The sequence below is a fragment of the Eucalyptus grandis genome, chromosome 2, assembly GCF_016545825.1.
Source record: "Eucalyptus grandis isolate ANBG69807.140 chromosome 2, ASM1654582v1, whole genome shotgun sequence".
Lineage (NCBI taxonomy): Eukaryota > Viridiplantae > Streptophyta > Magnoliopsida > Myrtales > Myrtaceae > Eucalyptus > Eucalyptus grandis.
Genome location: NC_052613.1, coordinates 17,121,987 through 17,194,075, shown reverse-complemented (window position 1 = coordinate 17,194,075; position 72,089 = coordinate 17,121,987). Strand labels below are relative to the sequence as shown.

The following is a 72,089-nucleotide window of genomic DNA, read 5'->3' as shown; positions in this document are numbered from 1 at the left end:
TAATACCTGGACAAGGATTTACACGCTCTCGTGCATCAGGTATGATTGAACATTCCTTTCCGAATTCATACTGTGATGCCGATCGAGAATACTGCATTATTTTCATCTTTGTATTCTAAGATGATCTACTGCATCATTTTATCTTCTACTGCATAATTGATGACAAAATAACTTGTAATAACTTGTATCTAAAGAAAAACGCGTAGCATCTCTCCATCTCCTCCACCCCACCCCACCCCCGCCCAAAAAAAAAAAAAAAGTGCAATTTTGCTGTTATTTTGTGAGACGATACTAGATTTTTTGCGACCAGTCACGATTCATTACATATATATATATAGTTAAGATTTATGCCTATTTTGTTTTTTGGATGGACGATTGAAGTAAGTTTGGCAAGAAAAATTGCCCAAAAAGTTAGGAAAATAAGCAAGAAGTCTCTTTTTCCATGGGCTCATAAATACGACAAAAGATACGATATTGACAAAAGTAAATGGACTTGCTGCTAAATCTACGACCTTAAAAATCGAATCACCAATTTCCCAATGCTCTGTTTGTTTCCACATCCTACACATGAAGGCTTTCCTTTAATCGATTTCAGTATGATGATACGAAAATTGTAGAGATCAATTGATGGGCTTCGGCAACTGAAGACAATATCATATCAGCAATAAGTTTTGGGTAATCCGGGACCATTTCGTGACCATCAATCTCATTCATGGTGTTGGTACTTCCCCTTTATTGCATAGCGTAATTGTCACTCTAATTTCTGCACAAGAAAAGGGAGTGACACTGCCGTCTCTTGAAAGACGAAGCTTCAAACCGATCTCGGCACATACCAACTATACCCAAAAAACGTACATATCTATGACAAAAGCTAATATCAATAAAATTTAGCCCAATAATTCGCACGTCAAAGCTGCTCTTTTCATGCGTCACGGGAAAAGGAGCCTGAAAGGTTAAAGAAAAGGAGGTAATAAACCATAGTTGGGTGAGTGATAATTATCTCTTCATGTGGTCAGGCATCAACTATGCGCATTTTATAAGCATTGCCTTTGCTAAAACAATTGACCAGACTTATACAGCCAAAGCAAAAAATACTTGTATAAGTAGATCAAGATATTTACTCAACAAAGCGATTTGGCATAAAACAAAACTAGACAGGCGATGGAATGTTAGATCAACAACAGCTTTATTTTCCTTGGTTTATATATGGATTGCTCATAAAATTTGTTTGGACATAACAACATGTGCTTATGTTGTTACATGAGTCCATCCTAAGTAACTCGTCATTATGTCCAATATCTATCTAGATAAAACAAATAAATTCACGGGAGTATCGATGACATGTCGTAACCTCTATGACAATATGTTGTAACTCGAATTCTTTAGTTGTAACATGCTTATTTTTTCAATCGGCAAATACATATTTTAGTACATTTATCCATACTTCATTAAAAAGGTAAGAGTAACGAAATTAGTAAATTCCAACATGGCTGGCCTTGGTTACAAAACATTATGGGACAGCTTTCGACAACCCTTTACAATGCCATGAAAAACTTACAATGAGAACAGATTTGGTTACAAGATGTTGTGCAGAATCTTACGATATTTTATAGCACCACTTCACAGTGCTTTGAATAAGTTACAAAAGAACAATGGGATTTTGTATATTAAGGAGAATGTCCATCATATTGTCATCAATCAATTTATTTGACCTTTTGAATTTAATTTGTATTTTAAATTGATCCAATATGATTAATTTGAAAGACGCTTTTGGTTCTTTTCTATTGTAACACAATGGATGAAAGTTGTGATAGATCCTGTTGGGTCATGCTTTAGTTCAATTCTATCCTATACTTATGTTACAATCAATCTACTCATTTGCATTTTTTTGCCAATCGATGACTACTTGGTTTGAGATGATTACCTTTGAAATGAGAAAAATGGATGAAACAAGCTAAAGCATCATAACAACGGCTATGGACAGAGTAAAAAGTTCTAAATCTTTTAGTTATTTTGTGGCTCAGTCTTATTGGGTTAGGTTTATGACCAATTTCAAGTGCAATCAGTCGAAAATTAGTAAGTTATGAACGGAATCGCCTTCATTACAACGAATCCCCTCTAAGCTTACAACCTATTACAAGTGCAATATTTTGAAAACGACAAGGTAGCAATGGAAATGCCCATTGGCCACATATATTTACTTCTAACTTGTGACCTATTACATGTGTCGTATATTGAAAATCAATGAGTTACAATAGAGAAGGCCTTCGTCACGAAATGTTTGCTTTAAGTTGACGACTTTTTACGATGCACCGATCCATGGTGTTTGGTTTTTAGGACTTGTGGAAGCATCATTTCAAATTTTAACAATCATAACAAGTCGTGAATAATGTATTTCGTACTATTAGAATAAATGTGCCATAACAATAGATTATTTATATCTCAACAGGCTGTCAATCCTAGTAGCTTGTTTTGAAATTGAGACCAATTTGTCGGCAGGTACAAGAAAATAAAGAATATTAAATATAAGATTATTATTTCACTATGAGGAAGAAGTGAAATTATTTGTAATAAAAAAATGTGAAATTTGAAGAGGAATTACTGGGAACACAAAATATATAAATCATTAAAACATGACCACATGAAATAAAGAATCAAACAAACATATGGTAGGTACCAAAAATTCTCCAAATAGCGAAATATTGCGCTTATTCCCTATTTTAATAAAGCTTCACGTGTTCTAATTGAGAGGGATAGTTTTAGATTAAGATGTTTAACGGATCTTTAACTTCGCATCTCTTTATTAATGTGTAATAGGCTTTTTAAAACTAGCATGTAAGACTCCTTATTCAATGAGACATTAGTAAATTCCTTATAGGAATGGTATTTTACCAACCATCCATGTAAACTTCCAAATAAGTTGGACTAATTTAATGGGATGTTAGTAAGTCCCCTAGATATTGGTAGTTTTACTAACCACACACTTGTAAAATGTGTAAAAACTCGCTAACTTACTAACTTACTAAGATGTTTGGTAAATTTGTTATAGCATCGGTATTTTACGAACCACACTTGTAAAATTTAATTGAGGTTGATAATTTTACTACTTTATTAAAATTTTGATAAATTCAGTATGGTATTGGTAGTTTACTAATCGATCTTGTAAAATTTTAAAGAAATTGTTAAATAATGGTATGTGGCCATATTCCTTGTAGGGTTGGTATTTTGTGTAAATTTTTAAGAATGAGGTAATTTACTAAATTATTAGGTGTTAGTGAATTCCTTACGGTGCAAGTATTTTACTGGCAACGATGGCAAAATTTACAAGAAGTTGGTGGCTTACTCATTTCTTGGAATATTAGTTACTTTCTTGTGGGGGTTGATACTTTAGTAAATACGCTTCGAACGGTTCAAAAAAAGTTGAACAATTACTAACTTATTGCAATATTAGTTAATTTATTACGGTGCTTCATTTACTTTTGATAAGATAAAATTTAAGAAGAGTTAATAATTTATGAATTCATTTGAAAGTTGGTAAATTCTAATAGTATTGACGATTTCTCTTAGGTCACCTGACCTTTGAGTTACCATATATATATTTTAAATCAACATTATTGGAATTTCACCAGCACTTTCATAAATTTATTAACTGCAGGAAATTTTGTAGTTTTTTCCCTTAACTGAATCCGGCATTCGTCTGAAAAGTCCCATCAGCGTGTCTTCTCATCCATATTTCAAGAGAAACGCCAATCCTACTTAAATTTTCAGTTTGCTAGACACAGCAAGATATATCAGTTAGCATCAGTATCATTGTTAATTATTTGTTCTATTGTCGAATAAGATTGTTGTAAAGGCCTGAGGAGATGAAAAGAAAAAAGGACCCCAGTAATTTTCAGTTCTGTAGAAGCATAATGTTAGGTATTGCCAAATTGCTGTTTTTAGTTTCCACTGCACTTTTCATGTGAATGAGAACATTTCCTTGACTCACAGAGAAAAGAAATGCCGAGTTGCGCAAGACAAACTTGCGCAACCCCGACGATTGCGGTCTGTCTATACTTCCTGAAGTTCTCTTGCCAAGACATTGGAAGAGAGGAAACAAGCTGGCGCATCTCATGTGAAGTAGAAGTCAAACTGCCTTTCATTCGAAAGAAAGTCAGACATGCCAAATTGAATGAGTTCAGCATATGACGACACTGAAAATTTGGACGAATTGCATTGGAATGTCTTCATTTTATACATACGTTTATAAAGCACTTGCATAAGTTTCAAGATATGAAGATGAGCAAAAATAACAATAAAAACTGACAATTCAAACATAGGAAGATGTCCATGATGCTAAAGGGTAACGTTGAACTCAAATGCCAAACCATTGAGACAACTCACGAATGTAGGATGAAACCAATGCGAGGAAGACCAGGTCTGAGCTTGGACACCTAATTTTCTCTCCCTTAGGGAAGCTTCACTTACATGGGGATCTTCTCTCAACAACCTAAATGTGGAGAAAAAGAGGTTCACAGTCTATCAGCTTGTGGGTCCTCCCTGATTTGATTGATGCATTTGGCCTTTCTTAACAAGCAACTTGAATTTTAAACCTTCAATGCAAGCTTATGAGCAGCAAGAGCTTCAGCCTCAAGGGTGGGCTCTCATATAATTGCATCTTCTGCTGTAATGAGGTCACAATGTATGGTTTTGTGTTTGAGACCTGACGCCCATCTTTGAAGTAACCTGTACATCATTTTAATCCATTAATTGACTAAGGAAGGTGAACTTTCTATGTTCTATCAATATTCAGAAATAATGGAGCACTCCAGAAAGCTTTTTGAGGCACCAAAAGGACTGAGATGTCCACATCTTAACTTCAACGGGTTCTGTACATATTGGATTAATAAGGACTAATAAGAAGATTTACATTTGTTTAGTAAGCAAAACTAGGGGAATGCGTTATGAGTGTCAACAATTAAAATTTCTTTCATAGTAACAATCATAGAATCAACTGAGAGCAAAATGAACAATTACTTTCTTAACAATCATAGAATCAACTGAGACCAAAATGAACAATTACCTTTTATGTACTATCTTTTTTATCTTTTTCTTTTTTTAATATATATGGTAGAGTTCTTTGAATCATCCATGAAAGTTAAGGGTCTCCGATTGATATTCAGACAGCACAAAAGGAACTGCTATGGTCATTGCTATAGAACCTTTTCCTTGCCTCTTAGTGTTACGGCCCACACGGAATGAGCAACCACAATTGGCAACCACCTGCATAATTGATTTCAAGTAATTCAAGTATCCCAAGATTCAATTGAATGGGCAATCCTCAAATTTGAGTAGCAGTCGGTATGCTTCTTCTGAGCATTTACCCAAGAAAATATGTCAATGTTGATTGTTTCATGCTGGCCGTCAACCTTCTCCCATTTCCTTCTCCATAAGAGGTGCCAATGTGCTCTTCGTGGCGAAGTGAGAGATTCAAAATTGCCTTCTTTATCACTTCAAAGCCTCCCTCTTCTCCCATGCTTTTTGTATTGCAGAATAGATGGGGAACACACTCTGAGAGTCCTTCAATGTACAAAAATACTCAATCAAGTCCCTATTATTTCTATGGTGTGAACCTGCAATTAGTGGGGCATCCTGCACCATTCCGGTCACCCTCAAAGGGAAGATAATAATATACTTATCAACATTGGGAGAATATGTGAAGTCAGCTACCTCTAACGGCTTTATAGCTAAAGTGAGGACAACACCAAGTTGCTCAATAAATCTCTGTTATATAAGCAACATAAACAATGAAGTACTTAAATACTGTAGAACATGTCTGTATGCACTTAATTCTGTTTGTTGTTGATGGCATTCTGTTATTTCTAGAGGAAGTAATTGAAATTTCACCTCGAGAAGGTATCTTGAACACCATATATGATCTGCTTCAATTGCCATGCTTGGTCCCACTTGGTATTCTTACTACACGATAGAAGCTAGTGTTGATGGCAACTGTTCTGTGCTTTTGTCCTTTTCGAAAAAACTGGCAAGATGGAGGTCAGCTGTTATCTGGCCCGGCATCACCTCTCCATTGGTGCCACTAATGTTGATGCCAGCATATAAGCAAGTCTTGTAGTGAGCATCGATATGTCTTGGCCAAATGACTTAGCAGCCTCAACACCATGATAATAAGGCCCCTATATGGACATAAATCTTCATATCATTACAAATTTTCTCATCAACTTGGCCTAGGGAAATTCATTGTGAAATAATTTCTCACCTGGGGTCCTGGATGTCCTCCAACAGGCCAACCCAATGGCCATTGAACATTTGTCTGCAGTAGGGTGTTTTCTTTGCTCAATCCCACAACCTAATGTGAACATGTAGCCAAATTCATGAACCTGTCCATTTCAAAACTTTCTAGTTCATAATAGAAAACTCATGTTTATGGATCTCCTACCATTAAACTTCATTGAAAACCTTTGGATTGCTGAAAATTTCAGCACGTTTGTTTGTTCGGATAGGCTCATGCAGCCAGTGTGTATGAATCGCATATGGCATGCAGACGAACAATAATTCTTTGTAAACTAATTGAAATGTCCTTTCTCGTTTGATTAACTTGCTCAGATGATCTTATGGATGAACGATTCTGGACAACATAATACTTGTTTCCAGGATGATCACCAAGATACTTTTGCCATCTCTAAAAGGATCCTTGACAATTGCTTGAGGATTGTTAAAAAATCACAAACTTGATAGAATGATGCGAAGGTAAATACAGTAAGACAGTTTGGGGTTTATGTCATCTTACTAAAAGATCAGTTCACTATCCTCCCTTTAAGATCAGTTCACTATCCTCCCTTGGAGCTTAACCAGTACTTGATCCATCAAAGTTCATTATGGAAGTTCATACGGGTGCTTAAAAGGTCTAGGGATTATCTGATAATTCAGGAATCAATAGATCAATAGCATGTAGCACGTAAAAATAAAAATGCTATATATTGTATGTTGCCATTCATACCCTTGATTTGCCGTGTAGATCTATGCTAGAACCTCCAATCCTGTTTAATAGTTAGACTAACATAAAAACGCGAAACAAGATTTGCTAATGTAGAAACTTAAACAAAAAAAATGGTGTCACTTGCAGAATGTGCATAAAACATATGATGTACTTATTCTGATGCAAATCAAGAAAAAGCGAACATATATACTCAGTATATAATAGTTCTAGTATTGTTCATCTTTTTGTGCATTGTACTTAAAGGTTTTAGTGCACAAAAACATACCAAATGTATTCTGCAATTATCGTATTAGTGTGGGGCATGACATCCAAGTTGAGAAGACTCTCGAACCTATAGTGGTATTGTTCTCGGACTTCAAAGCATACACCCTGAACTTAGAAAAGCTCTCGGTGCTTCCACTCTTCTTCTGTTTTGGCAAGAGAAAAATCCATGTGTTTGTTGTCATGGGATCGGCAGTCAGTGACTTCTTTGTGATGCTTATCTGGCATTGTCTTTGGTGCCAAAATCAGCGACATTTTCACCTAGTCTAAAAAGTAAAGCAGCATGAGTAATAGACATATCTACTAAAATAAAAATCCTGGGAACTTGATCTTATGGAAGATAGTTCAAACAACAAGCTCTATTTTCTGGTATTCACAAGAGTTTTGTCTTCAAATGATAAAAGGATAAACTGGGTACTTCAAAGAAGGGTTTTCTTTAGGAAGTGCCAGCACCGAAAAGTAGAAAATCACTTTTTGATGACTAGTTTCAAGTAGGAAAACTTTACATTTTTGAAGCATAAATGACAAAAGGACGCTACCACATTCTCCTTGAAAACAAACTAAAACAGTGGCATAACCATACTTTTCCTGTTGGAACTATTTCAAGGTTATTCTCAAGCCTCATTCCCAGACGAGAACTTGTGAACAAGTAAAAAACTGTGGACAGTTACATAGCCAAAGGAAGGTCAGACTGCAAAGTGCAACAATTTAAGAAATTAATGAAATTTTACCTTACCAAGGACTAGTCAGCAAACACGTTATTCTGATATATCATTAGATCTAATGGATGATCGACTTGTCAATCTTGAAAGTGCACTTAAATCTTTCTTCTTGCAATCAAAAGGCAATAACGTTGAAGTCCTTTCTTCTTTCGAAAACTTGGCATCATTACAAATCACTTTTGCCAACTGCTTTGGCGAAAATATCCATTAGATATTGCCATGGCAGAGCAATCCTACCAAGCACAGCCATAACCAGTATGACCAATTGAAGTCACAGAACAAGAAAAATCTAAGACAAGAGTGAAGATGAGAAATTGAGTCTACATGAAGTCCACAACATAGACTTAAAATTGGCAATGATCGATTTAGTTATCAAAAGAAATGGCAACAAAGACTACTGCTTCGTTCATTAATCCTGCCTCACACAAATGCATTTCTTTTGCAGACATTGTTGTCACAAGGAGATGAAGAAACGTCAATTGTCAACCAAACAAAATATGCAGGACAACCTTGCAGCGATCAAAATGGAGAAGTCATAGAGTAGACTCCCAGTCCAACTGTCATAAGACCTCTTTGAATGTTAGATATTTTCTCAATTGCTTATGACGGTGCTCAAAATCGGCAAAATATTTACCTGAGAACCTCTGGAGAATGGCTGAACAGCAAACCAAGAATGTGCAATTCCCTTCTCTCTCTCTCTCTCTCTCTCTCCGCACCATTGCATTTCCCGTCAAACTGTTCAGTGAGAGACTATAGAAACTCTACTATAATACAAAACCATTTGCAGCCTTTAGTTTACACAATGTTGCTGTCAAATGCTAACAATAAGATCACTTCACTTTCCTACCTTTGGAGCTTGACCGGTACTTGATCCATAGGAATTTCACTTTGGAAGTCCAGACGGGTGCGCCACAAGTCTAGGGATCACTTGATTCAGGAATTAATAGATCAGTAGCATGTAGGATGTGAAGGAAAAATACAACATATTTCGTTGCTGTAATTCATACCCTTGATTTGCTGCGCCAATCTATGCCAGAATCTTCGATTCTTTGGGAACATGTTGAGATAAAGTTCTCAAGAGAAACACTTCATCACTCTATCTATGAGAGTTTCCTAGAATCATCAGACTCTGCAGGCATTTCACTCCATGTGAAATCAAATAAGCAGATTGAATGCTGTATCTACAGCATGCCTCACAATGGGAAAAAAGCGAAGTTCCGACACATTGTAAATACCTGCATTCAAGGATATGTCCAAACCTTTCAGCGATCTCTCCATGTCCCCCAATCAAATCATGTAGCATTGATAGATACCTTTTTCAACTTTATGTGCAGGATATGAGATATCTTGTACTAGTCCTTGGCTGCATCTTTTTGGCACCTCTCCTGCAATTTTAGGCAACCTGCAATTCTTAGGTGAGTACAGAATAGTTCTAGTCTTGTTCATCTTTTTGTGCATTGCACTTAAAGGTTTTAGTGCATGAAAACATACCAAATGTATTATGCAATTATCATATTGGCATAGGACATTACGTCCAAGTTGAGAAGACTCTAGAGCATGTAGTAGTATTGTTCTTGGACTTCAAAGCATACATCCCGAACTTAGAAAAGCTCTAGGTGTTTCCATTATTCTCATGTTTTAGCAAGACAGAAATCCATATCGTTCTTGCCATGGGACTAGCGGTCAGTGAGTTCTTTGTGATCCTCAACTGCCATTATGTCATCGGTGCCAAAATCTATGCCAATTCTGTCGAGCCTGAAAAATAAAGTAGCGTGAGCAACAGATATATCTACTGAAACAAAAAACCTAGGAGCTTAATCTCATGGAAGATAATTCAAACGACGAGCTCTAATTGAACAACATGGCCTTCTGGCATGCATGAGAGTTTAGTTTTGAAAAGATAAAAGAATGGACAGGGTACTTCAAAAGAAAGGGTCTCTTTAGCAAGTGCCAGCACCTTTGCCCTAAGCTTAATCACATGAAACCGCTTTTTGAAGACTAGTTTCAAGTGGGGAAAACTTGCATTTTTGAAGCATAAATAGCGAGGTTTAAACACAATTGTCATGAACAAATTTACACAAACAACTTAAAAAGTACAGACCCCCACTCATCAAATACAGAGCATGATGATCCAAAACCAAAATACCATTGCAAATTTGAAATAGCAGCCACCAACCACACATCATTGTAGTTATTCAAGCTGCAAGAGTCCAGTTTGAAAAGCCAAACCAGCAAACCCCGCTAATCTTCACCAGATCGAGCAATAAATCAAAAGATAGAGAAACAAATTCATATGACGCCAAATAGATGTACTCAACTTCGCTCAGAAATTCTCTAGAAGCACCAACAATTTAAAGTTAAAAACCACATGCTCAGTGGGCATTGTCCTCTCTCTCCATATAACCAAATAACGTCGCAAACCCCCCTCTCTCTCTCTCTCTCTCTCCAGCGATCTGTCCATGTCCCCCAAAATCAAATCAAGTATTCGAAACACAATTAGAACAATTATTCATGTAAAAATCTGGGAAACAAGGTCCTACATACCTTCAGTGAAGAGAATTAGGGCCAGATCCCTTACATAATGATTTTGTTCGGGATATGAGCAATCTTCTCCCAATCCTCGCCTGCTTGTCTTTTGCAACTGTCCCCCAATTCTCCACAATACATGATGTATAGGGCAGTAAGGGATGTGAGCCTTCGCATTGCTTCAGGGAATGATGTCAACGAGGAGCACGTGTGGATTCTAAGAGTTTGAAGTGATTGAAGGGCCTCAATCTGCTCTGGTATATCCTTCAAATTGTCACAACCAATAATATTAAGACCCTTGAGATTGCTGGCCTGTAGAACCCACTGTGGGAGAGATGTCAGTTTGGGAAGCTTATAGATGAATACGGAGTGGAGAGTCTGAAGGCCTCCATGGAAATCCAAGATGTTGCCGCTTTCGTCTTTGGATATATCCAGCTCCTCACATTCCTCAATGTGGAGAGACTCGAGACTGCGGAGCTGTAGAATCCAGTGTGGGAGAGATTCTAGTTTGGGAAGACGAATGATTTGTAGAGACCGGAGAGTCTGAAGGCCTCCATGGAAATCCAAGATGTTGCCGCTTTCATCTTTGGATATATTCAGCTCCTCACAGTCGATGAAAACTAGGTCAGTAAGGGATGCAAGCCTTCGCATTTCTGTAGGTAATGATGTCAACGAGCGGCACCGAATGATTTCAAGTCGTTGAAGTGATCGAAAGGCCTCAATTTGCTCTGGTAATGCCTTCAAATCACAGTCGCGAATTTCGAGAAGCTCGAGATTACTAGCCTGGACAAGCCACTGTGGGAGATATGCTAGTTTGGGAAGGTCATTCATTTTTACATGGCGGAGACTGTGAAGGCCTCCATGGAAATCCAAGATGTTGCTTCTTTCGTCTTTGGATATATCCAGCTCATCGCAGTTGTCGAAAACTAGGTCGGTAAGGGATGCAAGCCTTTGCATTCCTTTAGGTAATGATATCAACGAGCGGCACGAGACAATTTTAAGCCGTTGAAGTGATTGAAAGGCCTCGATTTGCTCTGGTAATGCCTTCAAATTACAGCCGTCAATTTTGAGAAGCTCGAGATTGCTGGCCTGGACAAGCCACTGTGGGAGATATGCTAGTTTGGGAAGGCCCTTAATATTTACATAGCGGAGACATTGAAGTCCCTGGAAATCCAAGATGTTGCCGCTTTCGTCTTTGCATAAATCCAGCTCATCACATAGCCAGACAAAGAGATCCACGAGGTTGGGTAGGTGTCGCACACGTTGGCCAGATATATTATCCCCAAGATGAGAAGTCAATGGCATGGCTTTCAACTTCTTACAATAAAAAATATGTAATTTCAATAGACTAGGAAACGATGCTGTTGAAGTGGATGAATGGCCAGACTCGATGTATTCCAGTTCATCCAGCCTCGAAATCCGTAAAATCTTGAGGTGAGGTAATTGGCCTAGTGGAGAGAGACGTTTACATCTTCCACAGTCTTTAAACTCTACCTCAACTAAATTTGGCAAGGAAGACACGAGGCTATCCATCATCCACCTTGGAAAGCTCTCACCTTCATATCCAGTGATTGTCAACTCCTGCAGATTTGAGGGTGGCTGCAGTGCATCCAATAGAGCTTCATTTCTAGTTCCAGTCCAAATTACTGCGTCATCAGTATTGAAACCACCCCATTTAAGTTCCAAAGATTCCAGAGACTGCTTCCCTGTCAAGTTTGCAGCTTTGTATTCTTCTACTGCATCTGTTACGTGTCCCAAATTTTCAATGCAAAGGCTTCCCCGAATGTTATTAAGGCCATATAGCTCCCCAAGTTTGCCATAATTCTTAGCACAAGCTTTGTCTTTGGGCAAAATGAAGCAGTTCAGCCTATGTAGAGAACTCAATTGCCCTAGTCCACAGGGAACATAACTAAGTTTCTCACAGTATTTTATGCCTAGATTTCGAAGGCTAACTAATTTCCTTATACCCCTTGGTAATTCTTCGAGGTTACGACAATTATCAAGATTAAGCATTAGCAAATTCTGCAATTCCAAAATGGAGTTAGGAAGCCTTCGGAGCATCCAATTGTTAGAGAGATCAAGATACGTGAGATACTTCAACTCACAGATGGACCGCCGATTCTTCAAATATGTGTGATGTAGAACCAAGACGTGCAACCTTTTGAAACGCATGATTTGGCGTAAATCTACTTCCCTACTTCCCCCCAAAAAAATTAATGTTCTCAAGTGACTTGCTTCCAAGCATGGGAATGGAAGGGGAAGGTCACCCATGGATATATGACGAGTTCTTTCATCTATGAATTTTGTGTCATTCCCTACCACACGACACTCATTCCACCGCAACCAAGCAAGCTAGATCATGCATCAAATCATGCATCTTGCAAGTCTCTATTTTCGTGATCGGATCTTTTTTAAAATCTTGAAAAAAGTTACTCCGAAGTAGATTCATGAAATATTCATGGGCAATGTCTTCTAAAGGCTCACTTGTATTTGATGGCTTGATGAATCCTTCGCCACCCAAAGATCGACCAAAGTCTCTTATTTATCTTATCATCTTTGGGAAACAATGAACAAAAAGCGAAACATCGTTTTAAATGTGAAGGAAGATTGTCATAACTTAGCCTAAGAACCGATATTATTTCTTCTTCACTTCGACATACTTACGGGAGCTTATAATCTTTGAAATGTAACCATTCAGCTTTTGTTTTCTTAGAAAATAGTAAGCTTCCAACATTCGAACAACCAATGGAACACCGAGCACCTTCTAGCTATCTCTTCGCCAATAGGTCGCAAGTCAGGATCTTGTGTCTCCTCTCCTTTTGGAAAAGCCATTTGCATTAACAAATCGACGGACTTTATTTTAGATAATCCCCCAAGAAGATAAGGCAAAGTAGTGTAGGTGATATCCGCAACCGAATGAAGACGTGTAGTTATAAGGATCTTGCTTCCTCTAGCACCTCCCACCAATAATGATTTCAATTTGAGCCATGTTTCTAGTTTTGCATCCCAATAATCATCTAAAACTAAAAGATATCTCCTTCCATCAATTACTCTCCTCAGTTCATTTTGTAATTGTTCCATCACATAATTCAATTCCTCCTTCATCACACCAGCTAAGATATTTTTCACTATTTTTTTCATGTCAAAGTCATTAGAGACACATACCCACATTTTCAATTCAAAATGTTCACTGACCATCTTATCATTATATACATGTTGAGCAAGAGTTGTTTTTCCAAGCCCACCAATACCAACTATTGGAAGGATGGAAACATTCCCTTTCACGTCTAAATCCAATAAAAATTTCTTAACAGTCTCCTTATCATCATCTCTCCCTATAATATCCCCCTCACATGCAAAGGAATGTGTCTCTTCTCTCTTCCTCCACTCTCTCTCGGGGAGCATATTCAAGCCGAATTTCCTATTAGCCTCAATGACTTCTATTCTTTTCTTCACTGCTCTTACTTTGTGACTCATCTTCAATATAAAAGCAACCTGGTTTGAACCAGAGAAAAATTTCCTTACCTCCTTGAATATTTTATTGTGGCCTCTCAGTTCTTGTCGCGTAGCTTCTACATTGTATTCCTCAAGCACGTCTAGTGCGTCATAAAAAGCGCCTTTCAGTCTATCAACCCAATCTTTGATTTCGCGACTCCGGTAGTATTGCTCCTCTGCATCATCCAGTACAGCTTGAAGCGTGGAGACTGTGTCCCTAAGTGCCTCGAGTTCTTGCTTGTTGCCCCATAACTTTCCAATATTTTCTATTGCTTGAGGAGCTAGACTAGCAACGATCTCCCCCACAATGCTAACAATGACAGCTTCTGCCATTTTTGTTCTCGGTGTTCCTTTTTCCTTGTCTCTCTATGGATCAGAAGATACCAGTACGGTCGTTCCAGGGCTATAGGCTTCTCAAAACCTGCATAAGAAGTTTAGGTTGACGCTTACGTAAGACTGGCAAATCAAAATGTCGGCAAATCTAATTTTCGACTTCTTTGACCAACTCGTGTTATTGAAGATAGGATCCACGCAAGAAAAGAAAATCAATAATGCATATGGGACCCACCGAGGTCTGCGATTAGTTTGTCCAAATCATGCCTAATTGTAAGCTGTTATTAAGAATTAAATCTAGGTGTAGCTATTGGTGCAAAATTCCAGACGAAATTGACTTTCCCCAAGAATCAATATTTTCAAAAGAAGCTCGGCTTTTTCATCTATTTTTTTGAAGGATTATCTCGCAACAGTTTCATAAACCACCCCACAACTCGGTTTTCAATGGATAGAGACTCTCCCAAATTTTCAAAAATTGCATTAATCACGTTACAGCGATTCGGAGAGGGTTAAAGAATTTCTATATTTCGGTCAACTGATGATTTACTAGATTTTGTTATAATTATCATTCAGTGAAAGGTTTTGCTTCATCAACATTTTTGTTTGAAATTACTATTTTTAGTTCGAGGCTTCGTTCTTTAATTTCTTTTCAAAGGATGGCCAATCGTTCTCTAAATTCTTGGGATGGAATTGATGTATGACAAAGTTTATATCAAAACTTACGTGAGGTGCGAACTGTTATAAATTAGGGTATATTGACATACACACGCGATATACATTAGGATAGAGATTCTTTCCATGTAAATAGAAAGTTCTCTATGCGTGGGTAGCATAATCAATTTGTTATCGCCTTGATATAAAAACTGTACCTTTCAATTCGAAACTCCTCTTCATGTTGTTATGTGACATTATTAATATTATTTTAAAACATTGCAGTTCGGTTAAGAAAGTTCACTCTCCTTGTATATCTCTAATTTAATTGCTTTCTCTGAATAAATACTTCTATATATTTTCATTCGTTCCTTATTTTTTCCTATTCTCTAAATAAATTTCGTCAAAGATCTCTTCCTATACTAGGCAATACCAAAACTTGTCCATTTATGCAACGTGAAATCATATATTTAGGCATTTTATGGATGTCATTTCTTTTTCATAAATTTTAGTACTCCCATCATTTTCTGATGGTGCCCATTTTTATAGTTTCATCACATGCTTTCCTTAGAAAACCATGCACTATAACATGCTTTCCTTAGAAATCGATGTATGTTCACATGCATGCCCCAACTGAGTAATAACGTCGAGTATTAAAATCAGTTGGATCTGGCTCTTGAGAAGATAGAAAAGTATTATAGCTGTCTAGGCAACTTCAGCATTTAACTTCACGTAACAAAAACTTTATGTTCATGAATCTCTGCTTTTTTCTAATGATGCCCATCTTTATGGTTTCGTTGTTTAGTGGTGACATCAGAGTATTAAAGTTAACAAGATTTGGATCTTGAAAAGACAGAATGTTACTATAGGTGCCTGAGCAACTTCAGTATCTCATTTAACATGGTAAAAGAATTTATGTTCATGAATCTCTGCATTCGCCCAAATTAAGAGAGAGAACATCATGAAATATCGTGTGAATGAAATAGTTTGAAACATTTTGTGTGCGACAAAGAAATTATATGTTGGTATTGAAGTATCAATGTGCGGTGGGCTCATAAAAGCAAGCTGATGAGGATTTTTTTAACTTTTAATTTTAATTTGTGCAATGGTGAAACAGCTCTTGAAGTTGGCTAATCTTCTTTTTGAATTCTATTTAGAATTGGAAGCCGGGGACATGTTATGTGTTTTTATGTGCCCATTTTGGAGAAGGCTAATAGCCTAAATATGTAAATCTTGAGGGCCATGTTTACACCATAAAAGTCATATATCTAAATCCAAATAAAAGACACTGATAGTTTTCCCAAGCATTCTTTGTTTTGGCCGAAGATGAGTGATTATGAGGGATTTAAAAGGATTTTTTTTTTATTTCGAAATGTTACGGTCAATTTGAGCCATGCCATAATAAGTGATAGAGTAAGCTGAATCAATTGTAATAAAGATCATCGCTTGTACAATGCTCAGGCTATATTCATCTTCAGAAAAGCAGGGAGCTTCTCTCTAATTAGTTGCTATAAGAAAGCACAAACCTGGCTAATAATGGGCTGACTGACAGTCGATCAACAAAAGCAAGCCCACAACCCCTGAGATAAGACAGCGTTGGCGAGACTGAGACAAAGAACAGATCAGACGGCGTCCGCAAGACAGGAGAGAGAGAGAGATTGAGAGCACCACTGCAGAAAGTCGGGAGACTAGAGAGACTGAGAGAGAGAGGGGGAGAGAGAGGCCAAATTCGAGTGCGAGATTTAGAAAAGAAGTGAAGTTCAAAACCCCTGAAAATAGGCTCCTCTGCACACAAATTCTGAAGCCACAAAATCCCTCTATACATGCAAACAAGAGGAGAGAGACCTATGAGCACGCTTCAATCTGTGCATGCGTCGCTTGAAGACAACTACGTGTGGAAGAGTATGAACTGACCCGCAGTGAAGAGGAAGCAGGGCACGTCGCCGCTGCTGATCGTCGGCGTCAAAGGAGGAGGAGGAGGACGAGATCAGAAACCCAGGGCTTCGTGAGGACGGAGATCCAGCACCGCCGGATGAGGAGATGCTCCGCCACTGCTGATCGTCGGCGTCAATGGAGGAGGAGATGATATCAGAAAATCCTAGGTTTCGTGAGAAAGAGGACAGACTGGCAGCTTTTGGAGTAAATAAGTAAGGTAAGAAGATTGCGCGTACAACGGGAAGATGTTTTCCTCTTTTTCAAAAAGAAAAATTATTTTCACAATCTTATAATGAGATTTTTTATTAATTGAAAAATATTTTCTTTGATTATTTATCTTTCATCTGAATACCGAAAATTTTTTTTTAAAAATATTTTTCTAAAAGTTGTTTTTTATGAAACGAACAACCTAAAGAAAAAAAGTATTCAATATTGATTTTGAATGAAAGCCATTCTGCCCGAGAATTATCTAGGCTGGCTTCTAGGTGGAAACTGACCACTTCAAGATATACAATCAAGACCTCTTTTTTGTTTTATTTATTTATTTATTTTTAGGTTGCGCACCACGTCTATCTTCTTCCTCCGCTGCATTTTTCAGAAAGAGAGGCCTGGGGCTTTTGGAACACTCGATATTAAATGCCAAATATTAAACTTTTAATTATCACTCCTTAATGGCCGACCATTTATTGTACAAAAAAACACTCTTAAAGATAGTATAAGTGTACAATAATAATAGTTAGTTAAAAATATTTAAATGAGAAATACCAATGACAAAACCTACACGTGCGCGCGTGCGCACACACATACATATATATATACGAAATATTACATCCAATTTAATAAACAAAGTAAGTCGATGTTGATGTATAGTTTAAAAAACATCATCTTAGATTCAGTGCAGTGATTAAGTGTTTTCTACTTTATTTTAAAGCAATATGCCTAATTAATGTTAAGAAAAGTGGGAAGGAATCGAGTTTTTAAATGATATATCTCAACCATTAGGCTCCATTCTATCTTACTTTCTTATATATATATAGTCTAGTGGGAAGGAATTGAGTTTTGAAATGATATAGCTCAACCATTAGGCCCATTCTATCTTACTTTATTCTATATATATAGATAATTTCCCAAATGACGCACGATACAATAGCACAGAAGAAGGTAATCATAATCATTAGAGTTTGCTGAGTTTTATTAGAACGTTTATTTATGCTTTTGAAAATGCAAAAAACTAAATTATATATATATATATATATTTTTTTTTTTTTTTTTACCTGAAACCCCGAAAGACAGTAGGCGGGAAGAACACCGAGCCTAACGCAGCCCAGCCACCACACTTACGCCCAGTGGCGGGCAGTCACCACGTTGCCTTTAGCCACTGCTTGCGGGGCTTTGAACCGGGACCTCCGCGATGGAGTCAACGGCCCCTCTACCATCCACGCTACGATGGGTGGTAACTAAATTTTATATTGCTATTCAAAGACTAAAGGATTTTTAAAAATTATGTACAAATTAAGCATTAAAAAGTGTTGTGAAAATTTCAAATGTTTAAGCCAAATACGTGTAAAATTTCATTCAATATAATATTAGATTAAATATATATATTATAATATATGTCAACACAGCCCTTAGATATTTTGTTGAGGTTTGTGAGAACGCAAAGCTCGAAATTCATTACGGCTAGTATCATTGTCCTATTTGATGTGTATTTTTTTTTCTTTTTTACTTTTTTTCCTTGTCTTTTCCAAGTGCAACCATAAAAAGGATAAAGATAAGAATAAATATCACAAAAAACATATATTTATAACAAATTTATACTAAATACAAAATTTCAAATAATGAATTTATTCACAAAAAAAGTATAAATTTATATGATAAAACTCCACACTAATATGTCTGTCAACCGTCGCGTATTTAATTTGATAATAAAGATTAATGAAACATAAATTTGTATACATTAAATTAATTTATAATAAATTTATTATATATATATATCAATTTAGATTTTTTTGAGAACATGTTTGGCAAAGCAAAGCAAAATAAAAAAACAATGAGAAAGAGCATCTTTCACATGGGGCTGCGATCACACTTTGGGGTCGAGAGATCCTGCTGGTACTGGCAAAGCTGGATTGGAAACGTGTTCAAAGACAGATAGGACTAGCATGATGAGTTGGGTCCCATGGCTATCACTAAGGCCTAAACTAGGGTCCACATCAATGAAGCCGTACTGCGATCTACAGCGTAACGTTGACAAAAGACTTGGCCCAAAAGAATGACTTAACTCTACCATGGTTCATTAGAAACCATCACTTTGCTCTTTTGATTTTTTTCTTTTTTTTACTTGTGCCACGTTTGTCTTCTTCCCCCCACCTCCACGTTTGTTTAGAAAGGGAGACCATGCTCTTTTGTAACTACAGAAATTAAGGAGGTATTTGATAAAACTTTTATTTTTCTATCTTCCTATTCTTTTACTTTCTAAAACAGAAAAAAAAAATTGAAATTTATTTATGTACATCAATTAGATTTTTACTTTCGGAATAAATTAGTAGCTAAGATAAATTTAGAATAGAAACAAATAGTAAAAATATTTACCTTCCTATTCCCAATAACAAAAAGATGTATAATGTCATTTTAGAGAAATAAGCTCACCATAATCTAATATTCGTCTTTACACTATTGATACATGATCTTGGTGAGACCCACATCGAGGCTAGGTCTCCTAACCCAGTTAGAGTTGCCATTTTCAATTTAGGAATAAATTTAGAAATTAAATTTTGAGTAGTTCTACTAGATTTTAGAATTAATTATAGTTTAGAATTAGTTTGGCATAAAAAAAATGTAAAAATCTTTTTGATGAAAATTGAATTTACAGTTGAACAAGCTCTTGGGACTTTATCATATTAATTTTTTATTGCCGTTGTCTTTTAGAAACACTGCTAAGTTGCAATAGCTTGACAACTTGGCTGAGAGAAGACAGTCTTCTCCCTTAAGATGCTATTGGAGACATCTTCTAAAATCATCCATAATTTTGTTCTTAGAAAATTAAATGGCTTTAAATGAGTCTTTCGCATTACAATTTGTATTGTGTTCATAGCAGTCGAACAAGCTTGTGCTACATGAATTTTTGATGTCATTTGCTTGAAGATTTGTCTATTATGAGTTATTTTGTCATTGCCCACACAACCAAGCCATATTTGTTCTTTTTCTTGCGGTTAAAAAGTTCAAAAGGTCTGTGCACTTGTTTATTGTTATTCCTAGAGGTTTACTGTCAACCTCATCGCGTTGGGAGTTATAAATTACTTGGACTCTTTTCTATCAATTCTAACTATCCATGTTTGACTAATTATTATGTTGGATTCTCTAAGCCATTTTAGAATATCTTGATTAGTTAAATCTTTATAAAAATCCAATTTTATGCAAACATGAATTATTAAATTTCCATTGAAATTTTTTAAATTAAATAAAAAAATTAGAAATATTTTTTTGAATTGTATCAAGTGTATTTTTATTTTTTATTTTGAAAATAAAAATTTTATGTAGCTATTTAACGCGTTGTTCTATTAAAAATGAAAAAGAATAATTTTTGGATAGGACTCGTTTCGAATTGCAATAACGCGAAGCTAGAGAATTCATTAGAGGTGGCATCATTGTCCTACGATTTGATGTGTTCTCAGTTTCGCCTGTCCTCTATTTTTCTTATTTTCTCTCTTTCCTTTTTTTTTTCCAAAGGCAACCATAAAGTGGGTAGAAGACTACACGCTCGGAGACGTGGAGCAAAACAAAAACCAAAGTAAAAAGCATCTTTTCAGGTGGGGCCATGACCGCACTTAAGGGCTATGAAGCACGGACACGTTGCCCGTGCTTATGTGTTGTGTCCGATACGGTCAGACACGCGGTCAACGCGTGTCAGATTTCCGACATGCGGTCAACTTTTGTTGACATGCATGTCGACGCATGTCCAGAAGACTCCAAGTGGAGGCGAGGGAGCAGGGGCCGCGAGCGATGACGAGAGACGGCCAGAGAGAGGAAGAGAAGAGGAAGGGATCGGAGCCCAAGGGGGCGCCGAGCGGTGGCGGCGGCGGCGATGGCATCTCCTCCTCCTTAGCGTCGCGTCCGCTCCATCGTCGGAAGCTGAGAAACGATACGAGGTGCGAAAGAGGGGAGCGAGGTCTGCTGTCTGCGTGTTTGTCTTGGTCCGGTGTTTTTGTGCGAGCAGTAGAAGGAGAAGGAAAAAGAGGGTTGCTAGGGTCTGTGATAATGGAATAAAAAATAATAAAAAGAGGGGGACCATGGCATGTCTTTTGAGTTTTGGGGAGGGAAGTGAGGCTGACAGCCTGTCTGTCAGTGGTTTTGGGAGGAAAAATGTAAAATAAGTTTGGGGTAGAGGGAAATGGGCAAAGGAAAGAAAGAGTGGATTTGGAAATTTTCTTTTATAGAAAAATTAAATAAATGAAATTGATAAATAGTTTCGAAAAGTAAAAGTATTGAATTTTGAATAATGATAAATTTTTGATCATTCTAAAAATCATGAATTTATTTAAATAAATTGATTATAATTTTTATTAATTATTAGTTTTATCAATAACTTTCATTAAAATTAAAAACATACTTTGCATTAATTATGAATATATCTTTCGAATTTCAAATGAATTAATTTATTAATATTATTAATGTAAAATTAATTAATTATTTATGAATTTGAATTAAATTAATTAAAAATAAAAATATTAGTTTAATATTTAACGTGTCATGACGATGTCAAAATTCTTTTTTTTTTAAAAATGACGTGTCGTATCATGTCGAACATTCATGTTGTGTCGCGTGTCAGTACTACATAGCTTAAGGATGGGTAAGTGTCGGTACGTGGGGAAGTTAGATTGGACGAGTACAATAGAGTTGTGTCTACATCTCTGAATTCGTACCACCATCAAGTTGACAGAAGACATGGCCATAAAGGAACTTAAGGGCGTGCATGGTAACACTCCAAAAAGTGTTTCCGGTACATTTCTGTACGGATTTTGTTCCCAGAAACAAAAAACAGAAACGCGTTTGGTTGCGTTTTTGTTCTTTTTGTTTTTTATTAGAACAAAATAAGAACAGAAAAAAAGAAAGGGTGCGAATGGTAATGTTTACATTCTTTTTGTTCGCAGAAAAAACAAAAAAAGTGTTTATTCCTAAGCAATTTTTAACAAAAGAACGCGTTTGGTAACGTTTGGTGCGGGAATAAAAAATGTACGAAACACGTTTGGTAAATTTTATTCTTTTTTGTTTCTTTTAATTTTTAAACATTTTTATTTTATTTTTCATTTTTTCCTTTCTTTTCTATTTTTCTTTTTTTGGTAGGTCCCCGGCCTCCGTGACTCAGTGGGCCAGGTGGACCTCGCCCGGCCACGGCGAGGCTCGCGCCCTCGAGGCTCGGCGTCGTCGGCGCGGGCGGCCGAGCTTGCCCGGCCAAGGCGAGGCTCGGCCTCGCCGGATCTGGGCGAGCTCGAGCTCGCCAACCAAGGCGAGGCTTGGCCTCGGCCTTGGGATCCGGCGAGGCCGAGCCTCGATGGCCGATCGCCGCCATGGCCGAGGCCGGCGACAGGCGAAAGAGAAAAGAAGAAAAAAAAAGAAAGAAGAAGAGAAGAAGAAGAGAGAGAAGAAGCTCATGGAAATGTTTCTTCATTTTGTTTAAGACAAAACAATAAATTTTTGTTTTTTTCTGTTCTTATTTCGTTCCAGAAACAAAATAACAAAAAAGAACAGAAACGCAACCAAACGCGTTTCTGTTCCTTTTTTTTTAACACTTTCCGTACAGAAGTGTGCCGGAAACACTTTTTTGGAGTGTTTCCATGCACGTCCAAACATAAAAAAGTTGTTTCTTTTGAAAAGAAACACTTCTTGGAAGGCACAAAAGAACAAAAACGAAAAGAACAAAAAAACAAAATCGGAACAAAGGAAGAACACCGGTTGAAGCTCTTCTCCTTCGTGCGTGCTCGTGGCTCTCGTCGGCTGAAGCTTCGTTCTCCCTTTTCCGGCGTCTCTCCCATCTCTCCGGCGGCTCCCACTCGGCTGACTCTCCGGCGACTCCTCACTCCGGCGCCTCCAGGTACGTTTCCGGTGCTCCTCCTTCTCCGGTAAGCGTTGCTCCCCCTTCGGCGCTCCTCCTCCGGTCAGCGTTGCTCCCCCTTCGGCGCTCCTTCTTCGGTCAGCGTTGCTCCCCTTCGGCGCGACAGATCTGGGACAGCTCGCTCGAGAGCGAGCTCGAGCTGCAGCTCGATCTGCAGTTGCTCGAGCTCCCCCTTTCGCTCGAGCAGCAGCTCTAGTGATGCGGCGGCGCAGCTCGGAGACAGACCGAGGCGGCGGCGCGGGATCGAGGGAGGAAGTGGGAGCGGCGGGAGTGATGCGGCGGAAGGCGGAAACTTGGGCGCCGAAAAGCCGGCGCGGTCCGGTGTGGAAGAGGAGGAGGTGCTCCTAAGCGGCGACGGCGGCGATGCCGGCATCGCGTTGAGGAGCAAAGAGGAATCGGAGAGTAAATTGAGAGCGAGGGGTGGGCGACAGGTGATGAGGCGATCGAGCATGGTGGTGAAGCAAGTGATCAGCATCGAATCTGCTCTTGGCTTGGGGTTCGTCTCTCAGCTCTGGGTGGATACCCTCTCGGTAAGTGATGGAATTCTTCATCTTGGTTCGTGTAGCAAAACCTCGCGTGCCTGCAGAAGATTGTCCATTGAAAAATTTAGGTGGGTTGTGCTGTAGCAGGTGACTTTGAACTGTAACGAAGGCTTAAAAGTGTTGTCCTTATAACAACTCCTGGAGTTTACTAGTATTCGTCTTGGTTCTTCTAGTTTTCTGTTGTCTATTGTGGGAAGCAAAATCTCTGTGCCTGCAGAAGATTATCCAATGAAAAATCTAGACGGGTTGTGCTACAGTCGGTGACTATGAATGTTAATGAAGGCTTAAAAGTGTTGTCTTTATATACCAACTCCTGGGGTTTACTAGTATTCATCTTGGTTCTTGTAGTTTTTCTATTATCTGTTGTAGGAAGCAAAATCTCTCGTGCCTGCAGAAGATTATCCATTGGAAAATCTAGGTGGTTTGTGCTTTAGCATGTGACTGTGAATTGTAAGGAGGCTTAAAAGTGTGGTCTTTATAAACCAACTACTGGAGTTTACTGGTATTCAATTTGAGTCAATCAGAGCGAACCACTTCAACAAAAAAGCTAACAAGACAGATAATAGTAAATGTCATGTTTTTTTTTTGGTAAAGATAGTAAATGTCATGTTGGTCTGTGCATTTTTTTTTTTTTTTTTGCATTTGGTATCTTATTTGTAGTTATCTAAATTTATTCGATAGTTGGAGGAAGATAGAGATGTACATAAGTGAACGCATTTGCTTTCGCACTTGATTGTACTACTTAATCAGCCTTCAAGTCAAGTTTGCCTTGTGAATCACTTAATAATGCAGTATCCATTGGAAAACCAGTGATTAAGGTCCATTTGCAGTCTTGATTATTCTCATATGCTATAAGGACACATTGCATTGCTTATGGGAATTGGAGATTGTCATCTTTAATATGAGATTTTTGTTTGGACTAGTGGAACGTTGTGATTGTAGAAGTGAGGCCGAATTTGCTTTCTGGTGATTCAGAGAGATTTCTTCTTGAAGATGTCTGCTAGGTGCTTTTTTGTTTTTCACTTTTTCTTTACTGAGTAACCTTGCATTTCCCTTTTGTCTGCAAATCATTATGGTGGATGCATTTACTCTGTGAAATAGTGAGATGTTCGTTGTTGTTTGTTGTGATGTATATCATTCACAAATTTAAGGTTCCACCACTTTGCTTAGCAGTTATCCAGAGTCGTTGCTTGGTAGTTATTTGGAGTAAATTTGACTATGAACATACTTGATATATTGGTCAGTGAGTCTGAGCGTTCGATATATTATGGCCCTCAAGTTCTCACTTGAGTAGTTTTTTGATGGTTAATATCGCCCAAAGTTTTGTGGCAGGTAGGTGATGTTGTGCTTGTTGAGAATGAGAGGGTAATGGAGAATGAGTTGAAAATGGTGGGGCTAGAGACATTGGTATGTTTCTGTACACTAGAGTTTCTTTTTCTCTTGATTTTCAAATTATTTATCTGCATAAGTAGTGTTCAACTTGTTGTGGAACTTGTCTAAGGAAGGTCTGAATGAGGTTTGACGACGTGTTGGGTTAAATTCTCCTTGTAAAATTGACATGTTCCGGAGAAACGTGCACAAAACATAGTCGATCAACTCATCATATGCACATATAAAAAGGATGGTGGAGTTTTGGTTGGCTATTGACAAGCGTGCAATATTAAGGGAACATGAATTCTGTACCTGAAAACTGTTATTTTTCTGCATCAGTTGCTTGCTTGTTTCAGGAGCTTATGCATAAGTTTGCTATTAAGAGCTTTCTATTTCTGTTAGGTAGGGTATGAAGTTGTGACTCCTGGCAGAAGAAGTATTGGTAAGGTATAATGATAATTTGCACTATTTATATCTTTTTTATAGCTATGTTTGCAGGAGCTACAGCATGTCATCATAAGTGTTATCTTTCTTAAGTAACTTCCTTTTGGTATTTGCTAGGTCAGAGGTTACACATTTAATGTTAATTCAGGGGCTCTCGAGTCCCTCGAGCTTGATTCATTCGGTATCTCAATCATTCCATCAAGTTTGGTATGTGAAGCATTCCTTTTGATCTTGCAAACTGAGTGTTCTACGTGTGCTTGGGCCCCTGCGCGTGCATGCGTGCGTGTGGGGTCTTGATGTGTATTTTTATGGAATATGTGTCAACTTCAACATTCATGTTTGTATATGCTTGCTGTTGTTTCAGGTGAGTACTTATGCTTTGTTTGTTGAGGATGTGCTAGAAGTTGCATCAGATAAAGTGTTCGTGCATGAAGCTACAGCAGCACGCTTACAGAGGCTAACAAAGGTACGTCAGAGTGACAAAAACCAATCTTCATGGTCTCTAGAGCATCCCTGACATCAACCTTTCAACTTGCTTTTTGGTCCATTTCCCCTTTGTTTCAATCTTATGCACATTCCCCCTACTTAGCAACTTTCATCTCATGTGCCAGGGTTGGTGGGGTGCCCAGAACGTTGGGAAATCCTTCAATGAAGTGGAAGAATATTATGATCTTGAAGAAGATAGATTAGCTAATGATCACCGCACGAGAAGAGAATTCCGGCGCAGGAGATCCCGTCCTAAATCAAGGGAAAATCAGAACGACTTGGACCTTCCAATGGACTTTTTATGATCCCTGGGCATACGCACTATCCTGGCATTTAGCGTACAACCATTACTCTGTGGAGGACCTTCCAGTCGGAGTCCATAAAAGGGCTCTTTGGTGATGCTCGTTACCCGTCGATCAGCTCAAAAGTGCACACAAGAGTCTTTTCTGTCAAGTACTATAGTGATTTCGACGGAGCATTCAACAGATCTCGAGGAACGACAGCTGCAATTGGATGCAGGTTTGGATGAGCAAAAGGAGGCCAAAAGAGTAGGCGATTAAAGATTGACTTGGTAGCTTTTTCCAATCTTTGCTCTAATGCGTTAAGGATTCTTAATGATTTGAGGCATGTATAAAGCCTTGTATTGCGCCAATACCATGAGGTTTGATGGGCCCTGCACTATGGCATTCCGTGGAGCACTGTGAATAATTCCATATTGTTGCTAATTGCTGTCGCAACAGCCACATTGCGCATCTCGCGAAGCTACTCAAGGCGGCGTATGTTTCAAGAACAATTTCATGATTAAAGAAAATAATTTTTTTCGAAATAATTTTTCAAGAAAATGTCCATTTTCAAGTTAGAAAATTTATTTTTTTAACTTTGAGTATACATGTATCTTTGACCATAATCATTTTTAGCCAACTAAACAAATGAAATTTCAGAAAACTAGTTGGCAGCGAATATTTTTACTTGAGTAAAAGCAAAAAAGAACAATTATTTGATTGGCTGTGTTGCCTAGAAAAATAAAAAAAGGTAACTAGTTCATGTTGAGATGTATGAAATTTTCGTTTAAGGGCGCACATATGAGCATGTTGAAAATATTTTTCATTTCACACCCCATTTTTAAAAAATTAAATTTATAAGCATTTAATGAGAATGAGAAATCAATATCAAGTTTTTTTTTTTTTTTGTAAAAGAAATCAATATCAAGTTTATATGCTTTAAAACTAAAAATAAAAAAAAAAAAAGTACTTGAAAAATTTGATACAAACTTTAATTACAACATTTTCTACGAAATATGCCATATGATCATGCTAAAAATGTTTGTCTTTACTAACCATGAACAAAATAAAATTAATGAGCATTTCATAAGAATGAGAATTCAATATCAATTTTAAACTTTATTAAAAAAAATTTAAAAAAATAAAATAAAAAATAGAAATTTTTTTGTCGTCTACCAAACGTGTTTCATTCGTTTTTACATTCTGGAACAGAAATTGACTAGATTACCAAACATGTTTACATTCTTTTTTATTCCAAGAATAGTTTTTTTTTTTTACACTTACCAAACACGTTCTTTTGTTTAGAACCATTCTCGGAACAAAACACTTTTTTTTTACGTTCTCAGGAACAAAAAAAAAAGAAAGCAGTGTTTCCATGTGCACCCTACCTCACCATGGTTAACTATTAACTATCACTGTATTCTATTGTTTTGTTTTGTTTTTTTCTTTTTTGTGTGCCACCTATGTCTTCCCCCTCTTCTTCGTGAGATCACACTTTTGAAACTCTATAAATTAAATATCAAATGTCGATTTATTAATTGTCCTCATTAATCGCCAACCACTTCATCTGTTGCATAAAACTTAAAGATGAAATAAGTGCGTGACAATATTAGAAAATAAAAAGTACTTAAATGATAATTAATATTATGAAAATTTTAAATTAATACGCTTACAATAAATTAGGATACTCGTGATAAATTCTAAATTAGGATACCCATGATAAATTTACTTTAATTTTTCTTATTTTAAAAATTTTAAACTAGTATATTTGTGATAAATTTGATTAATACTATAAAATCCACACATTAGTTCACTTGTAACAAACAAAGTGTAAATCCATAAATTGATACATTCGTCAATTGTTATATGTCATCTAACTTAGTAATTTGACTTAAAAATTTAATAGAAACTAATAGAGAATAAATTTATCAAAGGTAGTTTGAATTTTTTTGCTATCAAAAAAGTAATTTGAAGTAAATTTATTTTATATGTACGAATTTAAGAATTTTCATGTTGTTAACTCTTAAAATGATAGATACTAATAGCAAAACATTCCACTTCATCGGTGCTCCATGTGCATGTAAACAAGAAAGATGACAAAACCACTAAAAAATCTAAATTATATTCATTATGATACATTTATTTAGAACTTGTATGTGATATAAAAAATTATAAATTATACCTATTATGATGCATTGCTCTAAATTTTCTTCTGTGATATCAAAATCCTAACTTTATATCAATGTGATACCCACTATGATTGCGTTAGATGATTTTCTAACCAAAATAACATCATTTCTTATTTCACTCAAGCTAGGTTGACAACATCGTTTGCCTTCCATTATCTATGTGGGTAGATTTAGAACCTAGATGAGGATCAATGAGTCACCAAGTATAAGCTTAAGATTTTTGATGTCACAAAAAAAATGATGATAAATGTGTCTTGACAAGCATAATATAGAGTTTGTAATGGCTTTTTCCCTAGATTGAGTTTTATTCTATTTTATTTTAACGTAATATCTCTCATTAGTTAAGAGAGGCGAGAAAGAATATAGTTTTGTGATAATGCGACTCAATCATTAAACTGCACTCTACTAGACTTTCCTATCATTGAGAGATATGGATGATGTATGTGTGTATGTTTGTATGTATTTAGAGTTTTGGCTTCACAAATAACACAGGATAGCCGAATTTTCTTAACACTCATTTGTTTGTGTTTTTTAAAATGCAAAAAAATTGTTAACTTTTCTGTTAAAATTTTAAATATTAAAAAATACATATAAATAACGTTTGTGAAAATTTTACATGTTTCAGGCCTAAAAATTATAAAAATGATTTCACATTAAAATTAATTAAATTAAACAGATAAGGTTTTATTGATGTATGTGAAAGCGGAGAGCTTAAAATCCACCGCATGGGGATCATATCATTGTCCTTCGATTTGATGTGTCGTCTTTCCCCCCCCTTTCCTTTTTGTCTTTCCTTTCCTTTTTCCAAAATCCGACCAAAAAAAGTGTGAGATGATGCGTTGGTGAAGCGAAACCACAGCTTTTCAATCTAGTCGGTAGATAAATTGGAGTCACTGTCCACTTACAAGGCCACACTCCACCTGGCACATTCACTCAAGCTAGCCAACCATCTTGTTGGCTGGCTTCCAGCAGCAGCACAGGAAATGTAGAATCTCTCGTACTCGGTGGATAATATCAGCTCATGCTTAATTATAAAATGTTACAATTGAGTTTTAACAGCGACTACAATAAAACTAATCACTCGATTAGTAGAGATGAAGAACCGTATAAAACTAATCACTCGATTAATTAAAGGGGAAGGACCGTCATCAAAATTATAATTTTTGAAAAAGTTCCAAGAGAGTTTTTGAAAAGGTTTCTCTTTTGAGGCATTGCAAAGCCCATCGAAATTCAATGTCCCCGCATTCTATAGCTCTGTTAGCATAACAAAGAAAGGCCATGTCTTGAAACTATCTCGTTTTTTAGAAAGAGAAGTCAAACAAAATGGGTACACCTAGATTTAAAATTATGCATCACCGAAATAACTAGTGTAGCTTGTATGACAGCATTGGCTGTCTATCAATACTAATCAGCTTGTTCAGAATATTAATCCAAACTTAGGAACATTAAGATTAAACCAAATAAGTCTGCCATAGCAACTTGGACCTCCTATTTCTATTCCCAAGCATCAGGAAATGGCATTAGACGAATCATTCTTCTTATATAGAGTCGCATTCAAGGCCCACATTAGACGCGGTTGTCTTTCAAATTTTCTTGGTCAATAAAGCAAAAACTTTTTAATCTTAAGATGCTAATGTCTTCCAAATCTTCTTGGTCAATGAAGCGAGATTTTTATATGAAGCAAATCTTCTTGCTTTACATATCAATGATTCTCCTTATACGATGTCACAGCTGGGGCCTACATTAGATGCAGATGTCTATCTAAAGCAAATTTTTTATATCATTTAGCCGGTTCACTCTACGCTTGAAATTAAACAAAAAAAAAGAAAAAGAAAGGAAGAAACACTTTGAGGTTCTTTTGTCAAGATGCATCTGTACCATCAATGATATATCAACGTCAACTCGCCTAACTTTTGTATGGGTAAATCTTTTACGCATGAGTCACGCTCCTTAAACATCGCCATAACCACATCTGATGCAGATGTCTTACTAATTTGCTGTTCTTTTTGTCAAGATGCATGCATACCATTTACATGCTTGACTTATTGTTATTCGTTTATGTCACTTTCGTCCCATTTTAATTGTAGTCGTAAATCCTAACAATCCACAAGATATGTAAAAGATTATATACAATTTAATACCAAGGCAAGTTGACGTTGATGTATAGACCAAAAACGATTTTTTTGCTTTCATCTTAAAACATATAACGTTATTCAAATATAAACATTATTATGAAGAAATTACATGTAAATTAAATATCAATATTTACATGTTGTGCAAATTTCTTATGTTGCACGTCAAAAAAATATGCAAAAATGTGTCCGAGACAAAGATTAAATCAAACAACACAAAGTGCAAACGCATGACAAGCCCTTCCTATTTTGTTGACGTTTATGAAAGCATTACAGCTTGAAATCCACTACAAGTGGTGGACCATATAAGTCTCCTTCGATTTGAGGTGCTGTCTTTTCCTTGGGTCCTCTTTTCCTTAATTTACCTTTTTTCAAAAGGTGACCAGAAAAAAATGAGATAACGTGTTGATTTAGAAAAACGATATCTTTCCATTCGCAGACGTCACGGCTATCGCAAAAGGATCATTTAAAAGAATTTGTCCGTGGGCTGAAGGCTATACTATATCTAGCACAATCAACTCAAGCCCAACAACCATCCCCTTGCATATTAGACAGCAGCAGCGCCGGATTGCCCCCAATGGCTGCACAATCTCTAGTATTCAATGGACAATATGAGCTTATGCTTGAAGATAAAATGCTTCATTTGAGTTATAACAATAAACATCATAAAATTAATCACTCAATTAGCAGAAGGGGAAAGACCATCATGAAGCACAAAGTTCCTTTTCGGTGTAAATAAAGTAGATAGCCCCATAAGCAAAGCTTTAGTAGAGTTCTTAAATTTTTTTTGCACTTTCCAGTGTTCTATTTGACATGAGGCTTAAGCATGCTGCTCACATTCAAAAGCTTCCACCAAATGCGAATCAATTTGAATGTGAGTAGCATACTTCAACAGACCAAATTCTTTGGTCCCTTAGTAAATAAAGCTCCACACAAGCATTCTAAATGAAGCTAGCTCTCATAACCAATCTCCGGAGGCAATTCCACACAAGTAATTGTCTCAATCCCCTTTACATTTAAGAAGGCACGCATCTCTCCAAGCAACTCTTGCTCCCTTAGAATCGTCAGGCTTGCCTCTCCAAAGAATAGTGATGCGTTTACTTTCCGCTAGTTTCAATATTTTCTTTGGCAGCACATAAATTTGGCTCCCATAAATAATAAAGCTACATGTAACCGATTTAATGAGTTGTAGTCTGCCAGCAAAAGTCAAATGCTTGACACCTTCCATCTATCCTTTCAACAAGTGGTTTGCAATCTTTGTCACATAGCTTTGTCAGATATCAAAGGAATTTCGAGTTATTTAAAAGGCAATGCTCCTCTCAAAATGCCACTTAAATGTAGCAAACCATCACAATAAGCTCTATCATATGTAACCAGAAACTCTATTTTTTAGGATTAAGCTTCAATCTAGAAACTTGTAACCGCCGCAAAAGATTTAATATTTCAAGATAAGAAACTTTGTCGCCTCGAAGAAAATCATAGGATCCAAATCATGGCATCATAATAACGTTAAATAAACTAACTTGGGCTGGGTGACAAATTACGCTCTACGTAAGGGCTGGGGCCGAAACTGTTCTACCCCACAGCTTAACTATAGCTAGTTAAACTACCTTGGCCCAATGCATGGAGTAGCCATGATATTTAGTTAGGATTGACGATAGTAGAATTTGATTTCGATATAGTTCAGTCTCCTTGGATATAAAAAGAAAAAGAAAAATTATTTGCCAAATAACCTATAAGGACCCTAAGACCAAAATTTTGCATAATTGCAGAAAAAAGTATTAACCAAAATAGACACAAGTTTGTAACTGAGTTCATTTAGCTACTAAATTTTGTTTAATTACACTCGCAAGATGCCCGTGCATTGCAGGGCTTAAAATTATAATTAGTATATTATGTCATTGGTGATGTGAATTTTCGCAATAAAAATAAGATGCAATTTTTTTTAACAAAATTCATATGAATTAAATTCTCCGCTAGACTTTAAGTGGAGTTTTACTCTGGAGTTTCACTTAAAGTGGATCCACCATCATGTGAGTTTATCCTCCGATTAAAGTCAATTGAATCATAATTTAATTTCCTACAATGTTTCAAGCATGTAAAATGTTATAAATTGATGTAATAAGAAAGGCGGGTAAGAACACTAGGAGAGTCAAAACTTTTGTATGACGTTTATTTGAGTGCCAAAACTTCTTTTTTTTTCACTAACTTGAGTGTCACATTGGAGCAAAATTGATTACTTGAGTGTCAATTCCGACAAATTATCCAAAGTGGAATTTTTTTGAATTTTTTGTTTTTTTTTTTTGGCTTTTTTTCTTTAGGGCAGGTGGGGATCATCGGCAACCCTTGTTGGCCGCGAAACCCTTGCCCTCGGCCGCAAAGGCTGTGGGCGAGGCTATTAGGGCCTCACTTGCAAAGGTTGTGGGTGATGCATCCCAAAGTGGGTGAAGGCCTTTGTGGCTTGCCCATAGCCAACAAGGTTGCAATGCCCTCGCTAGCTTTGGGTGGCGTCACCCATAGCCAGTGAGGTCGCAATGCCCTCAGTTAGGGCCTTCGCAGCAAGGGTGAAATAGCCCTCGCCCAGATCTAGCCATGAAGGCCCTAGGTGAGGGCATCACGACCTTGTTGGCCTTGGGTGAGGTGGTGTTGACTATTGTTGCGCGAGCGAGGCAAAGGCCCTTGAGACCTTGCCAACGACGGTGAAGCCTTGGCGACCTCGCCCTGGGACTTTGTGACAAAGGACAAGGCGGCCCTTGTCTAATTTGCTCGAGGGTTTTGCAGTTGGCGAGGGTCGTTAGTGACCCTCACCAACCCGAAAAGAGAAAAAGCAAATATATATATATATATATATATATATATATATATATATATATATATATATATAAAATGTCCACATCACATTGGCGAAACCACGTCAGAAAATCCAACGTGGCAAATTGGAATTCGCACTCAAGTGATCTATTTTTCAAATTTGTGGCATTTAAGTGAGTGAAAAAAAAAATTTGGCACTCAAGTGAACGTCGTACGAAAGTTTTGACACTTCTAGTATTCTTAACCCCAAAAAAGCATAAAGTAAGGTTTCGTTCGTTTCACGAAAAATAACTTCGAGAATATATTTTTGAATTTTGCGGCGTTCCTCTCACGGAAAATTAACTATTTAAGGAAAATGTTTTCTGCTATTGGAAAAAATGCCTTCAAAATTGGGAAAAACTTTTTCCACCTTACATTCTTTCATCAACACACATTTTCCTTTTATTGTTATATTTTCTTTTATTTTTTTATTTTTTAAATTGAGTTTTTAGATTCTTTTTCTTTTTCGTCCCTTTCCTTTTTCTTCTTCCTAGGCCGATCGTTGGCCATAGCAGCGGTTAGCGATCGGCCACAAGTCAACTCCAGCCTTGCGCAAGGCCGGTTCGGCGAGGGTGAGGCTCGAGGTCACCAAATTTGGCAATTCGAGCTTGTCGGCCTCGGTAAGTTCGAGCTTGCCTAGATCAAGTTGGTGAGCTTGCGGCTCACCCGAGCTAGGCTCGCTTGACCTCCACCGAGGTCACCAAGCTCGTGACTTGCCTAGATTGGCCGAGTCTCGAGCTCGAGCTTGCCGGATTTGGCAATCCACATCTTGGTCAATTGCCGGGTAGCCGGCCATTGTCGAGGCATGTGACAATGGAGGAAGGAGGAGGAAGGAGGAAGAAAAAAAGAGAAAAAGAAAAATTAAAAATAATAATAATTTGATTTCTAAAAAATAAAAAATTTAAAAATTCTTTTTTTTTAAATATATAAAAATTAAAATTAAATATTTTTGATCAATTTAAAAAATTCAAATTTAATTTTTTTTGTAATTTTTTTTCCAAAAAATAAAATCAAATAACAAACAATGGAAAATATTTTACACTCTATTTTTGGGTTTCAGCCAAACTTCAATATTTTCTTTTTAAATGGTTTCTTGGAAAACATGAACATTTTTCAGAAATATGATATTTTTCACGAAATGAATGGATACTAAGAACATAAATTTCCCTCTCTTCATAGATTTCCTCCATTTGTTGGAATGTTCAAGTTTGTGCCATCAACTTGGTGTGTAAAAGGCGAGCAAGCCATTCATGTAAAATCTTCTTGACAGCAAAATGGTTTCTTTCTCTTCTCCATTTGCTTATATCTACTCATAGAGAGTTGGATGTGAATTTTTACAAGATTATCTTCCAATTTCATATATTTAAGTTTCCTTTTTAATGAAAAGTCTCCCTTGTATTTTTGCTAATCATTTGATGTTTATCTTTTTCTTTTGGCAAGAGGTGACGGATATCTCATTATCCATCGCAAAGTATTGACACTGTATCACAAAAAATAAAATAAAATTGTTGGATATTTTCCCAAAAACTCAATATTCAAATTGTATTTTCAAAGAATTTCGCTATTTCCCCCCCCCAAAGTGCACAAATAAAATTCCCTTGATTTATTTTAAGATAAAAAAATTCACATGTTTCTATCTTTTTTATGAAAATTTTGTGACCAACGGTTGGTTGTTGATGTATGTTGTATCTATCGATACTTCAAGTTAATTATTTTTTCCTATTTTGTAAATTTTAATTTGATTGTATCATGATTTTTTGTCAATATTTGTTTTACTTACTTTATGATATCTTATATGTTAGATAAACATTTATGTCACAATAGTGAAATATCGGCAGCCTTGTATTTTGAAATCTTCGTGAGAAAATTGATATTAAATTAAAAGGAGCATGAGATGTTGATTAGACATTACAATAAAATTATTAGATATATCTTAAATTGTGACACAGACTATACTTTGAACTTGCTGATGCTGTAAAAATATGCTTTTGATAGTAATAGTAGTTAAACAAAAGACAATTGAAACTATAAGAATATCACCAAGATGCCCACAGATTATTAAAAATATTTTTAGTTTGTTGACGAACGTTATTAGATACGCTGATTGATCTTATCTTGATCGCTTTACAAAGTCCATGGAAATAGCCTTATAGGGACAATACCTAAAAGTAAAATAAAAATATGAATTGTTGGTTATCTTGAACAAATCTAGCTAGATTGAGTAGATGCCAATCAAATATTTATCTATGTCATCTTTCTTGGTGAGCAGAACCTAGGAACATATATTTGCTTTACAAATTTGTTATTATCATAGGTAATTCTTTGATTGATTTTCTATTGAATTTTTCCAGTTTTCAATATTTATCTATTTTTAGCATATTGCTTAATAAAGTATACTTTGTTGGGAGTATTTCTTCAATACTTATCAAAATCTACATATTGTAATCCTTAGGTCAATGTTTGTGCTCACCAATAATAAAGTAATGGGAATTATCTTTGACAACTATAAAGTGATAGAAATTATCTTCGATGATTAATTTGTAATGGGCCTCAATTTTTTTAACGTACTTGTTAACCTGAAATTTTCAAATATAAATATTAAAATTTCGCTCATTTAAAGTTATTTACAACTATGCCTTTTATCATAAGATTCATTACTAATTATGCATGGTCTTTTTTATTTATGAAGCATATAAAATATGAAGATTTGTGTATATAATAAAGATACTTTTTCTTCTGTAAAAGTTATGTAATTATGGCTTTTACATTTGCTTATTATTGTTGTTGTTGTTGTTGTTGTTCATATATTTGTACAAATGAGGCGTGATTTTTCAAACAATCCTCAAATATCAGCTTATACTCTTAGATTCATAGTATGTGCAATCATGTAATATAAGTTTTACCACGGAATAAATTTTTAAGCATTGTTGACACCCGAAATTTTCATCGACATTTTAATCATTCATTGTTTGCAAAAAATTAAAAAAACAAAACAAAAAATAATAAAGAGCCAAAAAAAAGAAAACAAAGAAAAGAAAACAAAAAAAAAAAAAGAGAGAAAACAAAACAGAACAAAAAGAAAAAATGAAACGAAATGAAAATCAAAAGAAAAATTAGAAACAAAAAGAAAACAAAGAAAGAAAAAAAGAAGAAGAATATAAAAGGGTGGGGCTCTCTCACTCAGGGGTCTTTTCCCTCTCTCTCGGGAAAAAGGGCCGAACAGACTCTCTCGTTCTCTTGGGGGATTCACGATCATTTTGGGGATTCTCTCTCTGGAGAGGAGGCTCTCTCTCTGGACGGTTTTCTTTCGCTCTCTCGCGCTCTCTCTCTTGGGGGGAAAGAAAACGGACGGTCTTCATCTCTTGCTCGGCGGAGAGCTCACGAGGAAGACAGGGAAATCGAGGAGAGGAAAATCACTCAATCGCCATCGCTCCTTCCCCTGCTTCGCGTGCGATTCGACTCGATCGGAACAATCGTCGGTGGCGACGGCGACGACGACAACGACAACGGTGCTGATAGAGGGCTCGGAGAGATCTGGCTCTCGATCGGATTGGGCTCTCCGATCGGTGGCTCGACGTCTAGGGTTTTTGGGGGATTTCGATCGATTGAAGCGGCGGTGACGACGACGACCAGTGATGACAGCCGCTCCCGATCTGTACCTCTCTCTGTTCTAGTTCGGCGGATTGTTCTCGCTCGCTCGATCAAAGACGGAATGGCCCGACGAGGAGTTCGACAGGGATTCGGTTTCCGAGAATCAACAGCAACGGCTTCTGATCTTTTCTTCGTTCTGTTTCTCGGAGTAACTCTCCGCGGCTGCGAGGCTCATATCCGTATAGTCGTAGCGGCGGTGACGAGTTGACGGAGGAGTACGGGTGCGATGATGTTTACTGATGCTGTATTTTGGCTTATTCTATATACCTTTCTGACCTTAGCAGATTATAGGTTAAATCTTCTGATTGTTTGTTTGCACTCGATCAATGCTTTCTTCCTCCTTGGTGACCATTTTGAATTGTTTGTTGTTCCTTATGTTTCGTTTTGCATATTTCGTTCTATGGACGGGCCTGTCGCGACCTAAATTTCAGGTGCACCACCTACGGTTTAGGTTAATGGATTGTTAAGCCTAGACTTAACTCGGGCTCTCCCAAGCCCATACCAATTCGCGACTTAGGTTCAAGTTCTTAATATGCAAATGATTTTTATCATGGAGTCGCCACTAATCTATTTTGGGTGGGTCGATTAGAAACCCAAGTAAAGTAATGGGAGAATTACTTTACTCCTACGAACCAGAGATTAAATGAGTTCGGGGACTTGATTACGCTAGATTTCTCTAACGCCCTTTCGGTACCTTTTCTTTTTATTTCAAAAATATTTTGCAGGCAGCTTGAATTGATTTTTTATTTATCTTCCTAACATGTGAGGTGATCATGCGGGTGCGCAAACCACTAATTTAACACCCAATAAAGCGATGAATAAATTGCAGGACTTACCTTATAGCAACGAAAGCGTCCGCAATGTTAAATCAGAATTCACATCAACAGTCCTAAATATGATTTTCTAACACGCATTTTTTTTTTTTGGTATTTTTAATGAAAATCATGCAATACGTAATGCATCTAATCTAGCATGAAATGGCGTGACAATGTGTTCTAAACTACATGACATGAGTAAAATATTTTTTTTGTGTTTTCTTAATGAACATGCAATAATTAAATATGCAACTTAAAATGACATAATTATAATGACGGGCAATTTTGATTATATGAACCTAATTCTACATGACGTGCACATGATATTTCTATTCCTAAAAATGCAATTTATCCTAAAACTTGAAACTAATTTATCTAAAGACAAATTTTTTTCTATTTTTCATGATATGCGAAATTAAGAAAAATGCAAAAATTACCTAGCTAAATTAAAATTCCATCCAATTTAAGCTTAGGATTAAGTCATGCTAAATCCTAATTTAAACTAAGACGTTATTTTAATCTATTCATTTCTAACCAAAGATACAAATTGATCTAAACTTAAAATGAGACATGCAATTCTATTCTAAAATGCATGATGATTTTTTTTATGAAAATTTGTAATTAAAAAAATACTAGAGTGAAAATTAAAGGGACATGTTATTTCTTCTAAAACATGCATTTTTGAAAAACCTATTATGCAACCTACAAAAAACTAGTATCCTAAATTAATTAATTTTTCTTGGGATTTTCTGTTGTAAAAAATTTAAAATCAAAAATCCTATTCTAAATTGACACGTGCAATTCTTAAAAAAACTAATATCCTAAATGCATTTTTTTGGATTTTTTGTTATTATTTTTTTTAAACGAAATAGCTAAATATGCTAACCCTAGCCCTAATCTAACTTGCATTTTTTTTTGTTTTTGGATTAATTTCGAAATTAAAAATTGCCAAGTAATTAAACGTGAAACCTAAGTTAAAACTAGCAACCTAAATTGACCGATTTGATTTTCTTATTATTTTTTTTATATTCGAAATAAAATGCCTATTCTTAATATGCAAACCATAAAACATGAAATAAACCTAATTCTAACCTACATGAAATGCAAATGCAATTTTTTTTTGAGATAAACAAAACAATAAAAGGGTACCAAATCCTCCATGGTCGTTTCGCTAATAAAATCAATAAATTGATCTTAAGCCTTAAAGACCAAGATATCAATTTTATTCCCGCATGATTAATTATTTCATCTAAAGCCTTATAGATGAAATAAAAAATCAGCGTGCGGTTACGAATTAGGTGATACGTCGGGGATTTTCAAACATACATCAAGATTTAATTCAAATAAAGAAACGAAAGCATAAAATAACATACCCTTAAAAACGAAATATTAAAGACAAAATAACATAAAATAAAACAGATCTACCTAATAAAATAAAATAAACTTACCTAATTTGGACTTTTCCAAATTTGCCTCAACAAGTGGTGCTTTATGGACCAAGACGGGGACTCGGCTCACGGCCGGGGTGGCTGCTTTGCGACGGGCAACAGTGGGCGGTGGACACGGTCGTCGGAGGAGCTCCGGCAAAGGGACAGACGAACACGCGGCGAGGGAGGAGCGGGAGTCGCGTGCGGGACGGGCGAGCGGGGGGGAGACGGAGGCACTTTGCGGCGGCGAGGATAGCGCGGCTCGGCGTCGATCCGGGCTCGGGCGGAACGGGGAGAGCGGAGTGGTGGAGTTGCGGGCGTCGGCTGGTGGCGGGCGGAGGCCGGCACGGCGACCAGGCGGCGCGGGCGGAGCGGAGCGGCGTCAAGTGGTCTCGGGTCGGTGCGGGCTACGGGCGAGGTGGGACACGACGGTAGGCGGTGACACGGCGACTGCTCGTCGGCGCTCGGGCGGAAGGGCAGGTTGCGGCGGGGGCGCAGAGGTGCTAGGTCGGAGGTGCTCTGGGTGTGGTGGGCAGCGGTGGGCGGAGCGCTCGAGCGGGCTGCTGGCGAGCTGCTGGTACGGTGGCGAGCGGGCTGAGGAGCAGCTATGGAGCTGCAGACGTCGCTGGTGACGGGTGGTGGGCGGCACGGCGATCAGCGATGGGTGGAGGGGCGGCAGCGGGCGGACGCAGGTCACAGGCGCTGAGCGTCGGTGAGGCTCGGGGTTGCAGCGGTGACGGCGTTCGGAGCTTGCCGGAAGGAAATCCAGCGGCGAAGAACCCGGAGAAGATGAACAGTAGGGGTCTTGTCTTTGCTTTTTGCTTTTCCCTTTTTTTCTTTTTCCCCCTCTCTCTCTTTCCTGTCTCTCTCTCACTGTCTTTTGCTTTTTTAATCTCCTCCCCCTGACTTCATATTTTATTTTTTGGTTTTTCTCTGACACACTCCCTTATACACTCCCTTCCCTTCACTTGTTTTAACGAAAGAGAAGCCTTTCACAATGAAAATTTTTCTTTTTCGCTCCCCTCACAGACCTCTCCAATGAAATTTTTGTTCTCCCCCTCACTTCATTTTTCCTTGATTCTCTCGACGAGCATCTCTTCTTTTTTAATCTTTTCCTTTCTCTCCACTCGTGTGTCTCTCTACGGGCTTTCTTTTTTAACAACTCTCACAATCCTCTCAAGGGAATTTTTTTCGTTCTCCTCCTTTTTTTTTTTGACTTTAGCTCTTTTGCGTGCTCAGACCAGTGGCGAGAAACCATCCTTTCGTGCATGTAAACGACTGCGGGCCGCTGCGTCTTGTTGCGCTTTTAGTACCGATGCAAATGCGACAACGTGAAATGCAATTTTACTATTTTTTTTCTTAGGGGTTAAAGATTAATCCCTAAATTTTCATGCAATTAATTATTAAATGATTAATCAAAATTTAGGTGTCAACAGCTGCCCCTCTTTGAAGGTGAGCTCGCAGAGGTTGCATTCAAAGATAACATGATACCTAAATTTTGATCATGAACATGCAATGGATGATACTTTGGCGGGACTATTTTTTGTTTTTTTTTTTTTTTTTTTTGTTTTTTTTTTTTTTTTTTTTGTTTTTTGTTTGTTTTTTTTTTGGTTTTAAATGCAATTTATATGATGCATGGAAATGCTAATGCCAAGTGATAAAAGGAACTTACTTGGAATAACTTACCTTCAAGGAGGGTAGAGTAACTCGAGATAGTTGGTGTTACATGTCCAGGACCCGTACCATTCTACGGTTGCCTAAACGGGGAAAAGTTTTGAGACATCCAGATCCAGACTGAGATGTCAAGAATTTGGGAACTTAACCGATAGACACTCAATGTTAGGTGAGATGAATATTGGATTAAGAGGGTTCGAAATACCTAGATCCAGACTAAGGTATAACGAAAAAGATCAGAAAGCATTCATATCCAATGCTTAATGAACGATTTTGAGACATCTAGATCCAGACTGAGATGTCAAAATTTTGGGAAACTTAACCAATAGACACTCAATGTTAGGTGAGATGAATATTGGATTAAGAGGGTTCGAAATACCTAGATCCAGACTAAGGTATAACGAAAAGATCGAGAAAGCATTCACATCCAAAGTGAAATGTTTAACGAAGAGTTTTGAGACATCCGGATCCAGGCCGAGATGTCAAGAATTTTGGGACTTAACCAATAGACACTCAATGTTAGGTGAGATGAATATTGGATTAAGAAAATTCGAAATACCTAGATCCGAGACTAAGGTATAACGAAAAGATCGGAAAGCATTCATATCCCGAATGAAATGCTTAACGAAGGGTTTCGAGACATCCCGGATCAGTGAGATGTCAAGAATTTTGGGACTTAACCAATAAACACTCAATGTTAGGTGAGATGGATATTGGATTAAGATGATTCAAATACCCTAGATCCGGACTAAGGTATGACGAAAAGATCGAAAAACATTCACATCAGTGAAATGCTTAACGAAGAGTTTCGAGACATCCAGATCCAGACTGAGATGTCAAGAATTTGTGAACTTAACCAATAGACACTCAATGTTAGGTGAGATGAATATTGGATTAAGAAGATTCGAAATACCTAGATCCAGACTACGATATAACGAAAAAGATCGAAAAGCATTCACATTCGAGTGAAATGCTTGACGAAGAGTTTTGAGACATATATCAAGAATTTGGGAATACCTAGGACAAACCTGGGATATTCGTGAAGGTCACTTACCTCTTGGTAGAAAGAAGTTTTGGAACATCGAGGATGTATTTCGAATATTCATGGAGGTTTCTCACCTCGAGACTTCTAAAAGGCAACATAAATGCCAGGAGCTCTTGGGTCTTCAAGAAAACATTACCTGTCAGACATGATTAGAGCAAACATACATGCATTCATGAAAGAAGTAAGCAATTCAACACACTCCAAAATCTACTGAAGCTTTTATCCATTCCATCAAGATTTATGCATGATGGTTTTACCATATGTGCATCACCAAATTTCCACTGGGGAGAATTATCGTTTAAGACAATTTTCACTCATGACATGGATTTTCAAGAATACCAAATGAGAGACTTTCAGTTAGAAAGGACTTTCACTCACTCTCATTAAGAAGGCTATTTTGTCCCGACCATTAATGTGGGATCACAGAATCACTCCCTCCTACTTTCATCATGTCAATAAGGGTTCGAGTATTCTCGCAAGCGGTACGACCTGGTCAATGAGAGGTCTTTATCGGGACTGTAATGTAGGCTCGGTCAAAGGCTCAACAAAGAGGGACTCTTCGAGTCAAGGCTAATGAAAGAACAATACTTCGCAATCATCTTCGGGTTTACAAGTCAAGGAACCTGCGAAATGAGATAGAAATAGTCCTGCTCGCACTTCTTCGAGTGATGCTTTTAAGCATGTGAATTCCTACGTTAATTTCGGTGCCCTAATCTGAAGAGACTTTGTAAGGGACGTAACGTAGGTTAAGTTCATGGGTTGAGAAGTGAATGGATCATTAGGCTCAAAATATGTTTAGGGGGATGGGAATTGGTGATCATCTTGGCATTGTCACCAGTCTTCTTCTTCACGTTGGGATTTTCCTCATAGGTACTATAAAAACTTGGCATTTGAGTTCTTTGAGTACCACTCCGTTGGGAATACACCCTTTTACAATTGATAATCATTTATCTTGACTCTTTCTTTTCATTATCTATGCGCATTGGCCTTGCTTTTACCGGCACACCTTTTTCATGCCCCTTTTGTTTTGTGTTTTTTTTTTGAATAACCACGTAATGCTTTAACATTTGGGTTCTTGGGAGTTTTCATTTTTGTCAGCACTCGAGATTTTGCTGCTTGAACATTTGCCTTTTTCCTTGCCCCGGTGTGGGGGATGATCACCAATTTGGTTTAAATGAAACGAATTTACAGGCTCAAGGGGCTACACAATGGATAAAGTGTGTTGGATAGAGAAAGAACTGCTCTTCATCATCCTAAGGCACTTAAATTACCGTATGAATTCAATGTAATAGCAATACCTGAAGATTGATGCAAGTGAGAGCAAGAATATTCCTATCAAATTCCTCACCTCATGATGTCGTCTTACCTCCAGCTTGCCCCGATGTGGGGTGGTTCTTGACAGGGGTAATTTTAAAAATTATTCACGTGTGTGGGCTCAAAAGGGTTTAAACAATGGATGATCACGTAGTGTTTGGGATAGAGAATGAACCGCCTCTCATCATTTCGATCATCGTACCTTTCGCGAGAAAACTCTTTACCTTAGAAACATGGAATTTCCTACACTCATCTCACCAGTATATGAGCAAGGGACTGTGTATAGGATAAGGCTTGCCTTTCATCATCTGACATGTCTCATTTAGCATGTTCAATTCATTCCACATCATTCATTAACTTAATTGATGGTGACACTCCTCAGTGGAATTGGTAATTAAACAGGTAAAACTATCATACAAAATTCACCTTTGAAAGGTCACAAGTACTTCATGAACTTATCGGCTTTGAACACAAAGAGTTTACAGCTCAAAAAGAAAGAAAAGGATTGGTAAAAAAATTGTTTTGTTTTGTTTTGTTTTGTTTTGTTTTTTTTTTTTTTTTTTTTTTTGTGTGGCAAACTTGTTGCCATTTCCAGGGATCGAACCCTGGTCGCTCTCGGACCTTTTCATTCCCCGTGCCATCAGGCCAAGGCGCTGGTGGTGTCCTCAGGGCATTTCCTTTTTTATTTAATTGAACTGACGCTAGGTCAACACGTCTGATATACCGAATCAAATGAATTCGATATGTGTATGGAACAGAGCCTACTTCTCATCTCATTCAATCCATTCCCACACAATTCAATGAAGAAATGAGTACCTTCAATTCACAACAAATTCTCTCAAGGGTAATACTTCTTCACAGCATCGAGTTAACGAGGATTAGAAAACTCACGACCATCCATTTCGTAAGGATTAAGGCACCTCCGGGGAGTACCCTCTTCACCATATACGGTCCGTTATAATTTGGAGCAAATTTGCCTCCGGGATCGGAAAAATCGGCAACACCTTTCTTAGAACTAGATCATTCACTTGAAGTGTCTCGGCCGTACCTTCCGATTGAAAGACTTGGCTACTCTTTGTTGATACGCGACCATGGCAAAGAGCTTTTAACCTTTTCTCGTCAATCGGGTTCAACTGCCGTCGAACCTTTGTTGTGTCCATTCTGCCTCGGACAATTCCACTTGGGATAAGACTCTCAAAGAGGGGATTTCTACTTCCACAGGCAAGACTGCCTCCATGCCATAAACTAAGGAGAAAGGGGTTGCCCCAGTAGATGTTCGGATCGATGTCCGATACGCCATTAGAGCAAAGGGTAACCGGTCATGCCAATCTCGATAATTCTCGGCTGTCTTAGCCAGGATCTTCTTGATGTTCTTATTAGCTGCCTCAACAGCTCCATTCATTTGTGGGCGGTAAGGGGATGAATTCAAATGCCTGATTTTGAACTCACTTTGAACAACTCATCAACGAACTTGTTATTCGGTTTGTCCCATTGTCGGTGACAATTGCTTCAGGGGACACCATAACGGGCGATTATGTCACGCCTAATAAATTTCACCACGTTTCGAGCTGTGACATTAACATATGATGCGGCTTCAATCCATTTTGAAAAATAATCTATTGCCACCAATATGAATCGGTGACCATTGGAAGCTTTAGGATTTATTGGGCCAATTACATCAATCCCCCACATTGAGAAAGGCCATGGCTCGATAGCTGGTGCAACTCCGTTGGAGGAACATTTATTTTATCTCCATGAATTTGGCAACGATGGCAACTTCGACATGCTGTATGCAGTCACTTTCCAATGCAAGCCAATAGTAACCTAGTCTCATGATCTTCTTGGCTAACATGTGCCCATTCATGTGTGGGCCACAAACTCCTTCATGCACTTCTTGCATGATTTGGGTGGCTTTTGCTTCATCTACGCATCTCAATAAAACTGAATCATAAGATCTCTTGTATAAGTTCTTACCACGACGAAGAACTTTGAGGCCATCTTCATTATGTACTTTCTATCGGGTGGAGTGCTTCCTTCAGAAATTCCTGCTTTTGAATATAGTTCATGATGTCGCAATACCATGGCTTCTCATCAAGCTCTTCATTCACGACCATGCAATAAGAAGGTTTGGCTAGAACCTCAATTTTCAAAGGTTCAATTTCCAAACCATCAGTAACTTGCAACATAGATGACAACGTTGCCAAGGCATCGGCGAACGATTATGAGATCTAGCCAAGTAGTCAAATGAGATTTCATCGAACTCCTTCACCAACTCTTCGAGGTACTTATGATACGGCAGTAATTTGGCATCCACGGTCTTCCATTCACCTACGGTGCGGTATGATCGGTGCGGAATCTCCATATACTTTCAATTTGGCCACTCCCACTTCAATTGCGGCTGAAGTCCGAGAATACAAGCTTCGTATTCAGCTATATTGTTAGTGCATGGGAATATTAATTTCGCGGCTCTTTGGGAAGTGTTGTCCGTGCAGGGATATTAATACTTGCCCTGCACGAACCGGACAAGTTCACGGCTCCATCAAAGAACATAGACCATGCATCTTCACTTATGGCCAAAATACGATCATCCAAAGGACAATCATCATCATTCAAGTTTCTAGGATTCTCGGCCAATATATCAGCAATTACTCGGCCTTTAACTGATTTTTGTGGCATGAACGTACGTCGAATTCCGAAATCAAGACCTGCCATTTGGCTAGCTTACCCACCAAAGCTGGTTGATTAAATAAATATTTGATGGGATCGTTCTCAGTTACGAGAAATATCTGGTAATGCAAGGTGTACTGTCGCAGTCTATGCAATACCCATACTAATGCAGCACAAGTTTTTTCAGCATCAGAATATTTTAGCTCCGAGACAGTGAACTTTTTACTGAGGTAATAAATGGCTCGTTCCTTCTGATCCACGGGACTTTTCTGAGCCAACATCACGCCGAGTGACTCACTATGGATTGTGAGGTACAAAATCAAAGGATGCCCCGATATTGGTGGGACAAGAACTGGCGGATTCATCAAATATTGCTTCAGCTTGTTGAACGCCTCTTGACATTCATCATTCCACTCAACTCGTACGTTTTCCTCAAGAGTTTGAAGAATGGCTTAGCGGTCTCGAGAGTTGGGAAATGAATCGTGCAATGTAATTCAGTCTCCCTAGGAGACTCCGGACCTCCTTCACTGTCGACGGAGGTTGCAACTCACATATTGCCTTGGCTTTAGATGGGTCAATTTCGATCCCTTTGTTACTCACCATAAACCCAAGTAATTTTCCTGATGCTGCCCCAAACACGCACTTGGCAGGATTTAAACGGAGTTTGAATTCACGAAGCCGATCAAATAACTTCTTAAGGGTTTCAACATGACTTTTCCCAGGTCGGGTTTTTGCAATCATATCGTCGACATATACCTCGATTTCTTCATGCATCATGTCATGGAACAAAGTAACCATGGCTCGGTAAGTTGCCCCTGCATTTTTAGTCCGAAAGGCATGACCTTATAATGAAAGGTTCCCCACGGGGTGATAAATGCTGTCTTCTCTTTATCTTCATCTTTCATTCTTATCGGTTGTAGCCGAAAAAACCATCCATGAAAGAGAATAATTCAAATCCAGCAGTACTATCCACGAGAACATCGATATGTGGCAATGGGAAGTCGTCCTTTGGGCTGGCCTTATTCAAATCCCGATAATCAACACACACTCGGACTCGACCGTCTTTCTTCATGACCGGTACTATGTTGGCCACCCATTCAGGGTATTGCGAGACTTCGATAAATCCCACTTTGAGGAGTTTCATTACTTCCTCTTCTATCTTCTTCGAGAGCTCCGGTTTAGTCCTCCGAAGCTTCTGCTTCTTAGGGCGCATGTCTGGATTGGTGGGCAAACAAGTGTTCCACAATTGATGGATCTAAACCGGCATATCGGCATACGTCCGGCAAAGATATCCCGATATTCTTTCAACAACCGAGTCAGTGCTCGGCCTCATCTTTGGGAAGGTTTGCCCCAATCTTTATTTCTTTAGGATCCTCGTCATCACTCAAATTAATGGTGACGGTTTGCTCGGAGGTGAGAACTTTGGGTTTTTCATGGTGCTCCCAACTTTGTTGTACTTTAATGGAGTCACCATTTGGATCATCAGGGTCATCATCGTCATCATACATGTCATTGGATTGGACCATTTTCACCTCCTTGCCTGCCATAAGGCTGCTTTCTTGTGGGCTAGCACCCGTTTCCTCCGATGCTTCTTCGTCAATGGCACCTATAAGGAGATCATCGAATAGGGTCGTGATCCCTTCCATCCCATTATCCGGATCCTCTGTCTTTGAAGCCGTCGGGTCATCCATGCTTCTCCATCCATCGGGTACGATATCTCGGGTGGGGGTCACTCCTCCTTCATCATGCATCATTCTAGCGGGGCCGGGAATGTCTCGCGGATATCGAGGAGTAATGAGTTTTCCTCTCTTGTTCATGTCCTCTACCTTTTCCATGGTACCCTAATCCGGCTGAACGAGACCTTCGAGGGGCTTCAATAGGATTTCGAATACCCCGCTCTCTTCTACCAAGTCCACGGCCGGGAATAAAGCAATTTCCAACCATCACTCTTGCTACCATAATCTGCTGCATTTGACACATCGGGGGTGGGTGCTTTGTCGACCCTCGAGATGCATGAATAGTGGAGACAAGTTCGAACGATTGGTAGCTTGACTCCTCCCTAAGCTCCGGCTCGATATAGGGGATTGCCGTCTCATGATAGATCCGATGATCCTCCTCGCCATGAACAATGACTAACTTTCCTTCGACGACAAATTTCACGCTTTGGTGGAAACTTGATGGCACAGCTCCTGCAGTATGAATCCAGGGACGGCCTAATAGGAAATTGAATGCTATAGGAATGTCCATCACCTGGAAAAGGACGTTGAACATCACCGGTCCTATTTGCAGTTCGAGGTGGGTCTCCCCTATAACCTCCTTTCTCGTACCATCAAAAGCTCGGACGGAGGTCTTTGCAGCATTTATTTTTGAAGGATCTATTTTAAGGCGGTGAAGAGTCGCCAATGGACGAATATTCAAGGCAGACCCATTATCAATGAGTACTCGAGCCACATGGGAAGCCTTACACTTGACGGATATATATAATGCCTTAGTATGTCCCCTCCCCTCAAGAGGGAATTCTTCATCGAAAAGGCTATTAAATCCTTAAGAAGAATTGACCCTACAAATTCCTCCAACCCGTTTACCTCGATCGTTTACGGTACATGAACTTCGCTTAGAACCTTCATTAGAGACTTTTGATGTGTAGGAGATGTTTGCAAAAGTTCGAGTAAAGAGATCGAGCGAGCAATTTCCGCAACCGGTCGACCACGTTATACTCACTTGCTTTGATTATAGCCAGAAATTCTTTGGCCTCTTCGTCGATGAATCGGCTTTGCGGGTTGGGCATTAGCTTGAGCATAGGTCCGACCGGACACTGGTAATCGTCAACATCTAGCTCGTATGACCATGGGACTGCTTTATTATCCTTGTACTGCATACAGTGGGGCATCTCAATAATTATTTCTTCATCGGTTGAAGGGACTTCCACTATCAGTCCTTCATGGTCAGAGGCATCCTCAAGTGGAGGCATGTCCTCGATCAATGGATCTGGTTCACTCTTTTCGGCACTTAGCTTAGCAAATTCCTTCTCCCAATCAATGACGACTTCGGATATAGTTGACACTATTCCAGCTTGGTCAGCATACACGATCATGCCAGCTTTAACCATTTCTTGAACCCTTTCCTTCATGGTAGGCAAAGGAGGATTCTCATCGACGGATAGTAACCAACTCGACTAATCCCCTATAGATATCTTTGATAGACACCTTCAAGTTCATCTTTTTGCCAGCATTGAACTCAAAGATTGCATTCACGTTTCCCGATGTTCCGGCAATGGATTCTTACGGACATTTGGTTGGGTGGTACGGAAGGAAAATGCCTTAATATCCAACAAATTTTGGATCTTGTGCTTCAAAGTCAAACATTCATCAGTTGAATGGCCAACCTCTCCCATATGATACTCACATTTTTTGGAGGGATCATAGTTGGAGAACTTTTCAGCATTGGGTCGCTTTGGTTCATGGGAGATCAATCCCTTCTTTCGGAGTATCGGCAAGACCTGAGATAGAGGGCCAGGAAGAGGAGAGAACTGCCTTTTGGTGAATTGCCGCTGTGCAGGCACTCGGCCTCCATCTTGCTGATTCCGGGGATGCGAACCATTGGAGGCTTACTTGGGGCTGGTTGTGCATATGCAACATTGACTTCAGTGGCTGGCTCTTTATCTTTCTTCATGGTGAACCTTTTGCCTTGATGAGTCGGTTCATTGAACCATCCATCCCTTAGCCCCATCTCGATCTGTTCACCCACTGGGATAAGTTGGTTGAAGTTCTCCACGTATGTGCTAGCCATCCGGTTACGGAACTCATACGGGAGAGTCTTGACGAACAACTTCATCAACTCCTTGTTTGTAGGCTCAGGAGTGATTTGAGCTGCCAAGTTTCGCCATCTTACAGCATATTCCTTAAATGACTCACTTTTCTTCTTCTCCATCCGCTCAAGATCCTCTCGAGAAGGTGCAATGTCCATGTTGAACTTATACTTGCTTTAGGAAAGCATCGGCCACATCATTCCGGGTGTCGAGAAGGTTTACATTTTCATTATGTACCGGTTGAGTGCGGGCCCAGTCAAGCTTGCATGAAATGATTGGATCATGAGAGGCTCGTTCTTGACGTATTGGGCCATGCGTACGTGGTACATCTGCAAATGAGCTTTTGGGCAAGAAGTACCGTCGTATTTCTCGAACTCCGGCATCTTAAACTTCTTTGGCATTTTGACTTTCTCATAAACCGACAAGTCGAACGGGAGTGAATTACGCGACTCTTGCAATTGTTTCAGTTTCTCTTCAAGTTTGGCGAAGCGTTCATCTTGCTCCGCCTTAGGGACAGTGTCGGGCTTAGCTTTTCCGGCAGTGACGAACAGTGGGTCATCCTCCAGCTCAGGCATGTCGTCATCACCCATTTGGACCTTGTCTGTCTGCTTTGGGACTACTATCTCGGGGAGAGTAGGTGCAAGAGTCTGATTCACTTGGAGGGATTGCATTTGATCTGTCATAAGTTGTATAGAAGTGAGCAACTGCTGGAGTTGGTTTTCCATAGCGGTCATACGATCACGCATTTCGGTTTGGTCGGCCATTTTTGCTCTTGATCGTGTAATGATAGGCGAACGTGGAGGATCCGTTATCACCTAATTTGAAGAAATGAATACACATAAGCATTTCGTATAAAACATGCCGGTCCATGACGAAAGTCTAACTGCTTTTATTTATGAAATTGTTTGACATTGACAATGTAAAAGCTAGAAAGGCCCTAAACAAAAACTAATCAAGTAAAAGACTCAACTTCCTAAATATTAAGCTTAAAGCAAAAAGACTAAATAGATTCAAGCCACTTTATTTGGCCCGATCTATAAACAATCGGGAAGCCAACGCTCGACGTAATTGCCTCTTCTCCTTAGCGTCCTTCTTGGCTTGCTTCTCAAGTTCTTCAATCTTCCTTTTGTGACGATTAAGCTCTCGCTTGTCGAGTGGGCTTTTTCGGTCACATCTGGCACTTTTGGGAGAAGCTCCGGTCGGGATCTTGTGCTTGACGGATGTACCGAGCCGTAGCATAGTAAATCTTTTCCTTCCCCTCAAGCTCATCTTCAGGCAAGCTCAATTTTTGTTCGTGACATGCGAGCCAAGCTTGTTCGATATAGCGAAGCTGCTTTTTGTGATCATCATCCTTGGCAGTGAATCGGACTTGGAACAAACCCGGCTTAAGAGGGGGTGGTAGATCCTGCACAACTCGATATTGACGGGCCACTCGGAGTGGGTAGTAGGAAGTGGCACCAGTGATCCCCAATAACGGGATTGGCTCATCATCGCCATGAGAGAGACGTGCCTTGGAGACTTGGAACCATTTAGCATGCCATAGGAAAATCTTGGTATTCGGATTTTTCAATAATTTGACCCATTTTGAGAAAGAAAGATTTGGAGTTCGATCTTGATGATTTTTGAACACCTCGATGGGATGATGGGAATCGTAAGATTAATAATTTTCATGCGAATATCAATCCTACTCATATGAGAAAAGAACCAGATTTGTAAAAGCTCAATTGGCGCACGAAAAGTTTTATCTTCATTTTCCTTAAATCGGGTGAGTAACAAGAAGGTTTCAGCTAAAATGGTGTTGACAAAACTAATTCCAGCACATACTTGTTTGACCACCCATGTGATAGAAGGATTAATGGCGCCTTTACGAAGAGGAAAAACAATAAACCCGAAGAAGGCTAGAAGAAAAATCTTACTTTTTAAAAGAGTGTCAGCATTAACAAAACTCTGATCTAGGAAGGAGAAAGGACATGCATGACAATTATCTTTTAACACTCTTTTATTTGATTCTTATCCATCCTAAGAAAGTCAGACAAAATTGATTCAGTTCTAATCCAAGGGGTGGGTTTATTAATTCCAATTCCAAAGGTTTTCCTATGGCAATGCTGTATTCCTCCAGAGTCGGAGTCAACTCGTGCTTACCAAATATGAATGTTGATGTTTGAGGGCACCAGAAATGAGCAAGTGCTTGCATGACGCCACTTTGGACATCAATATCAAGGAGGGGAACAAGGCGACCAAGTCTACTTTCCACATAGCTTTGACCATCATTGCCAAGAAGATCCCACCATGATTTGAGTTCAACCTTTGGTGCGGGCATGAATCGAATGTCGGACCTTCCCATTGTTTATAGACCAAGACTCGACCAACCTAATGTCATGGACCGACCAAAGACATAATAAGGTAAGTAAATTGCAAGAGTAAAGGGTAGAGAACTTACTTTACCAGGCGATTAAAACAATCACATAGACAAGCGCATGAAAAGTGGGGTTCGATTTCTAACTAGGAAGGCTAAGCAAAGTGGAGTTAAAAGGGTAGGATGACTAGTCGCAGCCTCGCGTACTAAATCAAATCCTCTTAACTCCGGCTCGAGTCAAGAATGATACCCCAATGCGGCGCAGTCTCGCGGGCGAGGTAAACATTCCTAACACCAAGAAAGAAACTTTCGGGATTGAGTTGGGCAACCTCTACTACGCGGCCTCGCGGTCGAAGTCGTATCCAACTCAATACCATCCTAAGTGTCCTAGTGCGGCCCAGGTCCGGCGGCGGGTTGTGTGTGCAATAGTGTAGTGCTAGATGCAAGGCATGCACGGCAATTTATATCAAGCAACACTTCATAAGTGAAAGTGAACCATACATTCCTACACCTTCCCTGCAAAACAAATGTCAGCAAACACTTCCCCTTATACCTCCCACTCTGCAAGAACATTTAACACCTTAAATGTTAGGGACGTACACAGGATCCTCGCTGCCAAACAAAAATATTTTTTCAAAAAAGAAAATTGGTCTAAGTCCACTAAGAGTTTCAACTCAAGTCCCCTGAGTCGCCAAGCTGTCGCGACCTAAATTTCAGGTGCACCACCTACGGTTTAGGTTAATGGATTGTTAAGCCTAGACTTAACTCGGGCTCTCCCAAGCCCATACCAATTCGCGACTTAGGTTCAAGTTCTTAATATGCAAATGATTTTTATCATGGAGTCGCCACTAATCTATTTTGGGTGGGTCGATTAGAAACCCAAGTAAAGTAATGGGAGAATTACTTTACTCCTACGAACCAGAGATTAAATGAGTTCGGGGACTTGATTACGCTAGATTTCTCTAACGCCCTTTCGGTACCTTTTCTTTTTATTTCAAAAAATATTTTGCAGGCAGCTTGAATTGATTTTTATTTATCTTCCTAACATGTGAGGTGATCATGCGGGTGCGCAAACCACTAATTTAACACCCAATAAAGCGATGAATAAATTGCAGGACTTACCTTATAGCAACGAAAGCATCTGCAATGTTAAATCAGAATTCACATCAACAGTCCTAAATATGATTTTCTAACACGCATTTTTTTTTTGGTATTTTTAATGAAAATCATGCAATACGTAATGCATCTAATCTAGCATGAAATGGCGTGACAATGTGTTCTAAACTACATGACATGAGTAAAATATTTTTTTGTGTTTTCTTAATGAACATGCAATAATTAAATATGCAACTTAAAATGACATAATTATAATGACGGGCAATTTTTGATTATATGAACCTAATTCTACATGACGTGCACATGATATTTCTATTCCTAAAAATGCAATTTATCCTAAAACTTGAAACTAATTTATCTAAAGACAAATTTTTTTCTATTTTTCATGATATGCGAAATTAAGAAAAATGCAAAAATTACCTAGCTAAATTAAAATTCCATCCAATTTAAGCTTAGGATTAAGTCATGCTAAATCCTAATTTAAACTAAGACGTTATTTTAATCTATTCATTTCTAACCAAAGATACAAATTGATCTAAACTTAAAATGAGACATGCAATTCTATTCTAAAATGCATGATGATTTTTTTATGAAAATTTGTAATTAAAAAAAATACTAGAGTGAAAATTAAAGGGACATGTTATTTCTTCTAAAACATGCATTTTTGAAAAACCTATTATGCAACCTACAAAAAACTAGTATCCTAAATTAATTAATTTTTCTTGGGATTTTTCTGTTGTAAAAAATTTAAAATCAAAAATCCTATTCTAAATTGACACGTGCAATTCTTAAAAACTAATATCCTAAATGCATTTTTTTGGATTTTTTGTTATTATTTTTTTAAACGAAATAGCTAAATATGCTAACCCTAGCCCTAATCTAACTTGCATTTTTTTTTTTTGGATTAATTTCGAAATTAAAAATTGCCAAGTAATTAAACGTGAAACCTAAGTTAAAACTAGCAACCTAAATTGACCGATTTGATTTTCTTATTATTTTTTTTATATTCGAAATAAAATGCCTATTCTTAATATGCAAACCATAAAACATGAAATAAACCTAATTCTAACCTACATGAAATGCAAATGCAATTTTTTTTTTGAGATAAACAAAACAATAAAAGGGTACCAAATCCTCCATGGTCGTTTCGCTAATAAAATCAATAAATTGATCTTAAGCCTTAAAGACCAAGATATCAATTTTATTCCCGCATGATTAATTATTTCATCTAAAGCCTTATAGATGAAATAAAAAATCAGCGTGCGGTTGCGAATTAGGTGATACGTCGGGGATTTTCAAACATACATCAAGATTTAATTCAAATAAAGAAACGAAAGCATAAAATAACATACCCTTAAAAACGAAATATTAAAGACAAAATAACATAAAATAAAACAGATCTACCTAATAAAATAAAATAAACTTACCTAATTTGGACTTTTCCAAATTTGCCTCAACAAGTGGTGCTTTATGGACCAAGACAGGGACTCAGCTCACGGCCGGGGTGGCTGCTGTTGCGACGGGCAACAGTGGGCGGTGGACACGGTCGTCGGAGGAGCTCCGGCAAAGGGACAGCGAACACGCGGCGAGGGAGGAGCAGGAGTCGCGTGCGGGGACAGGCGAGCAGGGGGGGAGACGGAGGCACTGCAGCAGAGGATAGCGCGGCTCGGCGTCGATCCGGGCTCGGGCGGAACAGGGAGAGGCGGAGTGGTGGAGTTGCAGGCGTCGCTGGTGGCGGGCAGAGGCCGGCACGGCGACCAGCGGCCGCGGGCGGAGCAGGAGCAGCGTCAAGTGGTCTCGGGTCGGTGCGGGCTACAGGCGAGGTGGGACACGACGGTAGCTGGTGACACGGCGACCCGCTCGTCGGCGCTCGGGCGGAAGGGCAGGTTGCGGCGGACGCAGAGGTGCTAGGTCGGAGGTGCTGCTGGTGTGGTGGGCAGCGGTGGGCGGAGCGCTCGAGCGGCCGCGGCGAGCTGCTGGTACGGTGGCGGCGGGGAGGAGCGCTATGGAGCTGCGACGTCGCCGGTGACGGGTGGTGGGCGGCACGGCGATCAGCGATGGGTGGAGGGGCGGCAGCGGGCAGACGCAGGTCACAGGCGCTGAGCGTCGGTGAGGCTCGGGGTTGCGGCCAGGTGACGGCGTTCGGAGCTTGCCCGAAGGAAATCCAGCAGCGAAGAACCTGGAGAAGATGAACAAGTAGGGGTCTTGTCTTTGCTTTTTGCTTTTCCCTTTTTTCTTTTTCCCCCTCTCTCTCTTTCCCCGTCTCTCTCTCACTTTGTCTTTTGCTTTTTTTAATCTCCTCCCCGACTTCATATTTTATTTTTGGTTTTTCTCGACACACTCCCTTATACACTCCCTTCCCTTCACTTGTTTTAACGAAAGAGAAGCCTTTCACAATGAAAATTTTTCTTTTCGCTCCCCTCACAGACCTCTCCAATGAAATTTTTGTTCTCCCCTCACTTCATTTTTCCTTGATTCTCTCGACGAGCATCTCTTCTTTTTTTTTAATCTTTTCCTTTCTCTCCACTCGTGTGTCTCTCTACGGGCTTTCTTTTTAACAACTCTCACAATCCTCTCAAGGGAATTTTTTTCGTTCTCCTCCTTTTTTTTTTTTTGACTTTAGCTCTTTTGCGTGCTCGGACCAGTGGCGAGAAACCATCCTTTCGTGCATGTAAACGATGCGGGCAGCTGCGTCTTGTTGCGCTTTTAGTACCGATGCAAATGCGACAACGTGAAATGCAATTTTACTATTTTTTTTTTCTTAGGGTTAAAGATTAATCCCTAAATTTTCATGCAATTAATTATTAAATGATTAATCAAAATTTAGGTGTCAACAGCTGCCCCTCTTTGAAGGTGAGCTCGCAGAGGTTGCATTCAAAGATAACATGATACCTAAATTTTGATCATGAACATGCAATGGATGATACTTTGGCGGGACTATTTTTTGTTTTTTTTTGTTTTTTTGTTTGTTTTTTTTTTGTTTTTGTTTTTTTGTTTGTTTTTTTTTTTGGTTTTAAATGCAATTTATATGATGCATGGAAATGCTAATGCCAGTGATAAAAGGAACTTACTTGGAATAACTTACCTTCAAGGAGGGTAGAGTAACTCGAGATAGTTGGTGTTACATGTCCAGACCCGTACCATTCTACGGTTGCCTAAACGGGGAAAAGTTTTGAGACATCCGGATCCGACCGAGATGTCAAGAATTTGGGAACTTAACCGATAGACACTCAATGTTAGGTGAGATGAATATTGGATTAAGAGGGTTCAAATACCTAGATCCGGACTAAGGTATAACGAAAAAGATCGAAAAAGCATTCATATCCAATGCTTAATGAACGATTTTGAGACATCTAGATCCGGGCGAGATGTCAAAATTTTGGGAAACTTAACCAATAGACACTCAATGTTAGGTGAGATGAATATTGGATTAAGAGGGTTCGAAATACCTAGATCCGGACTAAGGTATAACGAAAAGATCGAAAGCATTCACATCCAAAGTGAAATGTTTAACGAAGAGTTTTGAGACATCCGGATCCGGACCGAGATGTCAAGAATTTTGGGACTTAACCAATAGACACTCAATGTTAGGTGAGATGAATATTGGATTAAGAAAATTCGAAATACCTAGATCCAGACTAAGGTATAACGAAAAAGATCGGAAAGCATTCATATCCAGAATGAAATGCTTAACGAAGGGTTTCGAGACATCCAGATCCAGACTGAGATGTCAAGAATTTTGGGACTTAACCAATAAACACTCAATGTTAGGTGAGATGGATATTGGATTAAGATGATTCGAAATACCCTAGATCCAGACTAAGGTATGACGAGAAAGATCGAAAAACATTCACATCCAGAGTGAAATGCTTAACGAAGAGTTTCGAGACATCCAGATCCAGACTGAGATGTCAAGAATTTGTGAACTTAACCAATAGACACTCAATGTTAGGTGAGATGAATATTGGATTAAGAAGATTCGAAATACCTAGATCCAGACTACGATATAACGAAAAAGATCGAAAAGCATTCACATTCAGAGTGAAATGCTTGACGAAGAGTTTTGAGACATATATCAAGAATTTGGGAATACCTAGGACAAACCTGGGATATTCGTGAAGGTCACTTACCTCTTGGTAGAAAGAAGTTTTGGAACATCGAGGATGTATTTCGAATATTCATGGAGGTTTCTCACCTCGAGACTTCTAAAAGGCAACATAAATGCCAGGAGCTCTTGGGTCTTCAAGAAAACATTACCTGTCAGACATGATTAGAGCAAACATACATGCATTCATGAAAGAAGTAAGCAATTCAACACACTCCAAAATCTACTGAAGCTTTTATCCATTCCATCAAGATTTATGCATGATGGTTTTACCATATGTGCATCACCAAATTTCCACCGGGAGAATTATCGTTTAAGACAATTTTCACTCATGACATGGATTTTCAAGAATACCAAATGAGAGACTTTCAGTTAGAAAGGACTTTCACTCACTCTCATTAAGAAGGCTATTTTGTCCCGACCATTAATGTGGGATCACAGGAATCACTCCCTCCTACTTTCATCATGTCAATAAGGGTTCGAGTATTCTCGCAAGCGGTACGACCTGGTCAATCTGAGAGGTCTTTATCAGGACTGTAATGTAGGCTCGGTCAAAGGCTCAACAAAGAGGGACTCTTCGAGTCAAGGCTAATGAAAGAACAATACTTCGCAATCATCTTCGGGTTTACAAGTCAAGGAACCTGCGAAATGAGATAGAAATAGTCCTGCTCGCACTTCTTCGAGTGATGCTTTTAAGCATGTGAATTCCTACGTTAATTTCGGTGCCCTAATCTGAAGAGACTTTGTAAGGGACGTAACGTAGGTTAAGTTCATGGGTTGAGAAGTGAATGGATCATTAGGCTCAAAATATGTTTAGGGGGATGGGAATTGGTGATCATCTTGGCATTGTCACCGATCTTCTTCTTCACGTTGGGATTTTCCTCATAGGTACTATAAAAACTTGGCATTTGAGTTCTTTGAGTACCACTCCGTTGGGAATACACCCTTTTACAATTGATAATCATTTATCTTGACTCTTTCTTTTCATTATCTATGCGCATTGGCCTTGCTTTTACCAGGCACACTGCTTTTTCATGCCCCCTTTTGTTTTGTGTTTTTTTTTTAATAACCACGTAATGCTTTAACATTTGGGTTCTTGGGGAGTTTTCATTTTTTGTCAGCACTCGAGATTTTGCTGCTTGAACATTTGCCTTTTTCCTTGCCCCGGTGTGGGGGATGATCACCAATTTGGTTTAAATGAAACGAATTTACAGGCTCAAGGGGCTACACAATGGATAAAGTGTGTTGGATAGAGAAAGAACTGCTCTTCATCATCCTAAGGCACTTAAATTACCGTATGAATTCAATGTAATAGCAATACCTGAAGATTGATGCAAGTGAGAGCAAGAATATTCCTATCAAATTCCTCACCTCATGATGTCGTCTTACCTCCGGCTTGCCCCGATGTGGGGTGGTTCTTGACAGGGGTAATTTTAAAAATTATTCACGTGTGTGGGCTCAAAAGGGTTTAAACAATGGATGATCACGTAGTGTTTGGGATAGAGAATGAACCGCCTCTCATCATTTCGATCATCGTACCTTTCGCGAAAAACTCTTTACCTTAGAAACATGGAATTTCCTACACTCATCTCACCGTATATGAGCAAGGGACTGTGTATAGGATAAGGCTTGCCTTTCATCATCCTGACATGTCTCATTTAGCATGTTCAATTCATTCCACATCATTCATTAACTTAATTGATGGTGACACTCCTCAGTGGAATTGGTAATTAAACAGGTAAAACTATCATACAAAATTCACCTTTGAAAGGTCACAAGTACTTCATGAACTTATCGGCTTTGAACACAAAGAGTTTACAGCTCAAAAAGAAAGAAAAGGATTGGTAAAAAAAATTGTTTTGTTTTGTTTTGTTTTGTTTTGTTTTGTTTTTTTTTTTTTTTTTTGTGTGGCAAACTTGTTGCCATTTCCGAGGATCGAACCCCGGTCGCTCTCGGACCTTTTCATTCCCCGTGCCATCAGGCCAAGGCGCTGGTGGTGTCCTCAGGGCATTTCCTTTTTTATTTAATTGAACTGACGCTAGGTCAACACGTCTGATATACCGAATCAAATGAATTCGATATGTGTATGGAATGCAGCCTACTTCTCATCTCATTCAATCCATTCCCACACAATTCAATGAAGAAATGAGTACCTTCAATTCACAACAAATTCTCTCAAGGGTAATACTTCTTCACAGCATCGAGTTAACGAGTTAGAAAACTCACGACCATCCATTTCGTAAGGATTAAGGCACCTCCGGGAGTACCCTCTTCACCATATACGGTCCGTTATAATTTGGAGCAAATTTGCCTCCAGGATCAGGAAAAATCGGCAACACCTTTCTTAGAACTAGATCATTCACTTCGAAGTGTCTCGGCCGTACCTTCCGATTGAAAGACTTGGCTACTCTTTGTTGATACGCCTGACCATGGCAAAGAGCTTTTAACCTTTTCTCGTCAATCAGGTTCAACTGCTCGAACCTTTGTTGTGTCCATTCTGCCTCGGACAATTCCACTTGGGATAAGACTCTCAAAGAGGGGATTTCTACTTCCACAGGCAAGACTGCCTCCATGCCATAAACTAAGGAGAAAGGGGTTGCCCCGGTAGATGTTCGGATCGATGTCCGATACGCCATTAGAGCAAAGGTAACCGGTCATGCCAATCTCGATAATTCTCGGCTGTCTTAGCCAGGATCTTCTTGATGTTCTTATTAGCTGCCTCAACAGCTCCATTCATTTGTGGGCGGTAAGGGGATGAATTCAAATGCCTGATTTTGAACTCACTGAACAACTCATCAACGAACTTGTTATTCGGGTTTGTCCCATTGTCGGTGACAATTGCTTCAGGACACCATAACGGGCGATTATGTCACGCCTAATAAATTTCACCACGTTTCGAGCTGTGACATTAACATATGATGCGGCTTCAATCCATTTTGAAAAATAATCTATTGCCACCAATATGAATCGGTGACCATTGGAAGCTTTAGGATTTATTGGGCCAATTACATCAATCCCCCACATTGAGAAAGGCCATGGCTCAGATAGCTGGTGCAACTCCGTTGGAGGAACATTTATTTTATCTCCATGAATTTGGCAACGATGGCAACTTCTGACATGCTGTATGCAGTCACTTTCCAGTGCAAGCCAATAGTAACCTAGTCTCATGATCTTCTTGGCTAACATGTGCCCATTCATGTGTGGGCCACAAACTCCTTCATGCACTTCTTGCATGATTTGGGTGGCTTTTGCTTCATCTACGCATCTCAATAAAACTGAATCATAAGATCTCTTGTATAAGTTCTTACCACTGACGAAGAACTTTGAGGCCATCTTCATTATGTACTTTCTATCGGCTGGAGTGCTTCCTTCAGGAAATTCCTGCTTTTGAATATAGTTCATGATGTCGCAATACCATGGCTTCTCATCAAGCTCTTCATTCACGACCATGCAATAAGAAGGTTTGGCTAGAACCTCAATTTTCAAAGGTTCAATTTCCAAACCATCAGTAACTTGCAACATAGATGACAACGTTGCCAAGGCATCGGCGAACTGATTATGAGATCTAGCCAAGTAGTCAAATGAGATTTCATCGAACTCCTTCACCAACTCTTCGAGGTACTTATGATACGGCAGTAATTTGGCATCCCCGGTCTTCCATTCACCTACGATGAGTATGATCGGTGCGGAATCTCCATATACTTTCAATTTGGCCACTCCCACTTCAATTGCGGCTTGAAGTCCGAGAATACAAGCTTCGTATTCAGCTATATTGTTAGTGCATGGGAATATTAATTTCGCGGCTACTGGGAAGTGTTGTCCGTGCAGGGATATTAATACGCCCCCAGATGCACCGGACAAGTTCACGCTCCATCAAAGAACATAGACCATGCATCTTCACTTATGGCCAAAATACGATCATCCAAAGGACAATCATCATCATTCAAGTTTCTAGGATTCTCAGCCAATATATCAGCAATTACTCGGCCTTTAACTGATTTTTGTGGCATGAACTGTACGTCGAATTCCGAAATCAAGACCTGCCATTTGGCTAGCTTACCCACCAAAGCTGGTTGATTAAATAAATATTTGATGGGATCGTTCTCAGTTACGAGAAATATCTGGTAATGCAAGGTGTACTGTCGCATGTCTATGCAATACCCATACTAATGCAGCACAAGTTTTTCAGCATCGAATATTTTAGCTCCGAGACAAAGTGAACTTTTTACGAGGTAATAAATGGCTCGTTCCTTCGATCCACGGGACTTTTCTGAGCCAACATCACGCCGAGTGACTCACTATGGATTGTGAGGTACAAAATCAAAGGATGCCCCGATATTGGTGGGACAAGAACTGGCGGATTCATCAAATATTGCTTCAGCTTGTTGAACGCCTCTTGACATTCATCATTCCACTCAACTCGTACGTTTTTCCTCAAGAGTTTGAAGAATGGCTTAGCGGTCTCGAGAGTTGGGAAATGAATCGTGCAATGTAATTCGTCTCCCTAGGAGACTCCGGACCTCCTTCACCGTCGACGGAGGTTGCAACTCACATATTGCCTTGGCTTTAGATGGGTCAATTTCGATCCCTTTGTTACTCACCATAAACCCAAGTAATTTTCCTGATGCTGCCCCAAACACGCACTTGGCAGGATTTAAACGGAGTTTGAATTCACGAAGCCGATCAAATAACTTCTTAAGGGTTTCAACATGACTTTTCCCAGTCGGGTTTTTGCAATCATATCGTCGACATATACCTCGATTTCTTCATGCATCATGTCATGGAACAAAGTAACCATGGCTCGCTGGTAAGTTGCCCCTGCATTTTTAGTCCGAAAGGCATGACCTTATAATGAAAGGTTCCCACGGGGTGATAAATGCTGTCTTCTCTTTATCTTCATCTTTCATTCTTATCTCGGTTGTAGCCGAAAAACCATCCATGAAAGAGAATAATTCAAATCCAGCAAGGTACTATCCACGAGAACATCGATATGTGGCAATGGGAAGTCGTCCTTTGGGCTGGCCTTATTCAAATCCCGATAATCAACACACACTCGGACTCGACCGTCTTTCTTCATGACCGGTACTATGTTGGCCACCCATTCGGGTATTGCGAGACTTCGATAAATCCCACTTTGAGGAGTTTCATTACTTCCTCTTCTATCTTCTTCGAGAGCTCCGGTTTAGTCCTCCGAAGCTTCTGCTTCTTAGGGCGCATGTCTGGATTGGTGGGCAAACAGTGTTCCACAATTGATGGATCTAAACCTGGCATATCAGCATACGTCCAGGCAAAGATATCCTGATATTCTTTCAACAACTGAGTCAGGTGCTCGGCCTCATCTTTGGGAAGGTTTGCCCCAATCTTTATTTCTTTAGGATCCTCGTCATCACTCAAATTAATGGTGACGGTTTGCTCGGAGGTGAGAACTTTGGGTTTTCATGGTGCTCCCAACTTTGTTGTACTTTAATGGAGTCACCATTTGGATCATCGGGGTCATCATCGTCATCATACATGTCATTGGATTGGACCATTTTCACCTCCTTGCCCGCCATAAGGCTGCTTTCTTGTGGGCTAGCACCCGTTTCCTCCGATGCTTCTTCGTCAATGGCACCTATAAGGAGATCATCGAATAGGGTCGTGATCCCTTCCATCCCATTATCTGGATCCTCTGTCTTTGAAGCTGTCGGGTCATCCATGCTTCTCCATCCATCGGGTACGATATCTCGGGTGGGGGTCACTCCTCCTTCATCATGCATCATTCTAGCAGGGCCGGGGAATGTCTCGCGGATATCGAGGAGTAATGAGTTTTTCCTCTTGTTCATGTCCTCTACCTTTTCCATGGTACCCTAATCCGGCTGAACGAGACCTTCGAGGGGCTTCAATAGGATTTCGAATACCCTGCTCTCTTCTACCAAGTCCACGGCCAGGAATAAAGCAATTTCCAACCATCACTCTTGCTACCATAACTGCTGCATTTGACACATCGGGGGTGGGTCTTGTCGACCCTCGAGATGCATGAATAGTGGAGACAAGTTCGAACGATTGGTAGCTTGACTCCTCCCTAAGCTCCGGCTCGATATAGGGGATTGCCGTCTCATGATAGATCCGATGATCCTCCTCGCCATGAACAATGACTAACTTTCCTTCGACGACAAATTTCACGCTTTGGTGGAAACTTGATGGCACGGCTCTGCAGTATGAATCGGGGACGGCCTAATAGGAAATTGAATGCTATAGGAATGTCCATCACACGGAAAAGGACGTTGAACATCACCGGTCCTATTTGCGTTCGAGGTGGGTCTCCCTATAACCTCCTTTCTCGTACCATCAAAAGCTCGGACGGAGGTCTTTGCAGCATTTATTTTTGAAGGATCTATTTTAAGGCGGTGAAGAGTCGCCAATGGACGGATATTCAAGGCGGACCCATTATCAATGAGTACTCGAGCCACATGGGAAGCCTTACACTTGACGGATATATATAATGCCTTAGTATGTCCCCTCCCCTCAAGAGGGAATTCTTCATCAGAAAAGGCTATTAAATCCTTAAGAAGAATTGACCCTACAAATTCCTCCAACCTGTTTACCTCGATCGTTTCTGGTACATGAACTTCGCTTAGAACCTTCATTAGAGACTTTTGATGTGTAGGAGATGTTTGCAAAAGTTCGAGTAAAGAGATCGAGCGAGCAATTTCCGCAACCGCGACCACGTTATACTCACTTGCTTTGATTATAGCCGAGAAATTCTTTGGCCTCTTCGTCGATGAATCGGCTTTGCGGTTGGGCATTAGCTTGAGCATAGGTCCGACCAGACACAATAATCAGGTCAACATCTAGCTCGTATGACCATGGGACTGCTTTATTATCCTTGTACTCGTACAGCTGGGGCATCTCAATAATTATTTCTTCATCAGTTGAAGGGACTTCCACTATCAGTCCTTCATGGTCAGAGGCATCCTCAAGTGGAGGCATGTCCTCGATCAATGGATCTGGTTCACTCTTTTCGGCACTTAGCTTAGCAAATTCCTTCTCCCAATCAATGACGACTTCGGATATAGTTGACACTATTCCAGCTTGGTCAGCATACACGATCATGCCAGCTTTAACCATTTCTTGAACCCTTTCCTTCATGGTAGGCAAAGGAGGATTCTCATCTGACGGATAGTAACCAACTCTGACTAATCCCCTATAGATATCTTTGATAGACACCTTCAAGTTCATCTTTTTGCCAGCATTGAACTCAAAGATTGCATTCACGTTTCCACGATGTTCCGGCAATGGATTCTTCGGACATTTGGTTGGGTGGTACGGAAGGAAAATGCCTTAATATCCAACAAATTTTGGATCTTGTGCTTCAAAGTCAAACATTCATCAGTTGAATGGCCAACCTCTCCCATATGATACTCACATTTTTTGGAGGGATCATAGTTGGAGAACTTTTCAGCATTGGGTCGCTTTGGTTCATGGGAGATCAATCCCTTCTTTCGGAGTATCGGCAAGACCTGAGATAGAGGGCCAGGAAGAGGAGAGAACTGCCTTTTGGTGAATTGCCGCTGTGCAGGCACTCGGCCTCCATCTTGCTGATTCCCGGGGATGCGAACCATTGGAGGCTTACTTGGGGCTGGTTGTGCATATGCAACATTGACTTCAGTGGCTGGCTCTTTATCTTTCTTCATGGTGAACCTTTTGCCTTGATGAGTCGGTTCATTGAACCATCCATCCCTTAGCCCCATCTCGATCTGTTCACCCACTGGGATAAGTTGGTTGAAGTTCTCCACGTATGTGCTAGCCATCCGGTTACGGAACTCATACGGGAGAGTCTTGACGAACAACTTCATCAACTCCTTGTTTGTAGGCTCAGGAGTGATTTGAGCTGCCAAGTTTCGCCATCTTACAGCATATTCCTTAAATGACTCACTTTTCTTCTTCTCCATCCGCTCAAGATCCTCTCGAGAAGGTGCAATGTCCATGTTGAACTTATACTGCTTTAGGAAAGCATCAGCCACATCATTCAGTGTCGAGAAGGTTTACATTTTTCATTATGTACCGTTGAGTGCGGGCCCAGTCAAGCTTGCATGAAATGATTGGATCATGAGAGGCTCGTTCTTGACGTATTGGGCCATGCGTACGTGGTACATCCGCAAATGAGCTTTTGGGCAAGAAGTACCGTCGTATTTCTCGAACTCCGGCATCTTAAACTTCTTTGGCATTTTGACTTTCTCATAAACCGACAAGTCGAACGGGAGTGAATTACGCGACTCTTGCAATTGTTTCGCTTTCTCTTCAAGTTTGGCGAAGCGTTCATCTTGCTCCGCCTTAGGGACGGTGTCGGGCTTAGCTTTTCCTAGGTGACGAACAGTGGGTCATCCTCCAGCTCAGGCATGTTGTCATCACCCATTTGGACCTTGTCTGTCTGCTTTGGGACTACTATCTCGGGGAGAGTAGGTGCAAGAGTCTGATTCACTTGGAGGGATTGCATTTGATCTGTCATAAGTTGCATAGAAGTGAGCAACTGCTGGAGTTGGTTTTCCATAGCGGTCATACGATCACGCATTTCGGTTTGGTCGGCCATTTTTGCTCTTGATCGTGTAATGATAGGCGAACGTGGAGGATCCGTTATCACCTAATTTGAAGAAATGAATACACATAAGCATTTCGTATAAAACATGCCGGTCCATGACGAAAGTCTAACTGCTTTTATTTATGAAATTGTTTGACATTGACAATGTAAAAGCTAGAAAGGCCCTAAACAAAAACTAATCAAGTAAAAGACTCAACTTCCTAAATATTAAGCTTAAAGCAAAAAGACTAAATAGATTCAAGCCACTTTATTTGGCCCGATCTATAAACAATCGGGAAGCCAACGCTCGACGTAATTGCCTCTTCTCCTTAGCGTCCTTCTTGGCTTGCTTCTCAAGTTCTTCAATCTTCCTTTTGTGACGATTAAGCTCTGCTTGTCGAGTGGGCTTTTCAGTCACATCTGGCACTTTTGGGAGAAGCTCAGTCGGGATCTTGTGCTGACGGATGTACCGAGCCGTAGCATAGTAAATCTTTTCCTTCCCCTCAAGCTCATCTTCAGGCAAGCTCAATTTTTGTTCGTGACATGCGAGCCAAGCTTGTTCGATATAGCGAAGCTGCTTTTTGTGATCATCATCCTTGGCAGTGAATCGGACTTGGAACAAACCCGGCTTAAGAGGGGTGGTAGATCTGCACAACTCGATATTGACGGGCCACTCGGAGTGGGTAGTAGGAAGTGGCACCAGTGATCCCCAATAACGGGATTGGCTCATCATCGCCATGAGAGAGACGTGCCTTGGAGACTTGGAACCATTTAGCATGCCATAGGAAAATCTTGGTATTCGGATTTTTCAATAATTTGACCCATTTTGAGAAAGAAAGATTTGGAGTTCGATCTTGATGATTTTGAACACCTCGATGGGATGATGGGAATCGTAAGATTAATAATTTTCATGCGAATATCAATCCTACTCATATGAGAAAAGAACCAGATTTGTAAAAGCTCAATTGGCGCACGAAAAGTTTTATCTTCATTTTCCTTAAATCGGGTGAGTAACAAGAAGGTTTCAGCTAAAATGGTGTTGACAAAACTAATTCCAGCACATACTTGTTTGACCACCCATGTGATAGAAGGATTAATGGCGCCTTTACGAAGAGGAAAAACAATAAACCCGAAGAAGGCTAGAAGAAAAATCTTACTTTTTAAAAGAGTGTCAGCATTAACAAAACTCTGATCTAGGAAGGAGAAAGGACATGCATGACAATTATCTTTTAACACTCTTTTTATTTGATTCTTATCCATCCTAAGAAAGTCAGACAAAATTGATTCAGGTTCTAATCCAAGGGTGGGTTTATTAATTCCAATTCCAAAGGTTTTCCTATGGCAATGCTGTATTCCTCCAGAGTCGGAGTCAACTCGTGCTTACCAAATATGAATGTTGATGTTTGAGGGCACCAGAAATGAGCAAGTGCTTGCATGACGCCACTTTGGACATCAATATCAAGGAGGGGAACAAGGCGACCAAGTCTACTTTCCACATAGCTTTGACCATCATTGCCAAGAAGATCCCACCATGATTTGAGTTCAACCTTTGGTGCAGGCATGAATCGAATGTCGGACCTTCCCATTGTTTATAGACCAAGACTCGACCAACCTAATGTCATGGACCGACCAAAGACATAATAAGGTAAGTAAATTGCAAGAGTAAAGGGTAGAGAACTTACTTTACCAGGCGATTAAAACAATCACATAGACAAGCGCATGAAAAGTGGGGTTCGATTTCTAACTAGGAAGGCTAAGCAAAGTGGAGTTAAAAGGGTAGGATGACTAGTCGCAGCCTCGCGTACTAAATCAAATCCTCTTAACTCCGGCTCAGTCAAAGAATGATACCCCAATGCGGCGCAGTCTCGCGGGCAGAGGTAAACATTCCTAACACCAAGAAAGAAACTTTCGGGATTGAGTTGGGCAACCTCTACTACGCGGCCTCGCGGTCGAAGTCGTATCCAACTCAATACCATCCTAAGTGTCCTAGTGCGGCCCAGGTCCGGCGGCGGGTTGTGTGTGCAATAGTGTAGTGCTAGATGCAAGGCATGCACGGCAATTTATATCAAGCAACACTTCATAAGTGAAAGTGAACCATACATTCCTACACCTTCCTGCAAAACAAATGTCAGCAAACACTTCCCCTTATACCTCCCACTCGCAAGAACATTTAACACCTTAAATGTTAGGGACGTACCTGGATCCTCGCTGCCAAACAAAATATTTTTCAAAAAAGAAAATTGGTCTAAGTCCACTAAGAGTTTCAACTCAAGTCCCCAGTGAGTCGCCAAGCTGTCGCGACCTAAATTTCAGGTGCACCACCTACGGTTTAGGTTAATGGATTGTTAAGCCTAGACTTAACTCGGGCTCTCCCAAGCCCATACCAATTCGCGACTTAGGTTCAAGTTCTTAATATGCAAATGATTTTTATCATGGAGTCGCCACTAATCTATTTTGGGTGGGTCGATTAGAAACCCAAGTAAAGTAATGGGAGAATTACTTTACTCCTACGAACCAGAGATTAAATGAGTTCGGGGACTTGATTACGCTAGATTTCTCTAACGCCCTTTCGGTACCTTTTCTTTTTTATTTCAAAAAATATTTTGCAGGCAGCTTGAATTGATTTTTTATTTATCTTCCTAACATGTGAGGTGATCATGCGGGTGCGCAAACCACTAATTTAACACCCAATAAAGCGATGAATAAATTGCAGGACTTACCTTATAGCAACGAAAGCATCTGCAATGTTAAATCAGAATTCACATCAACAGTCCTAAATATGATTTTCTAACACGCATTTTTTTTTTTTGGTATTTTTAATGAAAATCATGCAATACGTAATGCATCTAATCTAGCATGAAATGGCGTGACAATGTGTTCTAAACTACATGACATGAGTAAAATATTTTTTTTGTGTTTTCTTAATGAACATGCAATAATTAAATATGCAACTTAAAATGACATAATTATAATGACGGGCAATTTTTGATTATATGAACCTAATTCTACATGACGTGCACATGATATTTCTATTCCTAAAAATGCAATTTATCCTAAAACTTGAAACTAATTTATCTAAAGACAAATTTTTTTCTATTTTTCATGATATGCGAAATTAAGAAAAATGCAAAAATTACCTAGCTAAATTAAAATTCCATCCAATTTAAGCTTAGGATTAAGTCATGCTAAATCCTAATTTAAACTAAGACGTTATTTTAATCTATTCATTTCTAACCAAAGATACAAATTGATCTAAACTTAAAATGAGACATGCAATTCTATTCTAAAATGCATGATGATTTTTTTATGAAAATTTGTAATTAAAAAAAAAATACTAGAGTGAAAATTAAAGGGACATGTTATTTCTTCTAAAACATGCATTTTTGAAAAACCTATTATGCAACCTACAAAAACTAGTATCCTAAATTAATTAATTTTTCTTGGGATTTTTCTGTTGTAAAAAATTTAAAATCAAAAATCCTATTCTAAATTGACACGTGCAATTCTTAAAAAAACTAATATCCTAAATGCATTTTTTTGGATTTTTTGTTATTATTTTTTTAAACGAAATAGCTAAATATGCTAACCTAGCCCTAATCTAACTTGCATTTTTTTTTGTTTTTGGATTAATTTCGAAATTAAAAATTGCCAAGTAATTAAACGTGAAACCTAAGTTAAAACTAGCAACCTAAATTGACCGATTTGATTTTCTTATTATTTTTTTTATATTCGAAATAAAATGCCTATTCTTAATATGCAAACCATAAAACATGAAATAAACCTAATTCTAACCTACATGAAATGCAAATGCAATTTTTTTTTTGAGATAAACAAAACAATAAAAGGGTACCAAATCCTCCATGGTCGTTTCGCTAATAAAATCAATAAATTGATCTTAAGCCTTAAAGACCAAGATATCAATTTTATTCCCGCATGATTAATTATTTCATCTAAAGCCTTATAGATGAAATAAAAATCAGCGTGCTTGGTTCGAATTAGGTGATACGTCGGGGATTTTCAAACATACATCAAGATTTAATTCAAATAAAGAAACGAAAGCATAAAATAACATACCCTTAAAAACGAAATATTAAAGACAAAATAACATAAAATAAAACAGATCTACCTAATAAAATAAAATAAACTTACCTAATTTGGACTTTTCCAAATTTGCCTCAACAAGTGGTGCTTTATGGACCAAGACAGGGGACTCGGCTCACGGCCGGGTGGCTGCTGTTGCGACGGGCAACAAGTGGGCGGTGGACACGGTCGTCGGAGGAGCTCCGGCAAAGGGACAGCGAACACGCGGCGAGGGAGGAGCGGGAGTCGCGTGCGGGACAAAGGCGGCGGGGGAGACGGAGGCACCGCAGCAGAGGATAGCGCGGCTCGCGTCGATCCGGGCTCGGGCGGAACGGGGAGAGGCGGAGTGGTGGAGTTGCAGGGGCGTCGCTGGTGGCGGGCGAGAGGCCGGCACGGCGACCCGCCGGCCGCGGCGGAGCAGGAGCAGCGTCAAGTGGTCTCGGGTCGGTGCGGGCTACAGGCGAGGTGGGACACGACGGTAGCTGGTGACACGGCGACCTGCTCGTCGGCGCTCGGGCGGAAGGGCAGGTTGCAGCAGAACGCAGAGGTGCTAGGTCGGAGGTGCTGCTGGTGTGGTGGGCAGCGGTGGGCGGAGCGCTCGAGCGGCTGCTGGCGAGCTGCTGGTACGGTGGCGGCGGGGAGGAGCAGCTATGGAGCTGCACGTCGCGGTGACGGGTGGTGGGCGGCACGGCGATCAGCGATGGGTGGAGGGGCGGCGGGGGCACGCAGTCACGGGCGCCGAGCGTCGGTGAGGCTCGGGGTTGCGGCGGTGACGGCATTCGGAGCTTGCCGAAGGAAATCCAGCAGCGAAGAACCTGGAGAAGATGAACAGTAGGGTCTTGTCTTTGCTTTTTGCTTTTCCCTTTTTTTCTTTTTCCCCCTCTCTCTCTTTCCCGTCTCTCTCTCACTGTCTTTTGCTTTTTAATCTCCTCCCCTGACTTCATATTTTATTTTTTTGGTTTTTCTCGACACACTCCCTTATACACTCCCTTCCCTTCACTTGTTTTAACGAAAGAGAAGCCTTTCACAATGAAAATTTTTCTTTTTCGCTCCCCTCACAGACCTCTCCAATGAAATTTTTGTTCTCCCCCTCACTTCATTTTTCCTTGATTCTCTCGACGAGCATCTCTTCTTTTTTTTAATCTTTTCCTTTCTCTCCACTCGTGTGTCTCTCTACGGGCTTTCTTTTTTTTAACAACTCTCACAATCCTCTCAAGGGAATTTTTTCGTTCTCCTCCTTTTTTTTTTTGACTTTAGCTCTTTTGCGTGCTCGGACTGGCGAGAAACCATCCTTTCGTGCATGTAAACGACTGCGGGCCGCTGCGTCTTGTTGCGCTTTTAGTACCGATGCAAATGCGACAACGTGAAATGCAATTTTACTATTTTTTTTTCTTAGGGGTTAAAGATTAATCCCTAAATTTTCATGCAATTAATTATTAAATGATTAATCAAAATTTAGGTGTCAACAGGGCCTATGTGTCACTTTTCAATAGATCTTCCACGCTCGTGTTTTCAATTTGGTAGCCATATCCGTTTCTGGAATTGTTATCATCATATGCTCCTCTTTGGTACCTCAGAGTGGCAGTTATGCATATTCGATGCTACGGCATCTTTGATTTGATAATAAGGCTCAAACACATATTAGATGAATTCTCACCACAGTTTCTGGTGGCTGCTGCAATTCCCATGGTCCGCAAAAGATAAGAGTAATCATTTATTCGTTGTTTGCAAAAGAATAGTGGCTGGAGTTGTGTACTGCATTTCCATTAATGAAATGTACGAATTATTGATGGACTAGCGTTGAATTAACTCTTGCTGAGTTCAATTTTTTTTGTACTGAATTCTTTGTGGGTTTATGAAAACCTTCCTTCCTGGCTTTTTGTATTGTAATGTGGCTGTCAGTTTTCCTTGGCATGTATTGGCATTTAGCACCAATTTCTGGAAATTCGTTCTGACTTGTGCCCTGTTTCGGATGGCTTTTTTTGCAAATGACCCGATACGAGCCGGTTGCTGTGGTTTTCTGTGTTTGATGCCTTCATGAGATTTGAAGATGGTTCGACTAGCTTTCCAACGAGCTATAATACACCCTGATCCGACATCATTAGCCACGTGAAATCTTCTTTAAAAGTTAGGAAGTAATTCTGGAA

At 39.3% G+C, this 72,089-nt stretch overlaps 3 protein-coding genes and 1 long non-coding RNA gene across 4 annotated transcripts; 3 read left to right on the top strand and 1 right to left on the bottom strand.

Annotated features, from left to right (window-relative positions):
- Positions 1 to 10,554: 10,554 nt before the first annotated feature.
- On the bottom strand, positions 10,555 to 14,334 carry LOC120290536 (putative disease resistance protein RGA4). The gene is made up of 2 exons (XM_039306831.1): positions 13,268 to 14,334; positions 10,555 to 12,373 (listed from the first exon to the last, which is right to left on the bottom strand). The coding sequence occupies exons 1-2, from the start codon at positions 14,332 to 14,334 to the stop codon at positions 10,555 to 10,557; spliced, it is 2,886 nt and encodes a 961-aa protein (XP_039162765.1).
- Positions 14,335 to 20,922: 6,588 nt separating this feature from the next.
- LOC104452483 lies at positions 20,923 to 25,398 on the top strand. The gene is made up of 4 exons (XM_039306830.1): positions 20,923 to 21,068; positions 23,220 to 23,562; positions 24,907 to 24,981; positions 25,348 to 25,398. The coding sequence occupies exons 1-4, from the start codon at positions 20,923 to 20,925 to the stop codon at positions 25,396 to 25,398; spliced, it is 615 nt and encodes a 204-aa protein (XP_039162764.1).
- LOC108954181 lies at positions 25,396 to 26,627 on the top strand. The gene is made up of 3 exons (XR_001979902.2): positions 25,396 to 25,596; positions 25,754 to 25,855; positions 26,001 to 26,627. It is a non-coding gene; the product is annotated as an uncharacterized LOC108954181 (long non-coding RNA).
- A 43,427-nt stretch (positions 26,628 to 70,054) lies between these two features.
- Positions 70,055 to 70,777, top strand: LOC120290535 (spidroin-1-like). The gene has a single exon (XM_039306829.1). The coding sequence runs from the start codon at positions 70,055 to 70,057 to the stop codon at positions 70,775 to 70,777; it is 723 nt and encodes a 240-aa protein (XP_039162763.1).
- Positions 70,778 to 72,089: the final 1,312 nt, after the last annotated feature.

Excerpts from the sequence above, each read along its gene's own strand:
- LOC120290536 (XM_039306831.1), bottom strand. The coding sequence starts at position 14,334 with ATGGCAGAAGCTGTCATTGTTAGCATTGTGGGGGAGATCGTTGCTAGT. Across the intron at positions 12,374-13,267 it reads GGCGAAGAGATAGCTAGAAG|GCTGAACTGCTTCATTTTGC; the intron begins GTGCTCGGTGTT and ends TTCTCTACATAG.
- LOC104452483 (XM_039306830.1), top strand. The coding sequence starts at position 20,923 with ATGACGAGAGACGGCCAGAGAGAGGAAGAGAAGAGGAAGGGATCGGAG. Across the intron at positions 23,563-24,906 it reads TCTGGGTGGATACCCTCTCG|GTAGGTGATGTTGTGCTTGT; the intron begins GTAAGTGATGGA and ends GTTTTGTGGCAG. Across the intron at positions 24,982-25,347 it reads TGGTGGGGCTAGAGACATTG|GTAGGGTATGAAGTTGTGAC; the intron begins GTATGTTTCTGT and ends TATTTCTGTTAG.
- LOC120290535 (XM_039306829.1), top strand. The coding sequence starts at position 70,055 with ATGGACCAAGACAGGGGACTCGGCTCACGGCCGGGTGGCTGCTGTTGC.